Below are 72089 nucleotides of genomic sequence, written 5' to 3'. Positions count from 1 at the left end.
ACGGATCCCTCAGAGGGAAACTAACAGGGACGTGCTTTACCTGATGAGCCGGATAAGGTTGTTAGCTCATTCTGGACTGACCATGATCGAGGTCATGGCCACATGCATTATGCGGGGGGTGCAGCCGCTTCAGTACAGAGGCCACCCCATGTGGGATTTCAACGGGGAGGACGATGCCACCCGGTGCGGTCGCAAGGGGCCGATTCGGCTGCCACTCTAACGAAGATCTTATCCGCTTGGTACAAGGGAGAAGAGGAGGAATTCCTCCGTGCCAACCCACGTGGCGGATTCTCTATGTACAGTCCTCCAAGCTGGGTGAGCGAACACTTTCACTTGCCAATCCGTTTTCAAATTCCCATAGTTGAGTACTTAGTCTAGCAATTTTAACGCAGGAGCTACGCCAGACTGTAAAGGAGATAAACAGCCCTCCTCCACAACCCAAGGACCCGGAACGGTCCCTCGACCCAGACTCCCAAGAGGACCCGGACTTATGTGTACAACAGAACATACTTTAAGTAACACAATGATGTAACAACTGACAAAATGTGTTACACGTAAAACTGGAGTAACATATCATTTGTGTTGCAAGGATTGACGGTAACATACTCGGTCTGATCTAAAAGGTGTTACAAGGATATTAGGACAGTAACATATATGTTTATGTTGCCAACATCTGTTACAGCTATATAATTATAGTAACACAAAATTGTATGTCGGTACTTGGTGTTACAAATTCTTAGGGGAAAATCATATAATTTGATTAAGTGCTTAATAGGCGTCATCATCATAACACATAGGAACGACACATAATTCAAGCGGCAATAAAAATGTCAGTCACAGGATTCGGACCAGGGAGAAATGGCCCAACCGCACATGAGCTAACCACCAAGATAACTTAACATTGGTGTTGAATTGTCACGCTCCTTTCTTTATTATGCATTTAGCAGGGTAGTTGCGCTATGCATTTTTTTATCTACTAATGGTCACTGGCCTAAAAGCAAAGCCAACCAAGTAGTTTAGCCCAGCCCAGTGCGGGGCGAGAAACCAAATAGCGCATCCTTCAACACCGCACGCTTGTTGGGCCAACCCTGTGCGGGGCCGTGCGTCTTTTTTCATTTTTGTTTCCCTTTATTACCATTCCATTTTAAAAGGAATTCAAAATATGTTCAGGAAGATTTGAACAATCATCGCAAATTGAAAAAAGGGAATTCAGAAAAAAAAACATGAATATGAAAAAGGGTTTGTGAATTTTAAAAATGTTTGTTAATTCAAATATTCCAGAAATATTCATAAATTTGCAAATAGTGTTCGAAACTTGAAAAAATGTTTGTGGATTTAAGTAGATATCCCAAAGAAAAAATGATCATGAATTTTAAAAATATTAGGGAGATAAAAAATTCATGACTTTCAAAACGTGATTATGTATTCAAAAAATAATCATGACATTAAAAATGTTCATGAGTTCACAAAGTGTTAGCTAATATAAAAAAATGTTGGAGAGTTCAAAAAATTCTTGATTTTTGAAAAATGTTCACAAATTTGAAAATATTGTCACCAACTTGAAAAAATGTTTGTGGATTCAAAAAGGTTTTCGAAATATATTTTTTATAAAATTTAGGAAGTGTTTCTTAGTTCGAAAAAAGTTCACGGATTTGTTCATGAATTAAAAAAGTAATCCTGATGTTCGAACACTGTTGTGAGTTCAAAATGTGTTAAATAATTTCAAAAAATATTTGGAAGTTTGAAATATGCTTGTGATTTTTAAAAATTGTTCGCTAATTTGAAGACATTGTTGAAAACTAGAAAAAAGTATTTGTAGATGAAAAAACTTTTCAAGAAATCAAAAAATGTTCATATATTTAAGAAATATTTGCGTGTAAGAGAAATTATCACAGATTGCAAAACAATTTCATGAAGTCAAAAAGTAATCATGAAGTACAAAAAATATTCATGAGTTCGAGAAGTGTTCACTAATTTCAAAAAATGTTTGGGAGTTAGAAAAGTTCTTGTGATTTTCGAAAAATGTGCATGAATTTGAAAATATTGTTAAATACTAGAAAATACTTGTAGATTAAAAAAGGTTCCATGAAATAAAACAATGTTCATAAACTTTTTTAAAAATGCGAGTTCACAAATTATCACAACTTTCAAAAAATGTTCATGAATTCATAAAATAATCATGAAGTTCAGAAATATTCATGAGTTCAAAAAGTGTTCACTAATTTCAAAAAAATGTTCAGAAATTTATAAAACGTTTATGAATTCAAAAAGTGTTCACTAATTTCAAAAAAATATGACTGTAATTTTCATATAAGTTGATCGATCCAATGTCGAGGAAGAGCCTCTAGGAGTTGGATTTTGAAAGTCAATCACGATCCGCGGCCTTCTACCAAGCATCCCTCGACACTATTCAAAAATAGGACTTATTCGCGCTCCAACGAGGCGAGGAAACCGATGTAAGAAAATACCATTGTGTGCATGACCTTCTCTATAAGGTCAAGCGAAGATCATAATACCAACCAAATTTTATTTGAAAAATACATAAACAAATATATTGTAGGACCTATGTACAATATTTGGTTATATGCACAAGATAGTCGGAATAATAAATTGTTTTTGAGCAAAAAAATTCTGACTCTAAATTTTCTATGGTTTTTCAAGGTTCTTTTAAGTGTTTTTGTTTTTTTATTGTAGGTATATGTAAAGTTATAAATTTTGGAATTCTAATCAAATGTTGCACAGATTATGTCATGTCAGGCCAACAGCCGCCGCTGACAGAGAAAATATAAATGTGAAAGGCGCACTGCGAGCCGAGAAGGCAAAATTTGCAGTTACATATGCAAGGTGTCAGAAATTTCGATCGATCTTTTACGTGACATAAAAAAATTCGGTCGATTTAAAGACGCATCAACCGCCAAGACCTAACCTGTCCTGTCTCCCACTTCGTGTGCCGCCCCTTCCATCGTCGCCGCCCCGCATCCTCACTCTCCTACTCCTCCCCGAGACTCCTGCACTGTAGCCTCCCCGCAAGTTGCCGTCCAAATCCGTCAAGGACCATGAGTCACCCTTCTCTGATAGCAGCGCAACCCCGCCAATCTCTTCTTCATCGTTCACAATAAACATGGCCGAGATCTCGAGAGATGGAGCACTGGTGACGCGTGTCTTAGTGAGGAAGGCGGCATCGGTGGCCTTCATCGAGGCCAAGAACTCATGGGGGTTCATATCTCCATAAGAACAATGTGTAGTGGAATACATTGAGTCCAAAATCTTTTTTTGTCCTTTCCATCTATTACTGCATGCCTATTGTCACATAGTTGCAGGCTTTCGATCTTTTTTCCTCCAATATTGGTGATGTTGGGCTTGTCCTTGGTTTGGCAGTGCTCTTCGGAGCAACAATGCGAGATCGTCAGAATATAGGGAGTAGGTCGCCGCTCCGCCTCCGTTCCCGCGTTCACGACTTGGATGTCAAGATGAGTCCACACCTAAGAAACCACTCCTATATGAGTATCTCGGTTTATTGTGCGTTGTTTTTTTGATAGAAGATATAAGAATAGGGGTGGGCATAAAAATTGACTAACTAAAAACTAAACAGAAACCGAAAAAATCGAATTTCGGCCATTCGAGTTTTTCACTGTGTACAGGGAAATTCAATTAGTTGGCCTACATTTATTTTCCAGAATTAGTATTTTTAGTTGATTTTGAGAATTTGTTAGCTGGCCTACTAACCGAACCACATTCGGTCGATTCGATATTTTACCCTTTTAACCGAAATGGCCGAAATTATCCCACCTCAACCTCTTCCCAGCTCCGGCCTAGTAGAAGCCCACCCATCCCACGTGACTTAGCCAGCACCCCACGCCCACAGCCCCGCACCGCACACACGCACGTAAGACTTATACAAGACCTAAGCACCTGCCCTCCCAGCCCGACTTAGCCGCCACCGCTGTTCATCTAAGCGCCGAGACGCCGTCGGTGCCACCGCCCACTGCATCTTCTCCACCACCCGACCACCACCGAGGCTGACTCCTGCGGCGGCTGGCATCTCCCGCATCTCCGCCCTCGCCTTCGCACTGACCGCCGACCGTGCCGTTGCTGGACTCGCTGCAGGCAAGGAAGGAGAGGACCAGAGGAGGACATGGACCCGCCGTCGCCCATCCATCCGCCCAGCGCCCACCCACCTTTGATTCGTGCTTCGAGCCTTCGACATCGTCCAAACTCTCCACATTGGCAACTCAGCAGGCGACTGTCTGTCCACCTCAGCATCTCGGTGGCATCTTCTCCAGTTCTCTCCCATCAATTGTATTGAATTTTTGTTTCATTCTTTGTGCACTGTTCTGTATGTGCAAGGGAACTTGGATGTATTGTTGGTGACTTGTTGTTTCATTTTTGCTTATCTTGCCTATATGATCTTAGTGGAGAATCAAGGTTCTACTAGTATTTGTCACTGATTTTAGTGGATGCATGTACTATTGTCATATGATGTTAGTTGTAACTTGTATTATGGACTTCTTGTTTAATTCTTCTTGCCTCGAATCAGTATAGAAGAATGATCCCATGAATTTTAAATTAACATGCATCTCCTTTCTGTTTTGCAGCTGAGACAATTTAACTCTTTAGAAATGGTATGGATTAGCAATTTCTTAGTTAACATATCTGTTATTTTGTTTGATTTGCTGTGCAATCTGCTTCAGTTTGGACATTAATGCTGAAATAACATAGTGTTTTTACCCTTCCATTTTTTCTGTTATGTCAGCAATGCAAGTAGTAAATAATGTTCACTAGGCAGCATTCAAAATGACATGCTCTTAATTAGAGGTGTTACTTATTATGTGCATCTTGATCAATAACATAAACTTGGAGGTTTTATATTTTAGTAAATTGTGTACGTATAGTTCTCCATTGTTGTACACATGAACTTGTCATTGTCGTGAGTATTCCAAGAAAAGGACGGTTCTTCCTTCTAGTTTATGATATTTCTGCTTTTCATTGTGTTCTCAAAGTTTCAGTTGTGTATTTGTGTTGTTTTGACAGGAGATATTATAATGACACGAATGATTGTTGGGTCCACCAGAATTTTCAGGAGGTGATAGAAGTTGTGGTTAATATCAACAATCAAATGGAATATGCAGACTGGACAATTCTGTGGCAGAGGAAGCTAATATTCCTTTAAAAATGTGAAAGATACTAATGTAGTATATGAAAGTAGATTTGATATGGAAGATGGTTTATCAGTAGTATTTTGTACTAAGGTTGAAAACTTGTTTCTGTAAATTTGCGTTCAAATCTGATTTTGTTGTTAATAGTGCAGTCGTATTGTTTGTAATGTGCAATGCGTCTATGTATTTGGATTTGACCTCTTTAGTATATCCTTATGATTTGCAAAACCTGCTTTTATCTTTGTTAGAATGAAGTGTAGACGTGTCTCTTCCTTACTTTCTTATGCGGGAAAATTTAAACCATGACCCGGGTATATTTAGTGAATGCAAAATGATAAGTTATGTGCTCCGGCATGGTACATTAGGCCTGCTTTTTTTTACTATCAAATGTGTTACTAGGTGATTGATCCTCATTAATTATTGTGTTACAGTTTATGGAAAATTATGTTACTAAATGTGTTGCTAGAGGTAAAATAATATGTTACCAATTATGTTACGGGAGTTAAAAAACGTGTTACTGTCGCTGTTACTATATCTATGAAAATATGTTACTAATTGTGTTGCTATAGCTATAAAAATGTGTTACTGGCGCAATTAGTAACACAAATGATACGTGTTACTATAGCATAATTGTAACACATTTTTTAACATATTGAAACAAATATCATGTGTGACAATGGGTACATCTTAGTAGCACGGCCTAACATAACACATCTTAAAATGTGTTACTGTGTGGTATAGTAACACGTTTTTGGACATGTAGTAACACAGGTGCATGTTACAAAAGCTCCGTCCTCCTGTAGTGGGAGCTAATTGATGGGGTGTTTCATAAATTGAGTAAGGACAACACCTTAGTGTCCATTACGGCCGATTATCCCGGACTACTTCCAGCCTCAAAGGTAACCGAGACCGAAGTCCCAGTACTTTCAAGAGGATCCATCCATGCTTATTTTTGATTGCCGTAAACCAATAGCGTTTTTTTGCAGGGGAAATCCTTGAGGCGGAGGGCCGAGCCCGCGGTGGCTAGCCAACAAGGGCCATTGGGGCCCGGCGGGCTAAAAAGAAGTACGGACCGGATCGAGATGCCGGTGCAACGGTACAGTGTGCGACTTTAATGCCCAGGGTTTATGCCTTCAAGGCATACTAACGTTCATGCTCTCTTTAGGAAGAAGAGCGCCCGACGGACTATATCCACCGGCCAGGCTTCAAGGTTGGGTCCGGAAGCGGAGGTGAACACGGGGCGCGCACCGGACGCTCCTCCGACAGAGGACATGGACGGGCTATCTGCCACCAATTCAGAGGTGGATAGTGCCATGAACAACATGCGTCGTCGGACTGTTCTTCGTGACGCATGTTTTTCCCAAGAGGCGTTGGACGCCTTTAATACGGGAGATGCGTACCTCCGTGCCGCTCAAAATGGTCTAGCCAAAGCCACAGAGCAGTATGTAAAAGACATAGGGGTGAGTAAATCTGATGGTTATATATGTCAGTAGCCCCCGAGACTTGAAACAGTTAAAATAACTGATTTAAGGATCATTTGTTATGCAGGATCTTACAAAAAAGAATATGCAACTGTCCCAGGAGCTGGAAGAGTGCAAGGCCCAACTTGAGGCTGCACTAGCCACTACAGAGAACGCCAAGGGGACCCCCTCAGATAATATATGCTTCGAAAGATAAGTATGTTGTGAAGTGCGGCATGTGTGCAATTCTGACAATAACAGTGCAGATGGGCCCGGAGTGGATCTGGACAAGCAACAACTCTTGCGCCAGTTAAAGGCCGGCGAGAGCATGCTTACGAGGGTGAGGCAAGAGAAGAACAAGCTTCAAGATGCCAATACCCAGCTGGGCGAGGAACTAAAGGATGTTCGTGCTCAGCTGTCGGATTTCGTAAAGGAGAATCAATGACTTCGACGCGGCATTTTTAGTAAGTGCTTGAATGAATCTTTGAAAAAGAGTTCGGCGAGGAAGTCGATTGACAGAGTTATGTCTGTAGATATGCTGACAGGTCGGCCTGCGGAGGAAATGCCCGGTTTTACGGGTGACCTTCTTCCCGAGCTATTGCAACTGCACGAACGAGTTCGGCAGGCGATGCAAGGCGTCGTCCAGGCTTTGTGGCCATCCCTCTCCATGCCCGAAGGCCTTGGAGAGCTTGCAGAGAAGCTGAAGGGAACGCAGCAGCGCTTCCGATTATGGAAGATATCGGCCTACCGTCAAGGCGCCAGGGAGGCCTGGGCCATGGTGAAGACGCGGTACACGAAGGCTGACCCAAACCACATGGTTGAGGTTGGACCTATGGGGCCCGACGGGAAGGAGATCCCTATCAGTTTAGTGTACGGCCAGGTAGAGCTGGGCGCCAAGTATTCCCAACAGGACTGTAAATTAGACAGTCTGTCGGATGGTATTGAAGAAGAATATACCCAGTCAAATTGACTATGTAATTTAAAATGACATGTAAAATGCCTTCTAGCCGGATTGTAGATCATTTGTCATTGCGGACCTTTTCGCTTCAACCTCCGGTAGTCCGGAGTGTGTCCGAATACCCTCTCGGTTATGTAAGAGCCGGGGCATGCGTGGAGACCAGGCGTAGGGGTCATAAGTGCTTTAGCAGACATGGATAGTAAAAAACATCTTCCAGGGAGAATAGTTCCGTTAGGGGTTCCTTTCCCTGGGAGGCATGCCCTAAAGTGCATGTCCGGGCTGCGAAAAAAGCAGAAAAGCATCTAGGTGCAGATAAATAAACAAGGGAAAAATCATCTTTTAGTTCACCGACCGAATATTCCCTTAAGAATGCTAGCTTTTGGCTTCAACTAGTCTGAGTACATCCGGTTGACCCGGCAGTAACAATCGCAGAGGTGCTCCCTTTACCACCTAGCTGAACAATCGGGAACGTAGGGGTAAGCACAGGAGCCAGGCAACCCAGCTTGGCCAAAACTTAAGTCATATCGATGCATATAATGGTGAACAAAAGGTTAATGCGGAAGTTTCACACATGTGTAGGGCATGAGGCCCGTGTATATAAGCTTTTGATAAAGAAGCCCCCAGGTATAGTGAGCGCGGGTGGCGCGTCAATTATGTGCGAAAAATACGCAAGCAAGCCCTTAAGGGCTTGTAACAGAAAGGGAGGGAGAAGGAGAGAAATATAAGGCGGCTAATTTATATAAAAAAAAGGGACAGAGGAAGGAGACGAACATAGAGTCCGGCGCTAGGCGTAGAATCTTCGTAGGCGTGCTGCGTTCCATGGGTTCGGCTCGAGTCGGTTATCTGATGCATTTCGCAGACGGTACGCTCCACCAGTAAGGACTTGGTCGATTACGAAGGGACCCTCCCATTTGGGCTTGAGTTTGCCCTTTTTCTTGTCCGGCAGGCGTAGAACTAGTTCGCTAACATTGTAAGTTTTGGCCCATACTTCTCTGCTTTGATATCTTCAAGCCTGCTGTTGATAGAATGCGGAACAGGTTTTTGCCATGTCGCGCTCCTCCTCCAATGCGTCCAAGTTGTCCTGCCGATCGAGCTCGGCTTCTCTTTCTTCGTACATGCGCACTCGAGGTGAGTCATGAATTATGTCGCAGGGCAGGACTGCCTCTGCGTTGTATACCATAAAAAATGGTGTAAATCCGGTAGTGCGATTCGGCGTGGTCCGCAGCCTCCAGAGTACGGAGTCGAGGTCCTCTACCCAGTGCGTGTTAGATTCCTTGAGGGATCGCACTAATCTGGGTTTGATGCCGCTCATGATTAGACCATTGGCTCGCTCGACTTGACCGTTAGTTTGTGGGTGATAGACTGAAGCGTAATCGAGCTTAATGCCTATGTTTTTGCACCAGAGTTTAACCTCGTCGGCCGTAAAGTTTGTGCCGTTGTCAGTAATGATGCTGCGCGGGATGCCGTAACGGTGTACTACCCCTGTATGAAGTCTATCACTGGTCCGGATTCGGCCGTCTTAACAGGCTTGGCCTCTATCCATTTGGTGAATTTGTCCACCATGACCAGTAGGTATTTGTGCTTGCGGGTTCCTCCTTTGAGGGGTCCAACCATGTCAAGCCCCCAGACCGCGAAAGGCCAGGTAATGGGTATAGTTTGGAGGGCGGTAGGTGGCATGTGGCTTTGATTAGCAAATAGTTGGCAACCGACGCATCGCTGGACTAAGTCCTGCGCATGTGCCCGGGCCGTCGGCCAATAAAATCTAGTACGGAAGGCCTTGCTTACAAGGGCCCGGGCTGCGGCATGGTGCCCGCCGAGTCCGGCGTGAATTTCAGCGAGAAGATTCCGCCCTTCCTCTTCGGAGATACACCTTTGAAGGACTCCGGTGGTGCTTTTCTATAGAGTTCTCCTTCGTGGACTTTATAGGCTTTAGATCGCCGCACTATGCAACGTGCCTCATTTTGGTCCTCGGGAAGTTCCTGCCTAGTTAAGTAGGCTAAGAATGGTTCTGTCCACGGGGCAATTACTGCCATTATTATGTGGGCTGAGGGTGTGACTTCGTTGGTGGAGTCTTCGATTGTGTCAGAATGTTCGGTGTCAAGTGGCGCGGCCAGGTCCGGATTGTTATTTCCGGATTCCCCTTCCCACTATACGGATGGCTTGAATAGCCTTTCCAGGAATATGTTGGGGGGTACTGCATCGCGCTTTGTGCCGATGCATGCCAAGACGTCTGCTGCCTGATTGTTTTCCCAGACTATATGGTGAAATTCGATCCCTTCGAACCGAGCTGACATATTTAGGACGGCGTTGCGATAAGCTGCGATTTTCGGATCTTTGGCATCAAAGTGTCAGGACCCCGATCCTAAGTCACACCGATCTAGCATGTAACACATCATATCACTTTGCGGCCTCACGCACGGTATTCCCACGGGTGCCACCTTACCTGGCCCGGGACCGTTTGCGCATTTTGGCTCACGTATATGATAGTGCCGCTAGCATCCATATGACAAAGAACCCGGGCTGACATGGCTAGTCGTGAACCCAAAGTGGCACTAACTTATAGGGACAGGCATACATGACCCAACAACGAACATGTCGGTCATCAACGAGTGAATCCGGGCTGTAGCAACTGGGCTAGCAGGACTCCGGTAGACACCGCGTGACATTTCCCCAAAAGGACAGACACAGGAATGAAGAAGGACACATACCGGCCAGCCTAAGTGTTCTGGAGCAGTAGCAAGCTACCATGGCTCAGTGGAAGCGCTAGGAGACATTTCCCGGTAAGAGAGGCTACCAAGGATAAACAACTAGGTTGTCAGATCCCACACATACCAAGCATTTCAATAACATACACACAATATGCTCGATATGTGCAAATACAACATTGCAACACAACATGACTCTATGGCTCAAGTATTTTATTCAATAGGCTCCGAGGAGCGAGATATTACAAACACGGGTCTCATGACCCAGCATTCAGAGCACACAAGTCAAGCACAAACGGAAGCTTAACATGTCTGAGTATAGACATCTACAATTGAAAAAGGCTGAGAAGCCTGACTATCTACCAGATCCTGCCGAGGGCTCAAGATCGTAGCTGAGGTAACAAGCTAAACGTCGAAGTCCACGTGGAACTACTAGCGAGACTGAAGTCTCTCTACAAAAACATAAATTAAGCAACGTGAGTACAAATGTACCCAGCAAGACTTACATCAGATCTAACTACATATGCATCATTATCAACAAAGGGGTGGTGGGGTTTAACTGCAGCAAGCCAGCTTTGACTCGGTGGCTATCCTGTACTACGACTGCAAGTAACTCTTTTGAGGTGGCGCACACGAGTCCACATATTAACCATATCAATACACCACTATGGGTCCGCTCCCGTCTCCCTACGAGAACGCCATCCATAGCACTCATGCTTATCTTGTGTATTTTAGAGTATCCACTTTCACTTGTCTATGAACTGTACAGGCAACCCAGAAGTCCTTTACCGCGGACACGGCTATTCGAATAGATCATATTAACCCTGCAGGGGTGTACTTCTTCACACACGCTCTCACCACTTACCACCGTTTACACGACATGTACTCAGCAACCTTCAAGCGGAAGCCCAGCGAGGGTGTCGGCCATGACCTGACTAACCACACAAGTCTCTCGTCCAGGTTTATCGCCTATTCAGGTTCCATCTGCATGGAGATCCGGCCGGGGTGTCGCTCACGGCCCCAAACAATGTGCGCAGGGTACCGAAGCCCACCATCTAGGTGCCACTTGGTACACTGGGCCACTATGCCTAGTCTGTCCCAAGCCCACCTGTACCGGGTGCCACTTGGTAGACTACTAGCACTGCCTACAAACACCAGAAACTAGTTGCAACTCCTGGACGGAGATAAAGTTGATTAATAAGCCGAGAGGGGACGAGTTACCGGAACCCAATGTGTGGTAGTAACTGTTCATGGATCACAAACACAGAACTCAGTTCCTGAGGACGGTTTCAATGAGACAACCCACCATGTACTCCTACATGGCCTCTCACCGCTACCTTTACCAAATCATGTTCACACACTTAGCTCACACACAGTAGGACATATTCACACGCCTCTGATTCATCCCTAATGAATCAGAGCTGACTCAACTCTAAGGAGTAGCAGGCATGACAAACAAGCATGAATGAGTAGGCACAACATGGCTAAAACAACTCGTACTCATGCTAGTGGGTTTCATCTATTTACTGTGGCAATGACAGGTCATGCAAAGGATAAAGGGGTTCAGCTACCGCAGCAAGTAACAGATGAATTGGTGTTGTCCTAATGCAGTAAAAGAGAGCAGGAGCGAGAGAGTAGGATTGTATCGGAATGAACAAGGGGGTTTTGCTTGCCTGGCACTTCTGAAGATAGTATAGTTCTTCATCGGTGTCATCGAACTCATCGTCGAAACATTGTGTACTGAGAGGGGACAAATACTGGCAAACAAGGAAGAACACAATCAATGCAATGCACAATATGATGCATGAATGTGACATGGCAGTATGCTGTTCGTTGAGCTAATGCAACTAACAACATAATTAAGTGGAGTTGGTTTGAACCCAAGGTTCAAATTTAAACTCCACATGTGGTTATTTAAATGCTATTCATTTTATTTGTCCTAAACAGTAGCCATAAGTTGTTCTAACATGCATGAAAGTAGCATAAATGGATAGATTGGATTTTTCTGATAATTTTTCATATATAAAACTTTCCATTTGGAGTTACGGTTGAATTACTATGATTTTTTAAGTTTAAATCATTTCCTGGATTTTCCTGGATTATTTAGAATTAAACAAAATCTAGTAAATGATTTAACGCGTCAGCATAACGTTAGCATGACGTAAGTGAGTCAACGGGCACGGTCCAGGTCAAACTGACCAGTGGGGTCCACTAGTTAGTGAGCCAGAGGATGGTGGTTAGACCCGTCATTAGTGCTAATGACGGTGCCATGTTGGCTTCGCCGGAGTTCCGCCGGCGACGACCAAAAACGTGGCGGAAGTTCGCCGGAAACCCGCTACGGGGCTCAGTTTTGCGTGTGGTTTGCGTCTACGGGTAGCTGAAGGTGCGCCGCATCCAAGCGCGTAGGCCGTTGGTCGCGGGGTGGCCGGTAACGCCGTCGGCGGGAAGTTTGGCGGCGGCCGAAGCCACGGGCTCGAGCGGGACGAGGCTAGGGTGCACGGAGAGAGGCTTGGGCAGTGGCGTTGGGTTTCTTGGGAGGTCCTGAGCACGTTCCAGTGCTTGGACGCAAGAAGCGACGGCTGTGGCCACGACGGCATCGAGGCCAGCGGCGAGGAGCTCACGGCTCCGGCGGTTGGCGCGGTTAGAGGTAGAAAAATACGGCGGGGCTATGTGGAGATGAGTCAGGAGCTCATAGGGAGGCGGCGCAGTAGGTCAGTGGGCTCGGGGACGTCCTTGACGGCGCGAATCAACGGCGAGGGGCTCGGGTGCCCGAGGTTGAAGATGACCGCGATGGTGATGAAGCAGGGCCTCCTGGCTTCTCGTAGCTCAATTGGGAGGAGGGGGAGGTTTCGGCGGTGCTTATGGTCTTGGCGGAAGGGTGAGGGGTGCACGATGGCCGCGGTGGTGCTCGTCGGCGCGGCGTTCTCAGGCGGCTGCGGGGAGAGAACTAGAGAGGGAGAGAGAACCAGGGGAGGGGAGAGAGAGCAGCGAGTGAGGGAGAGGGGACAGAGGCTTCAGGGCGTCTCCGTGGCGTCGCTAGAAGGGGCCAGGGAAGCAGGAGGTGGCCAGAGTAGCGTTGGCGCTCGCCACACACCTGGTTGTCCTCCTGGCAGAGGAGGAAGATGACAAGGGGGCGCTGGTGGACTGGGCCACCAGCTGGGCTGCCAGCAGGCTACAGTAGCGGGCCGCAGGTGGGTGCAGGTAAGTCCTTCTCTCTCTATCTTTATTTGTTTCTGTTTTCTATTTCTTTTCCTCTGTTTTTGAATTAGTAAAGATACTAACCCATTTTGTAAAGTCGTGAAATAATTTATGGACTCTCTCTGGATTATTCCAGTGACCCACATTTATTTTTCAGAATTATTTGAGCACTTAAATTATTAATGGTATTTGAATGCCCAAAGTCAAATACAATATGATTTAATTCAAAAATCCAAAAATGATCTAAGAATATATTCATCATTTTTTTGGCAGAGGTTTCCACCTTAACCAGAAATCATGAACTTTTCTTAGGGACATTTTGGGTTTATTGAAAAAGATTTTAATCCATCCTAGTTGAGTTGATTTAATGCTAGGGTTTGAACATCCCCATTTCAATTTTAAATAAAATTTAGACATGATGCAACAACAGATGCTAGGACTAGGCATGGTCAGAACTAGGGATGTGACAACTCACCCCCACTAAACAAGAATCTCGTCCCGAGATTCAAGCATAGGGTAAGATGAAGGGGGAACGCAAACTAGTATAATCGTCACGATCCAGGTGCACTTCATAAGAACTTTGATTCGATCATCATCTTTGTCTTGATTTCTTGTCCTAAGAACTCTAACTGACATGACAATGAGAGGAAAGGGAAAACATTAGAAGGATCTATCTTCTCGAAGATCGGACAACCCAGGATCAACTCACGGAATGAGACATAGCAACCTCTCTCGAGCTGAGACACGAAACATTCATCCAAAGGAATGGAGTGGAACAGATGTCGAAGGTTCACTAGGTAGACAACAATTCCACACTTAAGGTGGTAATCGGTTGTCAACGTAGCAAAGAGTTGAGTTGCCATGATACCACAACGAGACACCTTAGGGATGGTGACTCGTAGATATATCCCCTTAAGTGGCAAAAATAATTACCTTTGATACAGAGATCAATAAAATCCTCTATACCAGCCTGAGGCAATTCTCGAGCAATCGTTTGAAGGAGTTCAGTGGAATGGCATACTCGGACTGGAATGGATGACGTGGATTACCTTGTTGAAGACAACGCAATGGATGATTTTGCTTATCATTGGAAATGGATGGGATCCAAGGTAGAATGGCATAATGGTGGTGCAAGCTGGGAACAAAATGCAAATGCTGGGAATGATTCTAGTAATTGTGGAGAAACCCAACAATAGAGGGTGAATCCACAGTTTGAAAGGTTATAGCATAACCGGGGAAAACTAAGAGCGATCCCAATTAGTGCCAGTGATAACACCTAGTGCTTGAGCGTGCTCTCAAGAACTTGAGCATTTCCATATTCATCAAGGTTTTACCAATATCCGTGTCAAGGATCCTGGCAATACAACATACTACCATGATGAACAACGATGGACGATGCAGATGCAAAGGAAGATAACCTTCTCAGATTTCACCTTAGCAAGGCCATGGAAACAAAATCTGGATGATCGACCGAGAGACATTTAGCATTCCGCTTCTAATGCTCTCCTTGATGTGCTAGCGCAACCCATTTATTAAACTGGGTTGATATCTAGGACATCAAGTAAAGGTCGGACTTCGGGAACACAAAAATCATAAGGAATAACTATGGAAGTAAATCCATAAGAAATCCTCATGGGGAGGTGGCCAACTTCTTCAATCAAGATACTACAATAATAGGTCTTCTTGCTGGGTGTGTTGGCCACGACATCCACTTATCGGTTACGGAGAGGCCAATATTATAGTTCTTTGGAAACGTTCCAACCGTCATATCTGCCTGAGATTCAGATCTGGTTGGTGTCAGGATATTCCAGACACATCAAGTCTAGAAGGAAAAATGAAAGTTTGCAACACAAATCGACGAGATGACGTTGCGAGATTCTCGGGAAATGAACTATGATAGCAAGCTCCAAAACATGAGCTGGTTCTGCTACACACATGTGAACACGTTGTCCCAGACAAGCATGATCACCTGGCAGTCTTACAATGAAACACTATAGAGTTCAGGTGGGAACCCTCATCAAGGATAACGAAGTCTTTATGCAAGTCCATGGATTAGATCCCAAGCATAGACTTCTCTTCCTTGAACAAGTCAATTAGTGGATTGGTGTGCTAGGGACACATATAGAATGGAGGTAGCTAATCTCACAAACCAATGTATACTTCGCAGAGGCATGACTGACTTGGGATGATTCCAGAGGAAGCAATATTGACTTTCTCGAATCCACGGTGGCAACTTGCATTCAATGCACATGATTTATAGGAAGTCACTTCTTCATTCGGGCATATGCTTCATGCACGGAACATGAAGATAATGCTTATAGAAGTTTCCAATACTAGCTGGATGTTCAACACGAATCATGGAGGAGATAAGGATGTTGTCGATGGGCTCAACAACAATTCATCCAGGTTTCCATATGAATGGAATTCCACAATTATATGAACAAGGTGATAGCACTGGTCAGACCAAAGGATGTAATGGTGTATGCCCGAGGGATCAACCACGAGTAAGACAACATTATGAATATAGTTGGTTCTGACATGATTTGACGATAGCCCATACTCAAATCAAAGATTGGTTAAGATAATAGGTCCAACAATTGACCACAGGGATCAATCAATGAAGATATCATCTTTCTTCAACACACATACAAGATATCCCTTGATATGAGCTAAGTGGATTAAGCTTTTATCCTTCAACTCTCCAAGTTGTTGTTCAGCTTAACCAACTAGCTCAGGGTATCCAACACAGATTCTTGGAGTAAGGGTGGTTTACAAGAAAACCAACTTGATCACGAACTCAAATAGCGGTCAGGTGACGACTCGGTGATACTTCCGAGAAGATATCTGGAAAATCACGATCCACCGATATGTTACTAAGCTCGAGATCAATCTTGCTTTTCACAGCAAGATGATATGATCAAAAGAGCGAGGAACCGATACGATCCTGACTCATTGATCGAGGAGTGCACCCGGAATAAGGACTAGGTAGCACGATCAACCTCAGGGCGATGATTCAAAAATCAACATGCTAAGAATGAGGTTATTGTCCATTTAACTACCAAGCAACAGAGTTGCTAGGAGTATAGATTTCACACATCATAGTTCACCTGTCGGCATTCCGGTTGCAACAACACGGATACCGAGAAATGAATAATGAGGGCGAGAAGTATCACTGTATCAAGAGTTCATAGGATGGTGTGCAATTCCCATGATATTCCTGATATAAAGATGGTAATACTCCAAGGTAGAACAGAACAAGAGCTAGATTAGCATTTTGATCTGCAGAACACAACTGCTTTGACCCAATCCTGGATATGGATGAGGTACTGGAGTTTGTTTCTCCTAGTCACTCTGGAATAGAATGGCTTGACGGAACAGAAGAATAACGGGCATCGATGAACACGAGGCACAACTACTCCTGACTATCAATTGATAGACAGGGGTCGGAATACAACTAAAGAGGGACAACTCAAAGGAACATATGATTTTCTGAGTCGTGGATGCATAGATTAGCATGTCGAGCAAAGATCATCATATTTCTTCCTGATAACCAATGCAGAAGGGTAGAACTGGCAGAGTAACGGCACAGAATCGAGAACTCGTCAAGAGCACTCTGGTTGTGATCTTTTGGTTCGACGAGAAACTTCTGCCATAAATGGTTCATAGTATTTGGAAGAAGGAAATACCACAGACCTCGAGGACTAACGCAAAGGTCACTAATAACCTAAGGGAGCTAGCAATTACTATCAACATGAAGTAAGTAGGGTGAATCTCGGGTTCAAAACCCAGAAGTAGAATGTTTACTAACTAAATGGCACCACGGGATGCTTTCAAGAATGATGGCCAGAATCATCACACTGGGAACACAGAACATGGATAAGTTACTAGGCGATCCCCTAAGACAACTAGGGTCATAATAAAAACTCGAACATATATGTCGAGGCAATAGAGTACCTCAACTCAGCAATTAGTGTGATTAACCTGGCGTAAAGGAACATCGAGAACGGGAGGAAGGGATTTGCAAATGCATCAGATTATCTAGAAACCTGGAACGACTCGGACAACATGATGGTTGTAAATGCTGAAAAGATTTGAGACATGCAACAAAAATGGTGGCATAGCCACTCAAAAGCACAATATCAAGGTTTCGAGATCAACAGTTAACATACTGAAGATAGTAGGAACTGAACTCAAGCTTAGAACCATCAATCCTATAAGTCTACGGATTAGTAACACGTGATCCTGATAGAAAGAAATGAAAGCCTAGTTCCTTAACCCCATAGGAAAGATAAGATGACTCCGATCAGAGGGCATGAGATAAAGGAGTAAGGAGAGCCCTACGTTCCATCCCACAATCAATTCCCCTACATATATCTAAAGCATTTCTAGACTCAACTTCGACCATTTTGTCTTGGTAATCCTACAGGCAGTCAAGCTCTGATACCAAAGCTGTCAGGACCCCGATCCTAAGTCACACCGATCTAGCATGTAACACATCATATCACTTTGCGGCCTCACGCACGGTATTCCCAAGGGTGCCACCTTACCTGGCCCGGGACCGTTTGCGCATTTTGGCTCACGTATATGATAGTGCCGCTAGCATCCATATGACAAAGAACCCGGGCTGACATGGCTAGTCGTGAACCCAAAGTGGCACTAACTTACAGGGACAGGCATACATGACCCAACAACGAACGTGTCGGTCATCAACGAGTGAATCCGGGTTGTAGCAACTGGGCTAGCAGGACTCCGGTAGACACCGCGTGACATTTCCACGAAAGGACAGACACAGGAACGAAGAAGGACACATGCCGACCAGCCTAAGTGTTCCGGAGCAGTAGCAAGCTACCATGGCTCAGTGGAAGCACTAGGAGACATTTCCCGGTAAGAAAGGCTACCAAGGATAAACAACTAGGTTGTCAGATCCCACACATACCAAGCATTTCAATAACATACACACAATATGCTCGATATGTGCATATACAACATGGCATCACAACATGACTCTATGACTCAAGTATTTTATTCAATAGGCTCTGAGGAGCGAGATATTACAAACACGGGTCTCATGACCCAGCATTCATAGCACACAAGTCAAGCACAAACGGAAGCTTAACATGTCTGAGTACAGACATCTACAATTGAAAAAGGCTGAGAAGCCTGACTATCTACCAGATCCTGCCGAGGGCTCAAGATCGTAGCTGAGGTAACAAGCTAAACATCGAAGTCCACGTGGAACTACTAGCGAGACTGAAGTCTCTCTGCAAAAACATAAATTAAGCAACGTGAGTACAAATGTACCCAGCAAGACTTACATCAGATCTAACTACATATGCATCATTATCAACAAAGGGGTGGTGGGGTTTAAATGCATCAAGCCAGCTTTGACTCGGTGGCTATCCTATACTACGACTGCAAGTAACTCTTTTGAGGTGGCGCACACGAGTCCACATATTCACCATATCAATACACCACTATGGGTCCGCCCCCATCTCGCTACGAGAATGCCATCCATAGAACTCACGCTTATCTTGCGTATTTTAGAGTATCCACTTTCACTTGTCTATGAACTGTACAGGCAACCTAGAAGTCCTTTACCGCGGACACGGCTATTCGAATAGATCATATTAACCCTGCAGGGGTGTACTTCTTCACACACGCTCTCACCACTTACCGCCGTTTACACGACATGTACTCGGCAACCTTCAAGCGGAAGCCTAGCAAGGGTGTTAGCCACGACCTGACTAACCACACAAGTCTCTTGTCCAGGTGTATCGCCTATTCGGGTTCCATCCGCAAGGAGATCCGTCCTGGGTGTCGCTCACGGCCCCAAACGATGTGTGCAGGGTTCCCAAGCCCACCTTCCGGGTGCCACTTGGTACAGCGGGCCACTGTGCCTAGTCTGTCCCAAGCCCACCTGTACCGGGTGCCACTTGGTAGACTACTAGCACTACCTACAAACACCAGAAACTAGTTGCAACTCCTGGATAGAGATCAAGTTCATTAATAAGCCGAGAGGGGCCGAGTTACCGGAACCCAATGTGTGGTAGTAGCTATTCATGGATCACAAACACAGAACTCAGTTCTTGAGAACGGTTTCAATGAGACAACCCACCATGTACTCCTACATGGCCTCTCACCGCTACCTTTAGCAAATCGTGTTAACACACTTAGCTCACACACAGTAGGACATGTTCACACGCCTCTGATTCATCCCCGATGAATCAGAGCTGACTCAACTCTAAGGAGTAGCAGGCATGACAAACAAGCATGAATGATTAGGCACAACAGGGCTCAAACAACTCCTACTCATGCTAGTGGGTTTCATCTATTTACTGTGGCAATGACAGGTCATGCAAAGGATAAATGGGTTCAGCTACCGCAGCAAGTAACAGATGAATCGGCGTTGTCCTAATGCAGTAAAAGAGAGCAGGAGCGAGAGAGTAGGATTGTATCGGAATGAACAAGGGGGTTTTGCTTACCTGACACTTCTGAAGATAGTATAGTTCTTCATCGCTGTCATCGAACTCATCGTCGGAACGTCGTCTACTGAGAGGGGACAAGTACCGGCAAACAAGGAAGAACACAATCAATGCAATGCACAATATGATGCACGAATGTGACATGGCAATATGCTATTCGTTGAGCTAATGCAACTAACAACACAATTAAATGAAGTTGGTTTGAACCCAAGGTTCAAATTTAAACTCCACATGTGGTTATTTAAATGCTATTCATTTGATTTGTCCTAAACAGTAGCCAGAAGTTGTTCTAACATGCATGAAAGTAGCATAAATGGATAGGTTGGATTTTTCTGATAATTTTTCATATATAAAACTTTCCATTTGGAGTTACGGTTGAATTACTATGATTTTTTAAGTTTAAATCATTTCCTGGGTTCTCCTGGATTATTTAGAATTAAACAAAATCCAGTAAATGATTTAATGCGTCAGCATAATGTCAGCATGACGTAAGCGAGTCAACGGGGCACGGTCCAGGTCAAACTGACCAGTGGGGTCCACTAGTCAGTGAGCCAGAGGATGGTGGTTAGACCCGTCATTAGTGCTAATGACGGTGCCACGTCGGCTTCCCCGGAGTTCCGCCGACGATGACCAAAAACGCGGTGGAAGTTCGCCGGAAACCCGATACGGGGCTCGGTTTTGCGTGTGGTTTGCGTCTACGGGTAGCTGAAGGTGCGCCGCATCCAAACGCGTAGGCCATTTGTCGCGGGGTGGCTGGTAACGCTGTCGGCGGGAAGCTTGGCGGCGGTCGGAGCCACGGGCTCGAGCGGGACAAGGCTAGGGTGCACGGAGAGAGGCTTGGGCAGTGGCGTTGGGTTTCTTGGGAGGTCATGAGCATGTTCCAGTGCTTGGATGCAAGCGGCGGCGACTGTGGCCACGACGGCATCGAGGCCAGCGGCGAGGAGCTCACGGCTCTGGCGGTTGGCACGGTTAGAGGTAGAAAAATGCAGCGGGGCTATGGGGAGATGAGTCAGGAGCTCACAGGGAGGCGGTGTTGTAGGTCAGTGGGCTCGGGGACGTCCTTGATGGCGTGAATCGACGACGAGGGGCTCGGGTGCCCGAGGTTGAAGATGACCGCGATGGCGATGAAGCAGGGCCTCCTGGCGTCTCATAGCTCGATTGGGAGGAGGGGGAGGTTTCAGCGGTGCTTCTGGGCTTGGCGGAAGGGTGAGGGGTGCATGATGGCCACGGTGGTGCTCGTCGGCGCGACGACGGCGTTCTTGGGCGGCTGCGGAGAGAGAACCAGAGAGGGAGAGAGAACAAGGGGAGGGGAGAGAGAGCAGCGAGTGAGGGAGAGGGGACAGAGGCTTCAGGGCGTCTCCGTGGCGTCGCTAGAAGGGGCCGGGGAAGCAGGAGGTGGCCAGAGTAGCGTCGGCGCTCGCCACGCACCTGGTTGTCCTCCTAGCAGAGGAGGAAGATGATAAGGGGGCGCTGGTGGGCTGGGCCACCAGCTGGGCTGCCAGCAGGCTACAGTAGCGGGCCGCAGGTGGGTGCAGGTAAGTCCTTCTCTCTCTATCTTTATTTGTTTCTGTTTTCTATTTCTTTTCCTCTGTTTTTGAATTAGTAAAGATACTAACCCATTTTGTAAACTCCTGAAATAATTTGTGGACTCTCTCTGGATTATTCCAGTGACCCACATTTATTTTTCAGAATTATTTGAGCACTTAAATTATTTATGGTATTTAAATGCCCAAAGTCAAATACAATATGATTTAATTCAAAAATCCAAAAATGATCTAAGAATATATTCATCATTTTTTTGGTAGAGGTTTCCACCTTAACCAGAAATCATGAACTTTTCTTAGGGACATTTTGGGTTTATTGAAAAAGATTTTAATCCATCCTAGTTGAGTTGATTTAATGCTAGGGTTTGAACATCCCCATTTCAATTTTAAATAAAATTTAGACATGATGCAACAACAGATGCTAGCACTAGGCATGGTCAGAACTAGGGATGTGACACAAAGTCTCCGTTTATTTGGGATATCGCGAGGTTCGAATCCCCACGCACCTCTAGGCGTTGAATGCCCATGGAGACTGTCATCCGGAGGCCATGTAGAAGGGCCTCGTATTCGGCTGCATTGTTGGAGTCCGTATACATTATCTGGAGTACATATTGGACTGTATCTCCTGTTGGGGATGTCAGAACGACGCCAGCCCCCAGACCCGCCAGCATTTTGGAGCCGTCGAAGTGCATGGTCCAGTTGGAATGTTTGTCATTCTCTTTAGGGAGTTCGGCTTCAGTCCATTCAGCGACAAAGTCGGCCAAGGCTTGCGACTTGATTGGCTCGCCGTGGCTTATAGGTTGTGTCGAACGGGAGGAGCTCAATGGCCCATTTGGCAATCCGGCCCGTTGCGTCGTGGTTGTTTATGATATCATTAAGAGGTACTTCGGAGGCTACTGTTATTGAATACTCTTGAAAGTAGTGTGGTAGCTTCCGGGATGCCATGAACACTGCGTATGCTATCTTTTGGTAATGAGGGTACCGGGACTTGCATGGTGTGAGGACAGTGGACACGTAGTAGACTAGTTTCTGGATAGGGAATTTGTGTCCGTCCGTTTCTCGTTCAACAACGAGGACTGCGCTTACAACTTGGTGAGTTGCCGCGATGTATAACAACATTGGTTCACCGATGTTAGGCGCGGCCAGGACCGGGTTTGTTGCCAGTATGGCTTTTATTTCTTCGAGTCCGGCCGTGGCGGCATCCGTCCACTCGAAGTGTTCGGTGTGTCGGAGGAGGCGTTAAAGGGGTAATGCCTTTTCTCCTAAGCGGGAGATGAAGCGGCTTAGAGCCGCCATGCATCCAGTCAATTTTTGTATTTGCTTGAGATCTTTTGGAATATCCAATTGTGACAAAGCTCGGATCTTGTCTGGGTTTGCTTCAATTCCTCTACCGGATACGATGAAGCCCAAGAGCTTTCCAGCTGGTACGCCGAAAACGCATTTTTCTGGGTTAAGCCTAATGTCATATGTTCGGAGGTTATTGAACGTGAGCCTCAAGTCGTCTATTAGAGTTTTGACATGCTTTGTTTTGACGACCACGTCATCGACGTATGCTTAAACTGTTTTGCCGATCTTGTTGGCCAGACATGTCTAAATCATGCGCTGATATGTTGCGCCGGCGTTTTTGAGCCCGAAGGGCATTGTGTTGAAGCAGAACGGGCCGTATGGGGTGATGAATGCTGTTGCGGCTTGGTCTGACTCTACCATCTTAATTTGGTGGTAGCCAGAGTATGCGTCGAGGAAACACAATGAATCGTGTCCTACGGTGGCGTCGATGATTTGATCAATGCGGGGGAGGGGAAAGGGATCCTTTGGGAAGGCCTTGTTTAGGTCTTTGAAATCGACGCATAGGCGCCAGGATTTGTCCTTCTTTGGTACCATCACCAAGTTTGCTAGCCCGTCCGGATGTTTTATATCTCTGATGAATCTGGCTTCCAGTAGTTTGGCTAGCTCCTCTCCCATGGCTTGTCTCTTAGGTTCGGAGAAACTCCGAAGAGCCTGCTTAACAGGCTTCAATCCTTTTAGGATGTTCAGGCTGTGCTCGGCCAGCCTGCATGGGATTCCTGGCATGTCTGAAGGGTGCCAGGCAAAAATGTCCCAATTTTCGCGTAGGAATTCTCTTAGTGCAGCGTCTACATCAGGGTTTAGTTGTGCCCCGATGGAGGCCGTTTTTGTAGTGTCCGTTGGATGGACTTGGAACTTGACTATTTCGTCTGCCGGCTTGAAGGAGGTGGACTTGGATCTTTTGTCGATTATCACGTCGTCCCTGTCCACCATGGAGCGCAATGCAGTTAGTTCCTCGGCCGCTAGGGCTTCAGACAATGCCTCGAGGGCCAGTGCGGCTGTCTTGTTTTCGGCGCGGAGCACCATGTCCGGATCGCTAGCAAGAGTGATGATTCCGTTGGGTCCAGGCATTTTGAGCTTCATGTACCCATAATGGGGTATAGCTTGAAAAATTGTGAATGCCTCTCGCCCTAACAGAGCGTGGTATCCGCTGCTGAACGGGGCCACTTGAAATGTGACCTCCTCGTATCTGTAATTATCCGGCGTGCCGAACACCACCTCCAGTGTGATTTTTCCTGTACAGGACGCTTCCCGACTGGGGATTATTCCTCTAAAGGCTGTGTTGCTTCGCTCAATGTGGCTCCAGTCTATTTCCATTTTTTGTAGGGTTTCCTCATAAATGAGGTTCAATCCGCCGCCACCGTCCATGAGTACCTTGGTAAGCCGAAAGCCGTCCACTATCAGACTGAGGACCAGTGCGGCTGGTGCTCGGGCTGTCCGGAATTTAGGTTTGTCACTGGCATTAAAGGTAATAGCCGTGTCACTCCATGGGTTTATTGTCGCTACCTGGTAGACTTCGGTAAGGCTGCGGAGCATTCGTTTCCTCGCATTGTTTGATGCGAAAGTCTCGAAGACTGTTGATACCATACTAGCATTCCTAGGGTGGTGCTCTGCGGATTCTGGAGTTAGAAGCTCCTCGCCACTTCTGGCCACCTGCCGGAGTATCCAACGTGCTCTAAGGCTATGAGTTGGTGTGGCGCCCTCTGTACTATGAATTTTACAGGGTCCATTGAGCCATCCCTCCAGTACGGTTCCATACCCTATAGAGGGTTTTTGTTTTTTCTTGTTTGGCCCAGGTGCCTGGCTATAATGCGCCCTTTTGTTTCGGACTGGGATTGTATTCAGGGTCAGATTGTCCCAGAAGTTTGTTTCGGTTTTTTGAACGCTTTCTATCGCACAGTACTTTCGTACTATGGATGCCAAGTCGGCGAAGTGTGTAATTTCACGGCGACTTATGGCGTTGAGGATTCCGATGTCCATGCAGTTGTTGCAGAAAGATGAAATTGCATCCCCCTCGCGGCAGTCCTTTATCCTGTTCATAACCAGGAGGAATCTGGCCCAGTAATGGTGTACTGTTTCTCTGGGATCTTGCCGAATTTGGGATAGATCCCTTATATTTGGGTGGGTGGGTGGTTTTAAATCCGGAACCTCGCCCGATCTGAGACTCAGGGGCCAAGAAATTTCTGAACTCGGAAGCTTGGGTTCTTGGACGTTATCCAATGAATCAGGTCCGCTGCCTGACTTTAGGTTCAGGGCTTGAGTGACGTCCTCCCCTCCGCGGGTGTCCGGCTTGGAGGGATCTGGAATCCGGACACATCTGGTCCTTAGGACGGGTGAAGATTCGCCGCATTGTTCCTCCATCACTTTGATGTGGTGGGTGACCTGGGGAGAGTCAATCTCTCTCGGATCGGGTTTAAGCCCAACCTGGTCGTAGTCTATAGCGACTTCCAGGGCGGCGATGCAATCCAAGAGCTTGTTTAAGGAAGAGAGCTTCATCGGATCTAACTGCTCGGCAAGTTCCGAGTTGATGTGGAGATTGCATTCGATGGCCCGAGAAGTCATCATCGGCGCGGCGGCCGAACAGGCGGTCATCAGAAAACCGCCTAGCCGGAGAGCTTGGCCGACAGCCAAAGCTCCTTTTAGCAACAACGCCGTCTTTAAAGATGGGGTGCGGCATCCTTCCTGACGGTGACGACACAGAGGAACTCTCAATGAAAGCACCAATGTCGGTGTCAAAACCGGTAGATCTCGGGTAGGGGGTCCCGAACTATGCGTCTAGGCGGATGGTAACAGGAGACAAGGGACACGATGTAATTACCCAGGTTCGGGCCCTCTCGATGGAGGTAAAACTCTATTCCTGCTTGATTAATATTGATGATATGGGTAGTACAAGAGTTGATCTACCACGAGATCAGAGAGGCTAAACCCTAGAAGCTAGCCTATGGTATGATTGTTGTTCGTCCTATGGACTAAAACTCTCCAGTTTATATAGACATCGAAGAGGGCTAGGGTTACACAGAGTCGGTTACAATGGGAGGAGATCTTCATATCGTATCGCCAAGCTTTCCTTCCACGCCAAGGAAAGTCCTATCCGGACACGGGACGAAGTCTTCAATCTTGTATCTTCATAGTCCAGGAGTTCGGCCAAAGGTCATAGTCCGGTCATCCAGACACCCCCTAATCCAGGACTCCCTCAATTGTCATGATAGTTAGAAGCACGCCATCACCGCGTCATCGAAGCAGCCATGCTTTTGTTGTAGTGTTGCCCCGTACATCAAAGCATGACGTCACGGGATTGCCGTGATTGTCACACCGTCGCCGCAGCCGTCGATGTCGGATTAAGGTTCCGGCAGATCCTTGAGGTTCGAACACTGGGGTGCACGTGGAGGTTTTGCCTTCTACCTACCTGTTCCTCGCCGAATCGCTAGGATCTAAACTACGAGAAGAACAACACAAGAGACACAGGGTTTATACCGGTTCAGGCCACCATTGTGGTGTAATACCCTACTCTAGTGTGTGGTGTGGCGGATTGCCTCTTGGGCTGATGATGAACAATACAAGGAAGAACGGCCTCGCGAGGGTCTGTTCTTGTGGTGGAGTTGTCCCTTTTGAAGGGTTGATTCTAGATGCCTATCTTATCTTCAGCTTCCTCTCCCCTCGAATCCCCCTATCCTGTGGGTGGCTAATCCTATTTATAGGCGAAGGTCGTGGGCCTCTTCCCAAATATTGAGCGGGAAGGGCGCCAACAATTGGCCAATTTGAAGGGGAACATCCAGTACACTTATCCTGACTAAAGTTGGTCCTCGCCTGTCAAAGGCTCCGTGACGCTGACTTGGGCTCCACGGTGACCTCCATCTTGCCGTTGGACTAGTCTTGGTCTTGTTGCACCGAAATGGATGCCTTTGCTTGATGCTCTCGCCTGCGCTTGCTCCCCTTGCACCAACGAGGAAAGAAGGACACTGCGCGGGCTAGCGCCCGGCTGGCGCCCTTGGTCGTCATGGCTTGCGTCATGGGCACCTCGCGAGGCACCCCGCCTTGAACTCTCCGCCTCCTCGTGAGCCAGCCTGACGAGGCCGTGCCTGAGGAAGCTCCTTGTCGTCCGCCCCGCGAGGCTTGGCCCCTCGCGAGGGTCTTGAGCTTGTGTTGACAAAGATGGGCCGTGCTGGGCCCCCTTTGAGCCACGCCGCAGGCCGCAGGCAGGCAAGTCTGGGGACCCCCATTCCCAGAACGCCGACAGTAGCCCCCGGGCCCAAGGCGCGCCCGGAGTTGGCCGAGCAGAGAGGCGAAAGGGCAAGTGCGAAGCGTCGCGGGCCCTAATAGCCTGCGGCCTTGGGCGCCGCGTGGCGGTTGATTGGACGTGGGCGCCTCCACAACCGCGCTAGTTGATAAGGAGCGGCATCTGCCCTCTGCCTCCTTTGCTTTCTCTAGTTGCTACTCAGAACCCCTTTTCTTGCGCCTCTCCTTCCTTCCTTCGAAATCTCCAGATCTACTCCACCCGCGCGCCCTAGCCAGACATGGTGCCTCGCCAGGCCCCAGACGGAGCTTGGTACTCGTCCGCCCTGGACTCGCCGAACGTGTCGGAGGCGAGCCTTGCCCGGGTGCGCCAGTTGGCAGCGGCGCAGGGCATCGACGGGGCGAAGGTATTCAAGGCCGGCTCTGCCCTACCTGAGGGCCAAGGAAGCACCTTCTATCCGCTCTTTGCGAGCGCCATTGTCGCCGGTCTGGTGCCTCCCTTCTCTGAGTTCTTGTTTTCCGTCCTCTGCCATTACAACCTTCAAGCTCTGCATCTCCACCCCAACTCTATCCTCCTTCTGGCAATCTTCGCCTACTACTGCGAGGCTCACGTGGGGGTGAAGCCCTCAGTGGCCTTGCTGCGCCACTACTTCTACCTCCGGCCCTCTTGTGGTTCTGTCTCTGCGTGTGCGAGCTTCGTCTCGTACGGCAGCTCCATCGCCATTTCGAATCCCGGGAAAAGGATTGAGGGCTTTAGGAGCAAGTGGGTCTTGGTTGATGCTGGGCGCGTCCACCCCCGGCTGGCCTTGCCCACGGGTCTCCCCTCGAGCTCCGACGACTGGTCTCGAGTGGAGCTTGTGAATCCCCGCGCAAGGCTGGTGTTGGAGAAGATGGATGCGGATCTGAGGCCGGCCAACATGGCGGCAGCGAAGCTGACTGGCGCCTCGCTGTTGAGGGAGTTCCTGGAGCATCAGCTAGCTCCGCTTCGTCAGTACTTGCTTCCGATGTGGAGGCCCCACCCGAGCCCCACGGTCCTGGCCGATGAGGATCTGGCCGCGGTCCTCCAGTCTTTCGTCGGGGGAGACGTGGCAAGGTTGGAGGGCGCTCCGACACCCCTGTACCTTCGTGAGGATTGGGAGCAGGTTGTGGGGTCCATTCCCGTCCTCAACGGGGACGGGCCTGTGCCCGCGGAGGCTCCCGAGGACCTGGTGGACGTATCCTCCGGCGACTCCAGTGAAGACAGGGAGGAAGGGGAGCAGGAAAAGGGGGCTGACTCTGAGGCAGAGTCGAGGGCTCCTCCTCTTCGGTGCAAGTCCCGCGCTCTCCACCTTCCTCTGAGTGACGACGATGAGGGTGATGACGAGCAGGGCGGCGGGAGCCTGCCCCTGGTCCCGAAGAAGGACTGGACTGGGCTGATCCCCCGCGGGTCCGCCCCAGTCCCGAGGCGATCCACAGGCGCTCCACCTGCACCCGCGCTCCTCGAGGCTGATCCTTGCAACCGGCTCTCGGGCTTCAAGTACGGCCGAAGGCTTCTCGATCCTGCGGGCGATGACATGTAAGTGCTTGATCCCTGTCTTGTTTCTTGTTTCATTGCTGAGGCTTGACGTCCGTATCTCCCGGCTAGGCTGGCGCCCACGGCAAAGAAGCCGAAGGGGGCTCCTGAGACTCCATCCGCGGCATCGCCTCTGCTCGCGAAAGAAGATGAACATGACGCGTGAGCCTCTCCTGACCAGGTGTCCCTGCGAGGCTCTGCCGAGCCGGCTGGGGGCGAGCTCGGCTCCTATGGCCCTGGCGACTCACGAGGCGCCCTTGCTTGATGCCGCCACCACAGCCGCTAGGGTGCAGCAGGCTCCGCCTCAGGATACCGTGGTCATGTTGCCGTCTTCTCCTCCTACCCCGCCGACTGCTGCTTCACCGTCTCCTCCTACTGTCCTGGATCGTGCTGCTACCGAACTGGACCGTCTGCGGCGAGATCTTTTGGGCGCCGACCCTCGTTTGGTGGCCGGGCGCTTGGAGCTAGCTTCTGGCTGGATTCACTCTGATGCTTCGATTCGGGCGGCGCTGGTCCAGGCCTCGACGGCCTGCGACGAGGAGAAGCAGGCCGTACTTGGGGCGAAGGTTGCCCGCGCCGCCGCCTTGGGGGAGGCGGCTAATGCCCGAGGTCGTTGCGAGGTGCTGGAGGGCGAGCTGAAGGGCCTGCAGGACTGGCTCGCCGAGGAGACTCGCCTTCGCCTAGAGCAGGAGGACGACATGAAGGCTCGTGAGGCGGACGTCAAGGACTGGGACGCCAAGCTCAAGAAGCGCCGTGACCGCCTAGGCGCGCTGGAGCGAGAGCTGGAGGCAAGGAAGGCTGAGCTGGACGGCAAGACACGGGTTCTTGCCGAGGATCATGTGGCCTTTGCGGAGATGGAGGAGAAGGCCCGCAGTTCACTGAAGACGCTTTATGAGAGCAGCCTGGAGAGCCCGCTGGCCAGCGAGGAGGACGGCCCCGCCAAGCTGCTTCCTTTCCTGGTTCATGCTCTTGACGATGTCGCGCTTGGCCTTGGACCTACGGCCGAGGCCGAGGCACGCGTCTTGTCTTCTGCGGTGCTGACGCGGGTCTTCACCCACATCTATCTTCGCCACCCCAACATCGACCTCGACAACCTGCTGGAGCCAGCGAGTGGCGAGCATGCCGCTGCCGCTGCTGAGGCTGTGAAGGGTCGTGCGGAGGCTCTGCTGGGGAAGTTTCGGGCCTTCAGCACCAGGCCGAAGCGGAGCGCTGCCAGCCCGGCAGCTCCACAAGTCGAACCCGCTCCACGCAACTCCACGGCCGGCAAGTGACTCCGCTGTGGCTCCCGCCCTGGTTTTAGTTTCTGCACATGTATCAGGCCTCGGGGAGGCATTAAAACTTGCATTTGGTGCTGCGATAACAGTATGGACTGTAATATTTGCTTTTGAATTCCTTGAAATTTGCGCTATTTCCTTCCTACTTGCTCGTGTCCTACGCCGGCAGAGCCCGGCCCCGTGCATACCTCTGCCGCCGTTAGCCCCGACCAGAAACCAGGACGGGACCAAGGAGTGAGGGGCTACGTGACAAGTTAGGCTCCTGAGTCGCGATGCTCAGGAGTCCCCCTTGGCGCCCGAACAGCAAGTAGGGAGGTGAGATGTGGGGGTGGATCTACCGTTCTACGTCTGCAGAGCCCGGCCCCACGCATACCTCAACCGCCGTTAGCCCCGACCAGAAACCAGGACGGGACCAAGGAGTGAGGGGCTACGTGACCAGTTAGGCTCCTGAGTCGCGATACTCAGGAGTCCCCCTTGACGCTCAAACGACCTTCATACCTTGGCTCCGCTCGGGGAGGGACGCGCAACGAACCAGGCCCGGGGGGCCCTGGCTGGGTGGCGTGCGCCTGGGCGTGACCCAGGCGTAGCCCCCGTGCCCAGCCCCCTCGCGCGGCACTCCCGAGGGGAGGCGTTGCGATGAGGCTAGACACTGAGCTTTGGGCTCCCAGAGGTTGATGCGGCCCGGGGGGCCACCCTCAGTTGTCTATCACCAGCGCGGAGCATAGCACTTCCGTATGCGTACGGGCATAGCCGCTCCTTGGCAGTGTCGTCAGCCAGCGCGGAGCATGGTGCTTCCACTGGTGCGTGGGAGGGGGCTCCCCTCCGGGAGGAGCCCCCGGGGCGTGTACAGCCCCGCCCTGACACGTGGCTGGCATGGTAGGGCTTGACAAGGTGTATGTGGGCACCCGTGAGCCAACGCGGGACTCACGGGGCCCTACCTCAAGGTGGGTTGCGCCTGGCTCTGGGCCTTATCTTGGAGTGTGTTCCTGCAAATTTGGCTAGATGTCGATGCTCTACGTCCTCGGGTCCGGGCTCTCGGGCTGGTCTCAGCCATTGCTGGTATGCCGGGGCGCGATGCCGTGGGCAGACCAGAGAGTGAGGGCCGGAGAGCCGGTAGGAGCCCTGAGTCGCGATGCTCAGGCACCCCCCTTTAACGCGCAAGCTGGGTTAGATGTCGAAACTCTACGTCCTCGGGTCCCGGCTCTCGGGCTGGTCTCAGCCGTCGCTGGTATGCCGGTGCGCAATGCCGTGGGCAGACCAGAGGGTGAGGGCCGGAGAGCCGGTAGGAGCCCTGAGTCGCGATGCTCAGGCACCCCCTTTAACGCGCAAGCTGCATTAGATGTCGAAACTCTACGTCCTCGGGTCCCGGCTCTCGGGCTGGTCTCAGCCGTCGCTGGTATGCCGGGGCGCGATGCCGTGGGCAGACCAGAGGGTGAGGGCCGGAGAGCCGGTAGGAGCCCTGAGTCGCGATGCTCAGGCACCCCCCTTTAACGCGCAAGCTTGTGACATCCAGGAAGAGAAAAGGGGTACCATGAACCGGCACCAAATAACAAGCATGACGGGTCGAAAACACGACCCTAAGATAAATTCAAGAGGGGTACATGCCACTAGGTCTGACCCGAGCGGCTTGGGGATAATGCAGCCCGAGGGGCACCCCTAGCAGAGTGAGCTAAGAACATGAAATAAAAGAGATACAAGCCACAGGGACGGACCCACGCGGCCTGGGAATAATGCAGCCCTGAGGGCGCTCCCAGCTAGAAAGGAAACTAGAAAGATGTCACCTGATGACGCTGAAGATGAAGGGGTGTTGATGCAGCAGACTCGGTGGGCTGCGGGAGCAGATCCTCACGAGCCCCCAAGCCCTGGGGCCTCGGGAGGCTCCGAAGGCGCTGGTGGCTCCTCGCGGACCGTCTCCATCTCCACCAGGGCTGCGGAACGCCTGACCTCTTGAGCCTCCAGGATGGCCCTCATGATGCGCCTGTATGCAGCAGCCGTGTTCGGTGAACCGTAAGGCATGCGAACGTAGCTGTGGGGTGGGCCCTTGCAGCGTCCCACTCGCGAAAGCCAGAGGCGCTCCTGAGACGCGGCTTGGTTGAGCCCTGGTATGTCGATGCAGACGCACAACCCACCATCCTTGCCTGGATGGGGGGCCACAGCGGGTAAGCGGGGGCTGCCTCTCATGACCATTGACTCCTGTAGCTCCTGAATTGCCTTGCTGACGAACTCCTGAGGGTATGGCCCTCCTTGCCTTGCTCCTTCTTGATGGAAACATGCTTCGAAGCACGCCTCCACGTGGTGCCCAAGCGCCTCCCTCATGACCATGGCGAGGTCGACGCCCCTCCAGGGAAGAGCCCCCGAGCCCTGCCTGAGGAGGGCACCTGGCGCACTTCCCTATGCGATGGAAGGAGGTTCCCCCTGAGCAGGCGCGGGCCCAGAGGGACCTGCCTCCTGAGGGGCCGGGCCGGTTGATGTCTTCTTCTTCTTGGGGGCGGCCTCGGGAAGCCTCCTGCTTCCGCGACCCGGGTCTTCGAGTGATGCGGCCTGAAAGGCTCTCTCTAGGGAGCAGACCGCGTCTCTCTCTTCGCAGGGCACCGTGATGACTCCGCCACTTCCTGGCATCTTGAGGACGTTGTAGCCGTGGTGGATTACGGCCATGAACTTGGCCAGTGCTGGGTACCCGAGGATGGCGTTGTATGGCAGGCGAATGTGGGTGACGTCGAAGTCGATGAGCTCGGTGCGGTAGTTGTCGCGTGCCCCGAAGGTGACAGGGAGGCGGACCTGCCCAATCGGGACCGTGGAGCGATCGGTGACTCCAGAGAAAGGCTTGGTGGGCTGAAGCTGACTGTAGGGTACTTGGAGATTGTTGAATGTTTCCACGGATAGGACGTTGAGCCCTGCCCCGCCATCGATGAGGGTCTTGGTGACTAACACGTTGCTGATAATTGGGGAACAAAGCATCGGGAGGACTCCGGCTGTGGCCGCGCACTTGAGCTGATCCGCTGAGCTGAACGTGATGGCACACTGAGGGAGTCCTGGATTAGGGGGTGTCCGGATGGCCGGACTAAGACCTTTGGCCGGACTCCCGAACTATGAAGATACAAGATTGAAGACTCCGTCCCGTGTCCGGATGGGACTTTCCTTGGCGTGGAAGGCAAGGTTGGCGATACGATATGAAGATCTCCTCCCATTGTAACCGACTCTGTGTAACCCTAGCCCTCTCCGGTGTCTATATAAACTGGAGAGTTTTAGACCGTAGGATGAAGAACAATCATACCATAGGCTAGCTTCTAGGGTTTAGCCACTCCGATCTCGTGGTAGATCTACTCTTGTACTACCCATATCATCAATATTAATCAAGCAGGAGTAGGGTTTTACCTCCATCGAGAGGGTCCGAACCTGGGTAAAAACATCGTGTCCCTTGTCTCCTGTTACCATCCGCCTAGACGCACAGTTCGGGACCCCCTACCCGAGATCCGCCGGTTTTGACACCGACATTGGTGCTTTCATTGAGAGTTCCTCTGTGTCGTCGCCTTTAGGCCCGATGGCTTCTTCTCTCGTCAATCTCAATGTGGTCCGGGACGCGACTTTTCTCCCCGGACAGATCTTCGTATTCGGCGGCTTCGCACTGCGGGCCAACTCGTTCGGCCTTCTGGAGCAGATCGAAAGCTACGCCCCTGGCCATCAGGTCAGGTTTGGAAGCTTGAACTACACGGCCGACATCCGCGGGGACTTGATCTTCGACGGATTCGAGCCACGACCGGGCGCGCCGCACTGTCACGATGGGCATGATTTAGCTCTGTCATCGGACAACGCCCAGAGCGTCGCTCAGGTGTCCCGCTCCGACCATTAGCTCGGAGCCCACTACGTCAGTCGGGGACGGACGGTTGGACGCCGCCCCGGAAACTGCAACCTCTACGGCGATAGAGCCGGATACCAGCCTAGTCCCTCGCAAGGCCCGTGACTCCAAGGTGCCGGACTCCGATCCGGACTCCGTAAATCCCGCACCTCTTCCGATTAAGCCCGATTGGGCTCCGGTCATGGAGTTCACCGCCGCGGACGTCTTTCAGCACTCGCCTTTCGGCAATATCCTGAATTCATTAAAGTCTCTCTCTTTGACAGGAGAGCCCTGGCCGAACTATGGCCAACACGGTTGGGATGCGGACGACGAAGAAATTCGAAGCCCACCCACCACCCACTTCGTAGCCACTGTCGACGATTTAACCGACATGCTCAACTTTGACTCCGAAGACATCGACGGCATGGACGCCGATGAAGGAGACGATCAAGAACCAGCACCTATAGGGAACTGGAAAGCCACCTCGTCATATGACATATACATGGTGGACACCCCTAAAGCGGGGGATGGCGAGGAGAAAACGGAGGATGACCCCTCCAAGAAGCAGCCGAAGCGCCGACGTCAGCGGCGCCGCTCTAAGTCCCGCCAAAGCAAAAACGGCGATTCCGGCACCGGAGATAACAACACGCCGGACAGTGCCGAAGACAACCCCCTCCAGCAGGATTCAGTGCAGGAGGATGAAGGAGCCAGCCCTCATGAGAGAGCGTCCAACAAAGAGGATGAGGACGACAATTACATGCCTCCCTCCGAAGACGAGGCAAGCCTCGACGACGACGAATTCGTCGTGCCAGAGGATCCCGTCGAACAAGAGCGTTTCAAACGCAGGCTCGTAGCCACGGCAAGCAGCCTCAAGAAGAAATAGCAGCAGCTTAGAGCTGACCAAGACTTGCTAGCCGACAGATGGACCGAAGTCCTGGCGGCCGAAGAATATAAACTAGAACGCCCATCCAAGAGCTACCCAAAGCGCAGGCTGCTACCCCAACTTGAGGAGGAAGCAACTAAACCTACATCACCAGCGTACGATGCGCCCGACCGGCCACCCCGTGGCCGTGATAGAGAGACCTTCAGGCCCTCAGCCCAAGCCGCACCCCGACACCGCTCAAAACATACCAGAGTACGGGGAGACGCAACAGACCTGCGAGACATCTTGGAGAATAAGGCAAGGCAAACAAGATCGATCTACGGATCGCATGGGCGCCCCGCTTCACGTGACGCTAGCCGTCACGCCGGACATAATAAGTATGGCCCGGCCGAATACAACAGACCAAGCTCGTCCGAGCTGCGTCGTGATATAGCCCAGTACAGGGGCGCCGCACACCCACTATGCTTCACAGACGAAGTAATGGATCATCAAATCCCCGAGGGCTTCAAACCCGTAAACATCGAATCATACGATGGCACAACAGATCCTGCGGTATGGATCGAGGATTATCTCCTTCATATCCACATGGCCCGTGGTGATGATCTACACGCCATCAAATACCTCCCGCTCAAGCTTAAAGGACCAGCTCGACATTGGCTTAACAGCCTGCCAGCAGAGTCAATCAGTTGTTGGGAGGACCTGGAATCCGCATTCCTTGACAACTTCCAGGGCACGTATGTGCGACCACCAGACGCCGATGACCTAAGCCACATAATCCAGCAGCCAGAGAAATCGGCCAGACAATTCTGGACACGGTTCCTAACAAAGAAAAACCAAATAGTCGATTGTCCGGACGCCGAGGCCCTTGCAGCCTTCAGGCACAACATCCGAGACGAATGGCTTGCCCGGCACCTAGGACAGGAAAAGCCGAAATCCATGGCAGCCCTCACGACGCTCATGACCCGCTTCTGTGCGGGAGAAGACAGCTGGCTGGCTCGTAGCAATAACATAACCAAGAGCCCCGGCAATTCGGATACCAAGGATAACAACGGCAGGTCACGTCGCAACAAGCATAAGCGCCGCATTAATGGTGACAATACTGAAGATACGGCAGTCAATGCCGGATTCAGAGGCTCCAAACCCGGTCAGCGGAAGAAGCCATTCAAAAGAAATCCTCCGGGCCCATCCAACTTAGACCGGATACTCGACCACTCGTGCCAGATACTTGACACCCCCGAACAACCAGCCAACCACACCAACAGGGATTGTTGGGTGTTTAAGCAGGCAGGCAAGTTAAGTGCCGAAACCAGAGACAAGGGGCTGCGTAGCAACGACGAGGAGGAACCCCGGCCGCCGAACAACAGAGGACAGAAGGGATTCCCCCCGCAAGTGCGGACGGTGAACATGATATACGCAACCCACATCCCCAAAAGGGAGCGGAAGCATGCTCTCAAGGACGTCTATGCGTTGGAGCCAGTCGCCCCAAAGTTCAACCCGTGGTCCTCCTGCCCGATCACTTTTGATCGAAGGGACCACCCCACTAGCATCCGTCACGGCGGATTCGCCGCATTGGTCCTAGACCCAATTATTGACGGATTTCACCTTACCAGAGTCCTAATGGACGGCAACAGTAGCCTGAACCTGCTTTACCAGGACACAGTGTGAAAAATGGGCATCGATCCTTTAAGGATTAAACCCACAAAGACAACCTTCAAAGGTGACATACTAGGTGTAGAGGCCAGCTGTACAGGCTCGGTTACACTTGAAGTGGTCTTCGGATCCCCAGATAACTTCCGAAGCGAGGAGTTAATCTTCGACATAGTCCCATTCCGCAGCGGCTATCACGCCCTGCTGGGACGAACCACATTTGCGAAGTTCAGTGCGGTGCCGCACTATGCATATCTCAAGCTCAAGATGCCAGGACCTCGCGGAGTCATCATGGTAAATGGAAACACCAAACGCTCTCTCCGAATGGACGAGCACACGGCAGCCCTGGCGGCGGAAGTACAGAGTAGCCTCTCCAGGCAATCCTCCAACCCAGGTATCAAACGTTCGGACAACGTCAAGCGAGCCCGAAGTAACCTACAACAAATCTGGCTGGCACATCCCGAGCAAGCATAGCAGTGCGGCCCCAACCCCAGCCCCCGCCAAACGGCGACACTGGTACCACGCGTACATAACTACGCCTTAGAGATACCATGGGCATAAGGGGAGGGGCACAACAACGGCACGCCCAGAAGACGGCTCAACCGCACTAAGGGGCTCACTATTCCGCCGTTTACTTTTTATACACTTTCAGGACCCAACTATTCGGAAGGCCTGTCCGGCAATACACTCGCCGAACACACGATGCAACAGCCAGGGGAGAGAACAAGCCACGTCAAAAGTCCAGGTGATCTCTATAACGAGTTTAATACCTGTTTTACTTACAATCCCGCAGCTTGCCCCTGGAGGGGAACATGTCAAATACTCCCATCTCTTGCTTACCGCACTTCTTGTATCGTTCTGCTTTCGCAGCAGCCCTTTTTTAATAAACAATATATAGCTCTTACCTATTATTGTACTTATCTATTTTTTATACAAATATGTTCAGTCATGACATTGTGCAACCGTACACTTTGGTGCGGACAATACACCAGGGGCTTACAAAACCCCATAACATGGTGTGAGAAGACCGAACACTCTCACGAGTGCGGCACCCCGAACTTATAGCACTATATGCATCGGCTCCGAATCATGTCTTTGGTCAATAGTTGGGTTTGCCCGGCTCCCATGTTTTGGTACCTTACGTTCCGCATTGTTGGCTAAGGTAGCGCTGGGAGAACTACTGCGATTGTGCCCCAGTTGAGCTGGGTTAACACCTCAGTAGAGAAAGCTAAAACTGACTGTCATGATAGTGCGAGAGACCGGTCGCTGTTCGCGAGGTTTTTTCGAGTCCTTAAAGACTTATGCCGCTTCGAGCGAGGAACCGGACTTATCCGGCCTAGGCGTGGATAGCGCCCCGAACTCGGTCTTCCGAATACTAGGGGCTTCGCCGAAATTTAAAATTATAGAATTCTATGGCTAAGTGAGAGTGATAAAGCATTATAAGTCCGACGGCCTGGTTCGTTGTGCTGAACGCCTCCCTAGATGGACCCAAGAATGGGAACAAGAGCGCTCAGGTTTATCCCGAACACCCCAGCACTCGTGGCATGGGGGTCGAAGCCGACGACTTGCATCTCTCAGATTTGATAAACGGCCGCACAGAAGGTAATATTTTAAATCAACAAGCGTTGCTTAACGCATATGAACAAAGCTTCAGCGTACAGGATAACACATGCGAGTCTACTCAAATATTACATCTTTGGAGCACTCATCCGCTATACGGCGGGCGCCCTTCAGAACGCCATTATAATACATCTCGGGCGTACGATACTCCTTGCCCGGCGGTGGCGCGTCCGTCAACAGCTTCTCCGCATCTAGCTTGCCCCAGTGCACCTTAGCACGGGCAAGGGCCCGACGGGCACCTTCAATACAAACGGAGCGCTTGATGACCTCAATCCACGGAAGCGCGTCCACCAGCCGCCGCACCAGACCGAAGTAGCTCCCAGGCATGACTTCTCCAGGCCACAGACGAGCTATGAGGCCCTTCATGGCATGTTCGGCCACCTTGTGGAGCTCGACTAGCTGGTCGCTCAGGGGCATCAGATGTTCGGCCTCAGCGTACTGAGACCAGAACACCTTTTCCGTTGAGCTCCCCTCTTCGGCTCGGTAGTATGCGGCGGCGTCAGACACACTACGAGGCAGATCGGCGAACGCTCCTGGAGAGCTCCGGATTCGGGTAAGTAGCAGATAATTAACTTTTATATTTTTGCTTTGCATAAAGAATGCCTTACCCGCCGCTATCTTCTTCATCGCCTCGATCTCCTGAAGGGCCTTTTGGGCTTCGGCCTTAGCGGTCTTGGCACTCTCAAGAGCCAAGGCAAGCTCGGACTCTCGAGTCTTCGAGTCACGCTCCAAACTCTCGTGTTTTTCCACGAGAGCCTGGAGCTCTTGCCGCACCTCCGCCACCCGCGCCTCCTGCTTCTCTCGCTCGGTGCGCTCCAAGGCCGCACTCTTCTCGGCCTTGGAGACCGCCTCTTTCAGGGTCGCCACCTCGTTCGTGGCTCCTGCAACATTAACGTTGGTCCTGTTATTATTTTGCAACCAAGTATTTCTATATACATTTACAGGAGGTACTATGTACCCTCTTTATCCTCGAGCTGCTTCTTGGCACGGCCGAGCTCGCTCTCGGACCGCTCGAGGCTTTCCTTCAATGCATTGACCTCCGCAGTCAGTGCGGCAGAGGTCAGCAGCGCAGCCTGCATTCCCATATTGACATATTTCTATTAGACTCCTGCGTACATCTTTTTAGATCCTCAGCTCGGCTTTTCTTTCCGAACACCGAACTGAGCATCAGGGGCTACTGTCTATGCGGTAACATTTATATATATATATGTTTTCGAACACATACATCAAAGCCCGTTAACAGGCTTGAACAGGCTTCCGTCAGCCCGCTCTTGGCGGACTGAACCTTTTGAATCACCGCACTCATAACAGTGCGGTGTTCCTCATCGATGGAGGCGCCGTTAAGCGCCTCCAGCAAATTGTCCGGCGCCTCCGGATGGACGGTAGTCGCCGGCGTCGTAGGCTTGCCCTTCTTATGAAGGCGCCGCCTGTCGGACTCCGGAACCGCCGATGGTTCCGGAGCAGTGTACGGCCCGGGGCTGGACTTAGATCCCTCCGGGGCTTTACCCCCTTTGGGCCCGAGTCCGGAAGGTCGCCTTGTGGCGCCTCGGGACCGCCTCCTCCTGGTTTTGTCCCCTACAGGACTCCACCTCAGCGTCGTCTATGGGGAGAGGGGAGGAGGCCGTCGGAAGTGAAGCGCTATTCATGTCCGACGAATTCAGAGAGCTGCTCGACGAATCGCCAAGCTGAGCTCGGGGCGGACTGCATAATTAGATTCGGCGTTAGAAGCTATCAAAAGATAAAGGAATGCAATAAGTCATTCGGGGAGCCAGACACTTACGTTTTTGCCAGGGGCTTGACCCTGGATGGCCATTCCCCCCCGCCGTCCTCGGCGTCGGGGGCGTAGTCCGGCAGAAGGGTCTTCCCCTTCTTGGACCTTCCAGCTTCCCCAGTTGGGGCGGTCTTTCTTTTCGTGCCTCCCCCCGTTGGAGGGGGAGAGGCTTCTTCTTCTTCTTCTTCTTCTTCCTCCTCATCTTCGGAGGCGGAGGGTGCGTTGGGGTTGTCGAGCAAATCCGACGCCACCGGACACCGGGAACTCTTTCGGGTCCCCGTGGCCTTCTCCTTGGCCTTCTTCTCCGGCACCACGTGAGGTGCCGGAACCAGTAGCTTTGCTAATTGCGCGTCTGCTGGGCCTTCGGGCAAAGGAGCCGGACAGTCAAACTGTCCGGATGTCCTCTTCTAGTCCTGTCAAAGGAACGGGAGTTTAGATCCCACATGAAGTCACACTATGAAATTCGGGTATCGCTTAAGGGACTAAATGTAAGCTTACTTCGGAGGCTTGACGTTTGGCGCAGAATCCGCGATCCTCGGTGACGGGAGGGGGACCTCGGAACTCTTGAAAAGCACCTTCCAGGCGTCCTCGTGCTTCGTTTCGAAGAGCCGGGATAGAGTCTGGTGCTGGGCCGGGTCGAACTCCCACAAATTGAAGTCCCGTCGTTGACACGGGAGGATCCGGCGGAAGAGCATGACCTGGACCACGTTGACAAGCTTGACCTTCTTGGTCACCAGGTCTCGGACGCAGGTTTGGAGTCCGGTCACCTCTTCCGGATTGCCCCACGACAGGCCCGTCTCTTTCCAAGATGTGAGCCGGGTGGGGAAGCCGGATCGAAATTCGGGGGCCGCTACCCACTTAGGGTCACGCGGCTCGGTGATATAAAACCACCCCGATTGCCACCCTTTGATGGTTTCCACGAAGGCACCCTCGAGCCAGGTGACGTTGGCTATCTTGCCCACCATGGCACCTCCGCATTCCGCTTGTCGGCCTTTCACAACCTTCGGCTTGACGCTGAAGATCTTTAGCCATAGGCCAAAGTGGGGCTGGATGCGGAAGAAGGCCTCACACACGACGATGAACGCCGAGATATTGAGGATGAAGTTCAGGGCCAGATCGTGGAAGTCCAGGCTATAGTAGAACATGAGCCCCAGGACAAACGGGTGAAGAGGAAAACCTAGTCCGCGGAGGAAATGGGGAAGAAAAACAACCCTCTCATGGGGCATGGGGGTGGGGATGAGTTGCCCCACATCTGGAAGCTGGTGCGCGATGTCGTTAGACAAGTATCCGGCCTTCCTCAGTTTTTTGATTTGCCCCTCCGTAACGGAGGAGGCCATCCATCTACCTCCCGCTCCGAACATGGTTGGAGAAGGTTGAGGTGGGAAGTGCGGGCTTGGGCGCTGGAGCTTGAGCGCGCAGGGACGGATAAGCAGAGGAGGAAGAAGGCATGAATGGAAAGGGCGGATTCTTATCCCCTTATATGGGCGGCCAAAATTACGAGCCCCCCTCCGGCCTAATAAAACTCGCTTATCTCCCAAGCGTCGCGGTTAATGGCGCGGTTGGGTTACCCACGCTCGTATTGATGAGAATCCCGGAATAAGGGGACACGATCTCTGCTTTGACAAGACGTACCAAGGAAACCGCCTCGCTAAACACGCTGAGGTAGAACAATAAAATGAATAAAAGCCTGGCCGTGGCATGATGTCACGCCGCGGAATACGTCAGCGGATCCGATTAACGGAAATACTGTTCTCTCTATGGTGGAATGTGGAACTTATTGCAGAGCCGGACACTACCCTAGTGTTCAACATCTTCTATGAAGTATTCGGAGGAGGAACCCGCCTTGCAATGCCGAAGACAACTTGCACGCCGGATTCGTCGTAATTGAAGCCTGGTTCAGGGGCTACTGAGGGAGTCCTGGATTAGGGGGTGTCCGGATGGCCGGACTAAGACCTTTGGTCGGACTCCCGAACTATGAAGATACAAGATTGAAGACTCCGTCCCGTGTCCGGATGGGACTTTCCTTGGCGTGGAAGGCAAGCTTGGCGATACGATATGAAGATCTCCTCCCATTGTAAACGACTCTGTGTAACCCTAGCCCTCTCCGGTGTCTATATAAACCGGAGAGTTTTAGTCCGTAGGACGAACAACAATCATACCATAGGCTAGCTTCTAGGCTTTAGCCACTCCGATCTCGTGGTAGATCTACTCTTGTACTACCCATATCATCAATATTAATCAAGCAGGAGTAGGGTTTTACCTCCATCGAGAGGGCCCGAACCTGGGTAAAAACATCGTGTCCCCTGTCTCCTGTTACCATCCGCCTAGACGCACAGTTCGGGACCCCCTACCCGAGATCCGCCAGTTTTGACACTGACACACACGCCGACCACCTGAGAGGGCGCGTGGCCTCGAGCTTGGGAAGGACTGCATTCACTTCGCGGGTGAACTGCTTGAAGATGCGCTAAGAGGCTGGGGCTTGGGCTCCGCCTAGGATGCAGGCGATTGCGCGTGGTTCCTGGAAGCCCCCAGCCCCTTCGTCCTGATGACGGTCCTCATTTCTCTTTGGCTGTGGCAGTAGTGGAGGGAGGCATGCGTTACCTTGCAGGCGATCCTCGCGAGGCTGATCCCTCCAGCCTCCCTCGCGAGGCGGGTCCGGCCAGCGATCCTCGCGAGGTTGGTCGCGCCACCCTTGACGTGGGCCGCGGTCTTCCCAGCGTCCTGCGTTCCTTCCTCCTCCTCGTCCGTAGCCCCGGTCATTGCGGTCGGGACGCCGGCCAGTCCGTCCTTCACGCACGGCCCTAAGCTCTTGGCATTCATTAGTGTTGTGGGTGTGGAGGTCATGGTACACGCAGTACCGACTGCCCTTGGAGGATTCGGGCTGATCTCTGCCCCGCTTGGTGTCTGGTTCTGCCGCGAGCACGGCAGCCCCCTTGCGCTTCATGTCCTTGGCCTTGGGCTTCTTCTCTTCAGGGTCTGCGGTAGGCAATTCGAGGAGGGAGAGACGCCCTTCCTCAGCCCTGGCGCACTTGGTCGCCAGGTTGAACAACTCCATGGAAGTGAACAGATCTTCATGCATTGCGAGCTCCTCCTTCATTTTGACGTCACACACGCCGTCAGAGAAGGCTGAGATGATGGCCTCCTCGGTCACCTTGGGAATCTTGAGGCGCGCGTTGTTGAAGCGCTGGATGTACTTCTGCAGGGTTTCCCCTGGTTGTTGCTTGATGCGGCGCATGTCGCTCACGGCGAGTGGCCGGTCGCGAGTACCCTGGAAGTTGGCGATGAAGCGGGTGCGCATCTTGTCCCAGGAGGAGATCGTGCCTGGGGCCAGGTTCAGAAGCCAGGTGCGGGCCCCGTCCTTGAGAGCCATGGGAAACCAGTTCGCCATGACCTTCTCGTCTCCGTTGGCAGCCTCGATGCCCAGCTCGTAGAGCTGAAGGAACTCTGTAGGGTCTGCCGTGCCGTCATAGCGAGGAGGCAGGTCTGGCTTGAACTTGCCGGGCCACGCGACGGTGCGTAGCTCGGTGGTGAAGGCGCGGCTGCCCGCTGTGGCCATAGGAGGCCTTGGAGGACGAAGGGCTCGGTCCTGCGGGTCCCCGTGCGCCGCAGCTGGGTGCAGCGCGGGGTCTTGACGTGCTGGAGCAGGAGCATGGTCGGGACGAGCCGGAGCAGGGAGCGCTCGAGCAGCTTCTCGAGGGCGAGGGACCTCTTGGCAGCTCTGCTCCTGCCGTGCTGGTTCCTGACGGGGCGGGTTCCGCCCAAGGGCCGCACGCCTTGGAGCCAGGGCGCCTTCTTGAGGGGGAGGCGGCTGAGGCGCCCCAGGAGCTTCATTGCCCGCGCACGGCGGGGCGCGGTGCAGCAAGAAAGATGGCGCGGGGGTGCCCACAGCGGCGCGGACGAGTTCGGCGACTCGGTCGAGCCACTCTTCATAGACGTCGTCGATTGGGCGGTAGCGCAGGAGCTTGTTTGCCGCGATGAGCGTAGCTCGAGCCTCCATGGCCGCGCGGGGCGCGCGGGATGACGAACCAGCGGGGGTGAGCGAAGCCGTAGCGGTGCGGCCGTCTGGCCTCATGGACGGGTGCTGGGATGATGCTTGCTGCTTGTTCCCCGCCGGGCCGGTGGCGGCTTTGACGGCTGGCGACGGGGAACGACGAGGGCGCCCGCCGACGGGAGCCGTCTGGGCGACGCGGGAAGCGAGGGCGGTTTGGCGCTCGGCGCGAACCCAACATGCGTCAGACATGGTCGCGATGGTCGGAGAAGAATAGGGCGACGGAAGACGAATTCTGGAGCACCCCTACCTGGCGCGCCAAATGTCGGATTTAGGGTTCCGGCAGACCCTTGAGGTTCGAACACTGGGGTGCACGCGGAGGTTTTGCCTTCTACCTACATGTTGCTCGCCGAGTCGCTAGGATCTAAACTACGAGAAGAACAACACAAGAGACACAGGGTTTATACTGGTTCAGGCCATATTGTGGTGTAATACCCTACTCCAGTGTGTGGTGTGGCGGATTGCCTCTTGGGCTGATGATGAACAATACAAGGAAGAACGGCCTCGCGAGGGTCTGTTCTTGTGGTGGAGTTGTCCCTTTTGAAGGGTTGATTCTAAATGCCTATCTTATCTTCAGCTTCCTCTCCCCTCGGATCCCCCTATCCTGTGGGTGGCTAGTCCTATTTATAGGCGAAGGCCCTGGGCCTCTTCCCAAATATTGAGCGGGAAGGGCGCCAACAATTGGCCAATTTGAAGGGGAACATCCAGTACACTTATCCTGACTAAAGTTGGTCCTCGCCTTTCAAAGGCTCCGGTGGTGACGCCGACTTGGGCTCCACGGTGACCTCCATCCTGCCGTTGGACTGGTCTTGGTCTTGTTGCACCTAAATGGATGCCTTTGCTTGATGCTCTCGCCTGCGCTTGCTCCCCTTGCACCAAAGAGGAAATAAGGACACTGCGCGGGCTGGCGCCCGGCTGGCGCCCTTGGTCATCATGGCTTGCGTCATGGGCACCTTTCGAGGCACCCCGCCTTGAACTCTCCGCCTCCTTGTGAGCCAGCCTGACGAGGCCGTGCCTGAGTAAGCTCTTTGTCGTCCGCCCCGCGAGGCTTGGCCCCTCGCGAAGGTCTTGAGCTTGTGCTGATGAAGATGGGCCGTGCTGGGCCCCCTTTGAGCCACGCCGCAGGCCGCAGGCAGGCAAGTCTGGGGACCCCCGTTCCCAGAACACGGACAGCCGAAGAACAACATTACATCACCATCAAAGTAGCCAGCCTGCCATTGCAGCATCGACGCGGCCGACAAAGCACACAAGACCGTTTGAAGCACGCCGATCGCCGTGTACGTCAAACTATGTCATTATAACATCATTGAAGCAGTCGAGCTATCATCAGAACAACACTGCTCGCGATCGTCTCGGCTTGCATCGCCTGTGGCCACATAAGCAGCAGCCACTCATCTTTGTCAGAGCTCATGTCGCTGCAGTAACGGTTGTCGTCCAACTTCCAAAGATGCACCTTGCTGACGTACACTTGCTAGAAGAGCCCACGAAGACCACTTTTGGTACCATTCCATTGCCACTACAAGTCCGCGACGTGTATGGTTGCAAGTTGCCACGCCTCAATGCAAGAAGTTGTCGTCTGGAAGAATTCCGGCCGCTATTGTCTGGCTTTGCAGGTGGGGCATAAGTGCTTCAAGGCCCTCCGTTACTGCTACAAGCACTCGGTGCATAGCACACTGTTGCAGGGACAGTGCTTCCAACGACTGATGACGCAGGTGGATGGTGGTGTTGCATTGCGGCATGGGAGGCCATGGAGGGTTGCTTCCATGGCGGCTAGTTGAGCGGGGATGCATGACGTAATGAACTTAGCGAGCCGCTGACGGTGGTCAGATGGTGTCGTTAGGATGATGATGTGAGGATGGGGATGCAAACGTGTGCATGCAACCATGCCGTTTGAAAAGAGAAGATGATTTGGGATTTCCATCAAAATATCTAACGGCCCCGAGCAGGCCAATCGGCGGCTGGCGAGGCGGCTGATCCCACGCGGGGATCAGCCGGCTTACGCCTAGCAGTGGCCTAAATAAAGAGTTTCGTTTCGTACTTACACAATTTAAAACGATTTTTATGGAGGGAATAAGAAAACCACTCCACTATATATTATTAGTATAGTATACATGAGTACTATATGGACGCAGCTTCATTGAATTAGTGCATCTGCCTTTGGGTTTATGATAGGTGGGCCCAAAATCTGGCTGGCCCACCTGTCATACAACCAAAAGCAGGTGCGGGTAAGGCACCGAAGCTTAGTCCGTACTATAGTATATATGTAGTACTATATAAGCTCGAGCCTCAGCGCTTGTTCTCTAGGGTTTGAACTCTCCACATTCTTGCCGCACTACATATATATATATATACATGCTGGAGGCTCAGCGTTCCTTTGCTAGGGTTTGCTATATTCACAATCTCTCACCCTCTTCACTAGATCTAAACAAGATTGTGTTGGCCTCTTGTCTCTCTCTCCCCCCTCATAGCTGGTGAAGGAGGCGTACAGATCCCGTCGCACCGGGAAGGGGAGGAGGTGCAGCGTTCACTCTATCGCCTTCGGCGAGGGAGGCAATCCACTACTGGTTGCGTTGTTCTCTTTCACCCAGCGCCTATGCGGGAGGGCCACCGACCCCTTCTTCCTCGCTGCCATACATAGTGTGGGCAGATCTGGCCTCCCGTCGCACGCCTTGCCACATCCCGACGACCCTAAGGTATAAGTTTCTTTGAAACCGTCATTGGTCTAGCTGCATGTGGATCTTTTTCGATTCTGTAGTTGAATCTAGGTCTTGGTTCAAAGAGGAAAGAAGGGTGCGGTGGGGTGGAGCATGAATCTAGGATGTGGTTCAATGAGGAAAGGAGGGAGCGAAAGTAGTATAGACTGGCTATCCAGCCGCTTTGTTGGTCAAAAAGGAAAAGGGGGGTAACCCAGTACACACATCTATAAGGAACTGATCTCTTTGTTGAAAAGGGAAAGAAACTGGGGGTCGGGTAGTTTGTGCAGGACTAGATGTGCTGCCCTCACATAGGAAAAAGGTTCAAAGAGAACAAATACGGGACCAACGCAGATATGCTGCTTGGCTACATACTCTGCATCACCTATTTATACATGTGGACACACATGGTGCTGGCATGTCCCATGTCCCATGTCCCATATAACTATTTTGTTGTTGTTAATCTAAGAATGCCGCTGGAAAATTGAAGCAATGCCACTGTTAATATGAATCAATGCAACCGTTAGAAATGCTACTATCCTACTTTGTTTTCCATCAAGATAAGTTAGATGCTTCTTTTTGTCGCCATTTGTTTCGTCCTCATTTATCGGCCAGTAATTGTTTCTTTTTTGCCTTTGTTAAAGCAGGGATATCTATTCAACTTGTTGCTATTGCGACATTTTGCTTCGCTACGCGAAACACTTATGTTTTAAGAGTGTTTTGTGCAGTTCAACTTGAATGTCACACCGACAACTTTGCTTAATTTTGGTGGAACTACACAAAAGGAGATCGAGATTTGTTTCAAGTCTTCCTCGCGAGTTGTTTCAAATCTTGGTCTCATCCACATGATGGTGCAGTGTGCTTTGAGATGTTGTGCTACTTGTATTGGTAGTGTTTTGGATAAATGTTGAATTGAAGCTATTGAACTGCTGTGTTTTACCATTAAGTGAGCAAATATTGTTCCAACCCAGACATGATGCTTGTTGCTTTCTTACACAAAACTCTGCATCACCCCCTTTATAAGTATATGGAAGCACATGGTGTTGTTGCACCCACTCTCTCCTGGAACTGTTTATGCTTTTTGTTAATCTAATGCCGCTGGTAAAATTAAGAAATTGGCACTCTTAGAATTAACTACTGAATCCTAGTTAGAAACTGCAACACTTGTTAGCGATCGGTAGGAGTACCATTTCTGTTAGGGATCGGCCAGAGTACATGTTTAAGAAATGTATTGTTGAGATAATGTCTCTGTTAATATATCAGTTACAGTGTTTTACAAGTGGTACTATCCTGCTTTGTAGTTCTTTCTACATGTTTAACCAAGGTATTGTTAAGATAATGTCTCTGTTAATATGAATCAGTCACATTGTTTTAGGAATGGTACTTTTCTGCTTTATCATTTTTATTCATGTTGAAACAAGGCATTGTTAAGATAATGTCTCCGTTACTATGAATGAATCACATTGTTAGAGAACTGCTACTCTCCTTCTTTGTTTCCCATTAAGATAAGGTAGTTGTTTTTTCTTCTGGGAGTATAAATCATCAATCATTATTTCTAAGTAATTTTTCCCTTATACCTATTATTGCATACAAGGATATCAAGGGGCTGTTTGGTTCTGCCTGTGTGAGCCTTGCCAATCAATTTTATTTTGACTTTGATTTTAGTTGAACTGCACAAAAGGAGCCAATGTGTTTAAGGCAAACTGTTGCATTATTGGGCCTAGTTGGTCTTCCCACTTTGCAGAAAGAAGCAGTCACTGTTTGTGCTACATTACACAAGGAATGATCGAGAAGCTTTACAGAGTATTAGTAGACGCTGGTGACATACTAGTCTGCTGAGGGCATTGGCAACTCAACAACATGTGGAGTGCAAAATTCAATCCAGAACTAAAGGTATGACCAAGTCAGATGCCGACGCAGCTGTAATAGACAAAGTTAGTATCGGCCTTCATCCACATGTTCAAGGGAAAGAACTCTGTCCAGCAGAATACTTCCTTTAAGAAGGGTAAGAAGAAAGACAAAAAGAGAGATGGCTCCTTTACTTCTGGTTCAGAGGAACACTGGGCAAACAAGTGCCCAAACAAGTACAAGAAGCCAGGACAGGACTCCAAGTCTGTCAATGTCACCCTAAGCAACAATGATGGGGCATCTGGATATGGTAATCTGTTTAACGTACTTTCAGTTCATTAGTCCACCGATTGGTGGGTTGACACTAGGGCGAATATTCATGTGTGTGTTGATGTGTCTTTGTTTTCTTGCAGCATATAAATACGAAATCCACAGGGATGCTCAGCTTGATTTTAGTGGAACTGCACAAAATGTTGAGACGGTTCATGTCCTCCATACTACTTCATCATGCACAATACATCGAATGGTTCTCTAATCATTCGTCATCACCTTGAGCCACCGTCCTATCAGCTGACAAACTGATGAAAAACCCTGGTCGTTCCACAATTATAGGCATTACATATTTTTAATGGGAAAATCATGTCAAAGTTTAATCATTGATGTTAGCAAGAAGACATTAGTTTAATATATTGGAATTGGAAAACCTTGTCAAATTTTGCTCATTGATGTTAGCCAGAAGACATACATTTGATATTTTTGAGTGGGACGCCCTTTGCTGTGAGCAGCGTCGATCATTTTTTCCTATTCCCGTGTTCAGTTTAGAAGTAAATAGTTACTCTGCTGAGATGCATAGTCACATGAATGTTGACTTAAGTAAGTTATTTTAAGTGTTTGTTCTGAATATTATCTATGTAATGCCAGGCCTTGTGTGTTTGATTGCAATTGAGCTTGGAATGCTGTGGCATGCGGCATCACGAGCTGTTCACCTTGCCTCCTGAGAATAATGCTTCGTATTGTTCTGCATGGTTATCTAATGCCAGTGATTTGGATGTTAAGAAGATCATCCTCTTATGTTGTTTCTGTGCTTAAGAATTTCATCATCTTATGTTTCATTCATAGCCTATACGACAAGTCGGGTAGGTTAGAGGTGAAACCATATGATCTTCCGACCAACTCATCATCTTAGGCCATGATTGGATCGTCGTTTTCCAACCAAAACCGCTTGTAAAACTGACGCATGTAAATAAAAGCAGATGGTCTCGGGCGAAGCGCTTGGTTGGTCGATTTCGACTAGTAAAATATACACTGGTCTCTCAAATTACACGCGTAACCCGCCGGTTTTACTTACAGACCTCGGGCCCTTGGTTTCATTATGCCTGTATTTTGCGTGGTGTTTCCGATGACGAATAAATTACACTTGTATCTTAATACAGGTGTGAAATAAACCAGAGCTCCCAAGCGTGGCCTTACCGTTTCATGCTGTCCCAGTCTCTTGAAGGTGCTCATAGGTGTCTGATGATCCTGGCTTCCTGAATGAGCAGCGGGCGCTATATCAGACCATTTATAGGGCCCGTGAGGCCCTCTCCATCATCCTTTGAGTTGTTGCGCTCGCCGTGGCACCGAGCATTGTCAACATGGTCAACGAACATGAGGATTCAGGAGATGACTTTATTTTGACTGGATGACAGTAGGGACCCACTAGGGCCATAGACGTATGTACGCAAGTGCCTCCTTCTAATGTACAACTATATTTTTTTTTGCTTCCTCCTAGTTTCCTAACATCACGGTCCCACACCATTGTCAACCTATGTAGTCAATAAACAAGAGAATCGCACAAGGAGTGGCCGACTGCTGGGACCAAGCAGCTCGAGCAGTATTTGTGTTTTTTAGGTGTGAGCGCTGCAGAGTTTTTCTTGAGCGATGTTTTCGTTGTTGTTCAGAGGAGAGGAGGGTATTAACTGGGCGGGTTGTGGCCCGTCTAGCCCAGGTCAGATATCTAGCGCAGATATTTTTTTTTTCAAGCTGAATATGGCTAGCCTAGCTATACTTTTTTTTGAGGAATACCTAGGGCTGCAAATCTTTCCTAGGAGGGATGCATTAGGCTTAACAGGAAAATGGGCTTTAAAAATAATAAATGGGATGTAATTATAAAAACTGGGAAGTAACTATAAAAAAATGCACCAAACACATAATTAGTTTATAAAATATATTTTTTGGATTTTGAAAATTTTAATTTCATTAATTGTTGCGCGCGCAATGTTTCGTTGGATTTTTACGTAATACAAATTTATATTGAAATTGTATTTAATCTGACTAGAAATTTCGGGATAAAAATATTTCGGATCCCATCAAAATGTGGGAAATTTTATTGAATTATGTTTTGAACGGTTGGTTGAAATTATTAATCGTTGTCCTAGCTAGAAAATGGATGTACTTTTAACTAACTGTAAATGGGCTGTAGTAAATTCCATTAGAATTCAAAAATGGGTTGTATATTTTTACAAATCGCAAAGGGATAATTAGATTTATGCCCCTAGTTGTGTCCCACTCGTCTATTTTACCCCTAATTCCCAAAAGTCACCAGTTCTGTCCAAGTCACTTTGCTCCTCTTATGCTTTTGCCCTTTGACCATTTGATTGTCAGTTTGAAAACTTCATAACTAATTCATACTAAATCAGAAAAATGCAAATAAGATACCAAAATGTTCAGAAAAAATCACCTATATGTCAGTGTCATTTGCATTCATTAAAAAAGTGTTGGAAAGTGCACATCCGATTTTTAGCTCTTTTGATACCACCATGAATAGTAAACTCTAAAAAAAATATGGTGGCAAAGTATGACAAATGTTCTAAGTGATTGCCAAGTTTCATTAGGGAACGACATTCATGGAAGTTGTGGCAAAATAATAATCTATTTTGGAGTGTTGATTGTTTTTTTGCCACGGCACACACGAATGTTATTCCCTGATGAAACTTGGCAGGCACTTAAAACATTTGTCATTCTTTGCCACCAAATTTTTTTGAATTTTTTTGAACTTTTTTAGATTTCACTATTCATGGTGGTAGCATAAGAGCTAAAACTCGGATGGGCACTTTCCAACACTTTTTTCATGAATGCAAATGACACTGACATATAGGTGATGTTTTTCTGAACATTTTGGTATCTTATTTGCATTTTTCTGATTTAGTATGAATTAGTTACGAAGTTTTCAAACTGATAGTCAAACGGTCAAAGGGCAAAAGCATAAGAGGAGCAAAATGACTTGGACAGAACCGGCGACTTTTGGGAATTAGGGGTAAAACAGACGAGTGGGACACAACTAGGGGCATAAATCTAATTATCCCAATCGCAAATGGGCTATAAGTTCTCTGCCACACAGTTGTGGGCCTACTAAGTAGACGTGTCCCCTATAGAAAGTAAGGTAATGCCTATGCAAGGCTTTGTCAACTTATAGTCAACACATGGTTCTAGCAGCAGTGGTCGTTGATGTCCATCCAACGGATGTTGCGTTTCTTCTTCAATCTCAGATATTCTAGCTTCAGCCGCCCAAAAAATGATTCCTCCCCCTGACATCTGGGGTGCACAATTTCGAAGGCTGACCTGTGGGCCTACTAAGTTGACGCGTACCAATATGATGTCCATCCAACGATTCTAGCTGCAGTGACCATATGATGTCCATCCAACGGCCGTCGTGCTTCTTCAACCTCTGGTCTTCTTGTTCCAGCCGCCCAAAGCAGCGCCAGTCGTGTCGCCTGCTCCTGACTCCCGTGGCCGGTTGTGCTGCCGCGAAGGCCTCACCACCCCTACTACTCCCACCGCTGGCCAGGCCATCCCTCCACTCACCCACACTCCCTATTATTCTGCGGTGATGGTAGCCTCACACCAAAGTCGAACAAGTGAAACCTCGTACTCCTCTCCGCGTGGGCATCCACTTCCGAGTCTTCCCGGGCTCCGCGTTGTCCCCTTCCTAGGCCTCGCCGTCGTCCACCGCCCTGGTGCTCTCAGTGCGGCGTGGTCAACATGGTCAAGGAACGACTTCCATAGGAAGAGTACTGTACATGGAGAGGCTGACCACTGGGTCTACAGCCCCAGCAAGGAAGTGCCTCCTTATTACGCGGAAAATAATGACTCCTCCACCTGACAGCAGGGACCCACTGGATGGGCCGCCGTATTTCGCGAAAAAAACATTTCCCCCTGACTCCTGGGACCCACCAGCTACATCTCCGCACGCAAGGAAGTGCGTCCGGGCAAAAAAAATGATTCGCCCCCTGACTGCTAGGACCCACCAGCTACATCTTCGCACGCAAGGAAGTGCCTGACAGTCGGGGCCCACCTAGTTGAAGCGTATGTAGTGTTGTCATTCTGGTCGCGAACGTGTATGTATATATTGGTCGATGTAGAGGCGCACACGTGTTGTAGTAGAGGCGCGCACGTAGCATGTACACGTACGTATAGCGGCCAGGGTGCAAGAAAGTAAATACGACCACATACGTACATACAGGCGGGGTCTTGAACGCCTACTCGCGCATACGTACGGCCAGGGCTCGTGTACATGGCTGGGTTAGAATGGAGAAATTGCATCTTCGTCATGTTCATGGGGAGCCAACCGGCTGGGTCGGAACGGAATGCGTCGTTGTGTTCATCGGGAGCCAACTGGCTTGGACGGAACAGCCGATTAAAACGAGGCCTGGCGTACCGCAGAACGGAGCAAACGGCCTTGTGTTCGACCAGCCACGGCCGAAATGGGATCATGTTCATCGGGAGGGGTCTGGCGTACCGCAAAACAGAGGAAACGGACTTCTGTTGTACCTTCTATGGTCAAAACAGGGTCCTGTTGATTGGGAGGGGTGTGGCGTACCACAAAACGGAGGAAACAGACTTGTGTTGAAACGCTACGGTCGAAACAGGAGTCCTGTTCATCGGGAGGGGTGTGGCGTACCGCAAAACGGGACTCCACGGGATACTGTTCATCTCCACCGTCGACCTTCTCCAGCCAACACGGGCTACTGTTCACCCACCGTCGACCTCCTCCAGCCTCCACCTGCGACTGTTCATCCACGGGCTCCTGTTCATCTAGCCTCCATCGCGCGCTCCTCCACCGGCTACTGTTCATCCAGCCCTCTCCACTGGCTCCTGTACAACCACCCCTCCACGGGCTACTATTCATCCAGCCCTCACCGGCTACTATTCAACCAGCCCTCCATGGGACACTATTCATCCAGCCCTCCACGGGGTCCTTTTCATCCACCCCCAACCGGCTCGATCTGGGTCCTATTCATCCAGCGGCAATGGCCTCTACTACCACGGGGTCCTGTTCAACCAACCCCCCACCAGGAACTGTTCATCCACCCCACCCCACCCCCCCCCCAAACGCTCACTGTTCATCCAGAGGCAGCATCGATCGACTTCGGTTAGCAGCAGTAGTGAAGGAATCGCTCGATCGTGTTCAGTTAACAGCCATCGATCAATCGCTCGGGTTCAGTAACACGTAGCCTACAGTGCAATCGTTCGGGTTCAGTAGGTGAACGCCTCGCTCGGGTTTAGTTAGAGCCCAACGCCTCGCACCCACACGCGTGCGTGTACGAGAGAAGCGAGAAAACCTCCTTGCATAGGTCGGCCCCGACAAACCACCGTAATTGGGAACACCCCGATATTTTCCTCGCCCTCGCTTCTACCACGGTTTTTTCCGTCATGGACGGCCCAAAGAATGTCATGCAGTTGCGTCTCCAGCCCGCCCAGGATGAAAAGCCCATTTTCTATCATGTTTTTTTGTCATAAAAGTAGGAGCCCACCACATCTATGATGATACCGGGTTTTGTCACAATTATCATCATAGAAGTGTCATAAGCATGACAGAAAAAAAATTGTTCGACCCAAAATGTCACGGATGTGTCTTTTTTTGTAGTGTGTCTCCAAAGGTGTTTGTTGGGTTGGCATAGATTGAGATTAGGATTTATCACTCCGTGTATAGGAGAGGTATCTCTGGGCCCTCTCAGTAATGCTCATCACTATAAGCCTTACAAGAAATGTGACTAATGAGTTAGTTGCGGGATGAAGCATTACAGAATGAGTAAAGAGACTTGCCGATAATGAGATTGAACTAGGTATGATGATACCGACGATCAAATCTTGGGTAAGTAAAATACCGATGACAAAGGAAACAATGTATGTTGTTATGCAGTTTGACCGATAAAGATCATCATAGAATATGTAGGAGCCAATATGAGCATCTAGGTTCCACTATTGGTTATTAATCAGAGATGTGTCTCAATCATGTCTACATAGTTCTCGAACCCGTAGGGTCCGCACGCTTAACATTTGATGACGAACTGTATTAAGAGTTATATGTTTTTGATGACCGAAGTTTGTCTGAAGTCCCGGATGAGATCAGGATGTGACGAGGAGTCTCGAAATGGTCGATATATAAAGATTGATATATTGGAACGCTTTGTTAGGACACCGGAAAGGTTTCGGAAAGGTTCGGGCATTTTCTGGAGTACCAGGAGGTTATCAGAACCCCCCGGGGAATTAATGGGCCTTCATGGGCCTAAGTGGAAGAGAGGAGGCAGCGGCCAGGTGGAGGCGCCCCCCCTAGCCCAAACCGAATTGAACTAAGGGAGCCCCCCCTTTCCACTTTCTCCTCCACCTCTTTCCCTCTCTCCCCCTCTTGGAAAAGGAAGGGGACTCCAACTAGGATTGGGAATCCTAGTTGAACTCCCCCTATAGGCGCCCCTCTTAGGCCGTCGGCCTCCTCCCTCCCTCCTTTATATACGGGGGCAGGAGGCCACCCCAAAGCATAACAGTTATTCTCTTAGCCATGTGCGGTGTCCCCCTCCATAGTTTAACACCTCAGTCATATCGGCGTAGTGCTTGGGCAAAGCCCTGCACCGGTAACATCATCAACACCATCACCACACCGCCATGTTGACAGAACTCTCCCTCGTCCTCAACTGGATCAAGAGCTCAAGGGACGTCATCGTGCTGAACGTGTGCTGAACACGAAGGTGCCGTACGTTCGATACTTAGATCAGTTGGATCGTGAAGACGTTCGACTACATCAACCACGTTACTAAACGCTTCCGCTTTCGGCCTACGAGAGTACATTGACACACTCTCCCGTCTCGTTGCTATGCATCTCCTAGATAGATCATGCGTGATCATAGGAATTTTTTGGAATTACTATGTTCCCCAACAGTGGCATCCGAGCCAAGTCTATGCGTAGATGTTTTATGCACGAGTAGACCACAAAGAGTTGTGGGCGATAATAGTCATACTGCTTACCACCAATGTCTTACTTTGATTCGGTGGTATTGTTGGATGAAGCGGCCTGGACCGACATTACATGACCGCGTTCATGAGACTGGTTCTACCGACGTGCTTTTGCACATAGGTAGCTGGCGGGTGTTCCTTTTCTCCAACTTTAGTTGAATCAAGTTTGACTACGGCCTGTCCTTATTGAAGGTTGAAATAGCACACTTGATGAAAAATCATTGTGGTTTTGATGCGTAGGTAAGAACGGTTCTTGCTAGAAGCCCGTAGCAGCCACGTAAAACTTGCAACAACAAAGTAGAGGACGTCTAACTTGTTTTTGCGGGGCTTGTTGTGATGTGATATGGTTAAAACATGACGTGATATAAATTTTTGTATGAGATGATCATGTTTTGTAACAGAGTTATCGGCAACTAGCAGGAGCCATATGGTTGTCGCTTTATTGTATGAAATGCAATTGCAGTGTAATTGCTTTACTTTATCACTAAGCGGTAGCGATAGTCGTTGAAGCAATAGTTGGCGAGACGATAATGATGCTACGATGGATATTAAGGTGTCAAGCCTATGACAATAGAGATCATGACGGTGCTTTGGATATGGCGATCAAAGGCACAAGATGATGATGGCCATATCATGTCACATGTTTTGATTGCATGTGATGTTTATCTTTTATGCATCTTATTTTGCTTAGTACGACGGTAGCATTATAAGATGATCCCTCACTAAATTTCAAGGTATAAGTGTTCTCCTTGAGTATGCACCATTGCTATAGTTCATCGTGCCGAGATACCACGTGATGATCGGGTGTGATAAGCTCTACGTTCACATACAATGGGTGCAAGCCAGTTTTGCACATGCAGAATACTTGGGTTAAACTTGACGAGCCTAGCATATGCAGATATGGCCTCGGAACACTGAGACCGAAAGGTCGAACGTTAATCATATAGTAGATATGATCAACATAGAGATGTTCACCATTGAAAACTACTCCATCTCACGTGATGATCGGACATGGTTTAGTTGATATGGATCACGTGATCATTTAGATGACTAGAGGGATGTCTGTCTAGGTGGGAGTTCTTTGGTAATATGATTAATTGAACTTTAATTTATCATGAACTTATTCCTGATAGTATTTGCAAATTATGTTCTAGATCAATAGCTCACGTTGTATCTTCCCTATGTTTTTTGATATGTTCCTAGAGAATACTAAGTTGAAAGATGATAGTAGCAATGATGCAGACTGGGTCCGTGATCTGAGGTTTATCCTCATTGCTGCACAGAGGAATTATGTCCTTGATGCACCGCTAGGTGATAGACCTATTGCAGGAGCAGATGCAGACGTTATGAACATTTGGATAGCTCAATATGATGACTACTTGATAGTTTAGTGCACCATGCTTTATGGCTTAGAACCGGGACTTCAAAACTGTTTTGAAACGCCACAGAGCATATGAGATATTCCAAGAGCTGAAATTAATATTTCAGACTCATGCCCGTGTCAAGAGGTATGAGACCTCTAACAAGTACTTCGCCTAAAAGGATGAAGGAGAATAGCTCAGATAGTGAGCATGTGCTCAGAATGTCTGGGTACTACTATCGTTTGAATCAAGTGGGAGTTAATCTTCCAGATAAGATAGTGATTGACAAAGTTCTCTAGTCACCATCACCAAGTTACTGGAACTTCATGATGAACTATAATATGCAAGGGATGACAAAAGCGATTCCTGAGCTCTTCATGATGCTGAAATCAACGAAGGTAGAAATCAAGAAAAAGCATCAAGTGTTGATGATTAAACAAGATCACTAGTTTCAAGTAAAGGGCAAAGGGAAAGAAAGGGAACTTCAAGAATAATGGCAAGCAAGTTTTCACTCCCATGAAGAAGCCCAAAGCTGGACCTAATCCTGAAACTAAGTGCTTCTACTGCAAAGGAAATGGTCACTGGAAGCAGAGTTACCCCAAATATTTGGTGTATAAGAAGGATGGCAAAATGAACAAAGGTATATTTGATATACATGTTACTAGATCATGATAGCGCGCGTTGCTGCGCCTTTTGGTTTATGAAGAAGTTAGAATACCGTGTAAATATTAGAAAAAAGATAGAGAAAACAAATTTACATAAGGTACACCTTTATTACACAATAATGAAAATATAATATGATAGTAAATAAGGCTTGCTAAGGGGCCAAACTTTGATGCCCGTCCTGTTGTGATGTTGCCATGACTGGTCAAATGACACATAACAAATAAGCTTCTATAAAATATAATTACCCACCGGGGCTTTAAAGGATCACCAACATAAGTTCAGGAACTCTTTCACATACATGAGATAAAGATGCAGCAATTTTCAATAAAAGAGTATCATTTTCACCGTTTCATAGGCATATACAACAAGTAATAATTTTGACAGTGGATAACATTTTTCTTACGACATAACATGTAAAATGGAAACTAAGAGTATGGAAATTTTAGTTTTTTAAGACATGTAATAGTGAGTGACAACTTTCACAACGTTTGAGATTCCCTCTTTACACCTCATATCGGCTAATATGATTATGGTGTGGCTTACATAAAGAGTTCAAGAGAGAACTGTGTACTTTTCTGGCCATCAAACTTTTTAGGGCTCAAAACCACTCAGTGGTTTCTGAGATATCTGATGGTTCAATAACAAAATGGCCATCTAGACCTACACCAATACTAAATTGCACAAAGTAGCATGGTTAGTAGTGCAATGTGGGGGATTACTGCAAACCAGACCCATAGTGTGATTCAAGACTTGTGTTTCTCACTTTCCGAGAATATACATCGAGAGGTAATTATTCACATGATCGGAGACTTTTTTTTGAAGAAAATAATGGTATACTTTCTACATGTACATATATGAGATAGACATCCCAACCTCACCAACTGAGAGACACAAAAACGGATAAATTGACTATGTCAATGCCATACCCTCAGAAAAAAAAGACTATCTCAATGCCACTACCAAAGAAGCATCCAGACGGGAGTAATGAATCATCCATGGTTGATTTGCACATACTTCTTGACATGCCTGGTTTAACCACAACAAAAGGCGATGGGCATGTCTGCATGTGCATCGCACGTGAGACAAGGTAAGAAATAAAACACATTAACCTCATTCCATAGTGATAAAGAATCTCACAATTTAGCTCAATGGGGTGGATATAAAAGTGTTTTCTGGGACAATGTTTTTGGAGTTACTGTTTCCTGGGACAAATAAGTAAGAACAATTATCTCACAAAAAAAAGTTCAGAGATTAAAGCATTAGCAGTGCTCACCCACCGCCTAGTTGTAAGTGCATCAAGTGCCACCCCTAGTTGGTTTTGGAGTATTGACGACAAACCTGGTTGAGGGACTAATGTGTTTGTGAGAATTGCAGGATAACACAGGTTGTAGTCCCTCATTGATTCAGTTTACCTACCGGAGATGACCCCTAAAAATGTGTGAAGACATTGAAGACAATGGTGGTCTGTGAAGCTATTCACGTTGAATACTATGACATGAGAAGACTTCGCGTGAAGACTATGGAGCGCGAAGACTTAGTTGTTTTGTTGTTTCCTTTTCTTCTTTGTTGAGTCATAGGAACCACCGTACTATTAAGTGGGGTCCAAGTGAACAAAATCAGAGTGACTAAAGTGATGCTCAACCAAATCCTATGTCTTCGAGTGAAGACAATGAGCGCAAATCTTATCCAGAGTCGGATAAGTCAGCTTTAGTTGTAGCCTAAGTCAAGCTGCCGCGTGTGTGTGAAATCTGACCGTTGAGACACGTGTCAGTTCCTTAGTGACCCAGGGTCATTTCGGACAAATCAGGTCTGGTTGCCGAGTGGCTATAAATAGCCCACCCCCTACACCATAAATTGGTGGCTGCTCAAAGTTAGTACACGGCTTTTGTCGTTTAAGAGCAACCCACCTCTGAAGCTTTTGAGAGAGAATCCTTGCAAGGACAAAGCCCAAACCACCCAGAGCCCAAAGAGTGTTTGGCATCACTAAAGTAGTTCTGTCCGCGTGATATGAAGACTTGTTACACTTGAGGACTGTGAATCCTCCACCCGGTTAGGCATCGTGTTCTGAGCATCCAAGAGTCATTGTGGATTGCCGGTGAACAAAGTATGTGAAGGTTTGGAAGTCTACCTTGAAGACTTACCAGAGTGATTGGGCGGGGACTAGGTGTCCTTAGCTCAAGGGGAATAAGGTGAAGACACGGTCTTCTGAGTTGAATCTCAGCCTCCCTAACCAGACGTATAGTTGTCACAGCAACTGGAACTGGTCAAACAAATCTCTGTCCTCCCGAAGCTACTGGTTCTATCTCTCACTTCTCTTTACTTACAGTTTGTCTTCGTGAAGTCATTGCCTGCTTGCATTATTTGTTTGACTTCACTGTGTGATTACTTGTCCTGATTGGCTTCATACTATCTTCCATCCTGATCTTTACTACCTAACTGCTAATAGTCTTCGTGCTTTCAATTTATTTAATACTTGACTATGGCTTGTCTAGTGTAGTCTACCTTCCGCTACATATGAATAGTGTCATTTCTATTGTTTGTCTTCAAAACTCCCATGTTTTGAAGACTTTCATAAAAATCGCCTATTCACCCCCCCCCCCTAGTCGATAACTAGCATTTTCAATTGGTATCAGAGCAAGGTACTCCCTTGTTTTGTATGATTCGGTTTAACCACCTGGAGTTTTAGCTATGTCGACTGCAGGGATAATCAAAGTCTCCGCTGCGTGCCTCATCTTCGATGGCACTGAATATCCCTACTGGAAGAATAGGATGCGCATGCATCTTGAAGCCATTGATGTCGATCTATGGTATGTCGTCAAGAACGACATTCCCAAGACTGGTGAAGGTGTCACCCCTGCTGATGTCAAGAAGTTCGTTCAACTGGACTCTACCGCCAAGAACATCATCTGTGTTCATCTGACCAAAGGACAGTATGGTCGTGTGAGTGCTCTGGAAACATCGAAGCTAGTCTGTGACTGGCTCTCCAAGGTCAATGAAGGTGTCCCAACTCAGCGAGATCAACGGATCAGTACTCTCTGCAACCTCTTCGGCCGTTTCAAGAGACACGACAATGAGAACGTCCAACTCACATTTGATCGCCTCACTGATATCACAAATGAGCTCCAAGCACTCGGCGCCACTGAGATTATGAATCATGAAATAGTGAAGATACTACTGAGATCTCTTGGCAGCTCATTTGACACCTTAGCCCTGATGATATAAGAACGCCCTGACTTCAAGACTCTCGATCCGTTTGACATACTTGAGAGGCTCAACACACATGAGTACCAGCTATATGAGAAACGAGATATCTATGGCCCCAACTATGGACGAACTCGTGCTTTGAAGGCAAAGGCTGCTGCTTCCTCATTTGAAGACGAATCTGACTGCAGTTCTGGTGATCCTGAAGACATTGGAAAGGATCTTGCTATGCTTGTGAAGAAGTTCCAGAAATTCATCAAGAAGAAAAGCTTCAGAAAGTCTTCACGATCCAGCTCAAGGAATGATGAAGCGTCCACTCATGATCACAAGAAGAGAACCTGCCACAAGTGCAAGAAACCTGGTCACTACATCTCTGAGTGTCCATAGTGGGACAATGAGAAGAAGAAGAAGAAGAGCAAAGAATATGATTCTGATGACAAGAAGAAGAAGAAATCCTCAAAGTCTTCTTCCAAGTCTTCGTCCAAGTCTTCATCACACAAGAAGAGCTCATCTGGCAAGGCTCGTGTGTTTGTTGGCAAGGAGATGGATTCAGAGGAGGAGTCTGCTTCTGAGGAGGCGGAGGTGGAGTCTGAGGAGGAGTCCGACTCTGGTGTTGCGAGTCTGGCTCTAGCTACAGCCTACGTCGCCAAGTCCATCTTCAACACTGAAGACAATGGCTCTGTCACCAACGCTGATGATAATGACAAGGACGACTCGGCTCCCACCTACTGCTTCATGGCACGTGGTGCCAAGGCTATGACACCTCGTACTTCAGAATGGATTATGGACAGTTGATGCACTAATCACATGACTGGTGATTGAAGTCTTCTGATGGATTCAACCCTACGTCCATCAGACAAGAGTCACATCACATTTGCGGACACTGGTAAAAGCAAGGTATTGGGTCTAGGTAGAGTTGCAATATCAAGGGATTAGCACATGGATAAAGTGATGCTTGTTGAATCCCTTGGTTTCAACTTAATGTCTGTCTCAATGATTTGTGACTTAAACATGATTGTGCTATTTGGAAAATATTGATGCCTTGTGCTAATGGAATCTGACAAGTCTCTAGTCTTTGAAGGGTATCGGAAAGATGATCAGTATATGGTAGATTTCTCAGCAAGACCAGAGATGGCCGTATGTCTTCTAGCAAAAGCTTCAGAGTGCTGGCTTTGGCATCAAAGGCTAGGACATGCTGGCATGAGGAACTTGCACAATCTCACGAAGAAAAAGCATGTCGTGGGCATCGAAGGCGTCAAGTTCAAGAAGGATCATCTGTGTGGCGCCTGTGAAGCTGGAAAGATGACCAGGGCCAAGCATCCTTGGAAGACAATCATGACTACATCTCAACCCTTCGAGCTGCTACACATGGACTTATTTGGCCCTACTCACTACTCTACTCTCAATGCTACTACTTGCCTCTATGGCTTTGTCATTGTTGATGATTACTCTAGATATACTTGGGTGCATATAATCCTCTACAAGACTGAAGTGCAGGATGTCTTCAGACGCTTTGCCAATCGTGCCATGACAAACTATGGCGTCAAGATCAAGCACATCAGAAGCGACAACGGCACTGAGTTCAAGAACACCGGCATCGACCTTTATCTGGATACTTTGGGTATTACTCATGAGTTCTCCGCTCCTTCCACACCTCAGCAGAATGGCATCGCGGAGTGCAAGAATAGAACTCTTATTGAGATGGATGATGTCTACTACACAACCTTCTTCTTGTAGACGTTGTTGGGCCTGTAAGTGCACATGTTTGTAGGACAGTAGCAAATTTCCCTCAAGTGGATGACCTATGGTTTATCAATCCGTAGGAGGTGTAGGATGAAGATGGTCTCTCTCAAACAACCCTGCAACCAAATAACAAAGTTTCTCTTGTGTCCCCAACACACCCAATACAATGGTAGATTGTATAGGTGCTCTAGTTCGGCGAAGAGATGGTGATACAAGTGCAATATGGATGGTAGATAAAGGTATTTGTAATCTGAAATTATAAAAGCAGCAAGGTAGCAAGCGATAAAAGTGAGTGTAAACGGTATTGCAATGATAGGAAACAAGGCCTAGGGTTCATACTTTCACTAGTGCAAGTTCTCTCAACAATAATAACATAGATAGATCATATAAAAATCCCTCAACATGCAACAAAGAGTTACTCCAAAGACATTAATAGTGGGGAACAAACGAAGAGATTATGGTAGGGTACGAAACCACCTCAAAGTTATTCTTTCGGATCAATCTATTCAAGAGTTCGTACTAGAATAACACCTTAAGACACAAATCAACCAAAATCCTAATGTCACCTAGATACTCCATTGTCACCTCAAGTATCCGTGGGCATGATTATACGATATGCATCACACAATCTCAGATTCATCTATTCAACCAACACAAAGTACTTCAAAGAGTGCCCCAAAGTTTCAACCGGAGAGTCAAGAACGTGTGCCAACCCCTATGCATAGGTTCATGGGCGGAACCCGCAAGTTGGTTACCAAAACATACATCAAGTGGCACATGATATCCCATTGTCAGCACAGATAAGCACGGCAAGACATACATCAAGTGTTCTCAAATAAAGACTCAATCCGATAAGATAACTTCAAGAGGGAAACTCAATTCATCACAAGAGAGTAGAGGGGGAGAAACATCATAAGATCCAACTATAATAGCAAAGCTCGCGATACATCAAGATCGTGCCATAGAGAGAACACGAGAGAGAGAGAGATCAAACACATAGCTACTGGTACATACCCTCAGCCTCAAGGGTGAACTACTCCCTCCTCGTCATGGAGAGCGCCGGGACAATGAAGATGGCCACCGGTGATGGGTTCCCCCTCCAGCAGGGTGCCGGGAAGGGCTCCCGAGAGGTTTTTGGTGGCTACAAAGGCTTGCGGCAGCGGAACTCCCGATCTATCTTGATATTCGATGTTTTTAGGGTACGTAGGCTTATATAGGCGAAAGAAGTCAGTCGGGAGGTGCTCGCCCACGAGACAGGGGGGTGTGCTCCCTATCTCCTGGCCTCCTCGAGGATCTTCTGACGTAAACTCTAAGTCTCCAGGATGATATTCTTCCCAAAAATAACGCTGCCGAAGGTTTCATTCCGTTTGGACACCGTTTGATATTCCTTTTCTTCGAAATACTGAAACAGGCAATAAATCAACAATATGGGCTGGGCCTCCGGTTAATAGGTTAGTCCCAAAAGTAATATAAAAGTGTATAATAAATCCCATAATCATTAAAAACAGATAATAAAATAGCATGAATGCTTCATGAATTATAGATACGTTCGAGACGTATCAGCATCCCCAAGCTTACACTAAAAAAATACACTTCTGTGATGATACGTGTTTGTCACAGTAGGTCGCATTTTTTGTCATGCATGTACATCCATGACAAATTTATGACAGAATCAAGATAGTCATACATGTGCTGTCGTAGAAGTGTTCCATGACATTACCAAAATTATCATCACGGAAGTGTCCACTTCCATGACGATAAATCACGCGTCACAGAAGTGCTTTCATCAAGGGTGACCGACACATGGCATCCACCGTAACGGAATGCCATTAAGCTATTGTGTCAGGTTTTGGACCGATAACCCGTTAACAGCCCCGACCAATGGGAAATTTCCACGTGTAAAATTCTTATTGGCCGGACGAAACACGTGTCAGCTCGTCAGTGGGTCAGATAGGCGCCTATGATATGTCGACATGTGCCACGACCCACCACTGGCCCATTTACCTTACAAAGCCGGCCCGTTTGACTTGGTCAAAAGTTAACGGGCTGGCCCATGAAAAGCCTGTTGACGGTCTCTTCGCAAATAGCCCATTTTACGGCCCGTTAACTCATGACCCGTTAGGTACTAAAGGAAATCGGCCCAACAACGTCATGTAGGCCGTCGAATATAACACCAGCCCATTTCACTTTCGGCCCATGTATGGCCCACGACGTCTTTCGGCCCATATGAGGCCTCCGTATCTTTCGGCCCTTTACAGGCTAACGGTGACCCTAACCCATAATGAACAGTAATTTTCTTTGTACCCGTTAAAGGCCCGTGATTTACATGGGCCGTTTCCAGCTCGTGTTAGCTTTTGGCCTATTGACGGCCCATACATGCTTGGGCTCCTTTTCGGCCCTCGATTACTTCCGGCCCGTTACTGGCCTGCTCCCCTAATGGGCCAAATTGGGCCCATGGCAAGAGTCGGCCCATTACTGGCATGTTCCACAAATGGGCCAAATTTGGCCCATGGCAAGAGTCGGTCCGTTACTGGCTTGTTACCCTAATGGGCCAAATTTGGCCCATGGCAAGAGTCGGCCCGTTTCTGGCCAGCCCGTCCTATATTCTGGCCCATTAACGACCCGTTATGCCTGTGACAGAATTAAGCTTTTGTAGTCCTATGGCCTGTTAACGGCCCGTTATCGTGCTGGGCCGATACCAATTACGCCCGATTACGGCCCATGTAGACCCATTTATCCGACGGCCCGAGGCCCATCGATTACAGGCCCATTTATTGATGGCCCGAGGCCCACTGATTACAGGCCCATTTATCAATGGCCCGAGGCCCATCGATTACAGGCCCATTTATCGACGGCCCGTAGGAGACCCATGGATCCTACGGCCCGTATATGGCCCATGGGTAGTTGCGGCCACTAGCAAACCAGGGAAAAAGAAGACTAGGAAATAAATAAGGCCGAAACTAATGCTAGGCAATTAAGGCGATTGCACAGATTACATCCACTCGGCATGAAAGATCGCCACCAGTGCAAATATAGGGAACACCCTACACTATACAAAAATGGCTTGCTGTTTTCTTCAGCCGGTGGCTGCGTGTTAAGAATAAATTTTGTATCGCACCAAAACAAATTACAACTATATAACAAAAGGAAGGTTGGCATAAAACTTAACAGTCTAGCAGATAAATGCACCACCAGAAGTTGAGAAGCTCGGTACATTTGACCTGACTGTTACGTTTTCATGTTGTATTGTCCGATGGAGCACCATAACCCTCGCCTTCATTTCCCCTATGCTCCTGAACAACATAGCAAATGTTTGATAGTCTGGTTTCAAAACCATGCATATCTTGACGACATTGAGCAATGTTTATCCTTGTTTCACAAAGGGCCTCTGTTAGGGAATGGACTTGTGTCTGGAGCACAGATACAACATTGCTCTGAGCTTGCACATCTTGATCATGAGGCAGTTTGGACGATATTGCCTTAACAACCAACCCAGTATTATGCAGGAACGTGCTTTTGGCACTGTTAGTGGACATGTACTGACCCACTGCAGCAAGAGCTGACATTGTGGTTATAGTTGCCTTGCCACCTTCAGAAGGTGGCGGTTCCACCATTTTTTCCATAGCTCGCTGAAAAGTTGAGGTTTTACATTAGTAGTACCAGAACAGAAGATATTAAGGAGGCAACAAAACCAAACAAAATAGCTTTGGTCTATATACAGAATTTATTATGGTGAACCCATGTAAAATATTAGTTGTATTTTATTGCAAAGTACATAGTAAAACCAGGTTCCAAACATATGACCATGTACCATCGCTAATGTATTGTATATTTCTTCACATTGTATTGAGGGCTAAGGATAAAGAGACAAAGTTTATAATACGGTAAGCATAGTATGACATCATTCATATCACAAAACAACTGAGAACAGACAAACAGGCAATTGTAACGTTCTGTGGGCAAGTCCAGCACGGAACTAGATTACGGGTCAAGATCAAAGGAACATCACTCCTCCCTTTTAAACCTTGTAAGGTGCAATGATATGCTAAGACAATTGTGTGTAAAATTGAAAAGAGTAATAGACATTGGCTGCAAACCATGCAGTTCAAGGCACAAGTCAGAGTAAGTAGTAGTTAAAAGGCATGAGGATTAAGGACTTACAACAGCGGCTTTGACTGGTGTAGTCATGCCCTTCTTCTTGCTGGTGTGACAGTCCTTGAAGATTTCCACAGCATTTGGTTCAGGTACTTTTTGGTCATTGCGGGCTTTCCTCTGCATTTCAAACAAGTCAATATAGATCTGATAATATGGTACAGCGAAAAGAGTGAAACAGCAGCTAATTACAAGAGCCTCATAGTGTGCAATATAGCTAGGAGATCCTGTCGTCTGTTGGAATTTCACTTTCGTACGGTTGGCCTTGTTCTTTGAACAGTTCACCTTCAAGAAGATAGATTTGTATGGCACATGCGTCAATAGGACTTCAACATGTGATCTGATCACATATTTATAATGTACCTGATACTTCGAATCAGACCAGTGTTTAATAAGGCCCCTCCAGTCTTCATCCGATATATTTTCCACTGGAGATGTTTGGGAAAGTTTGCTATTAGCCTTGCCTTCAAAGTGAGTTTTCCTCAAGTTATACCGATACTGTCGCAGAGCAGACTTGAAAACATGGGCGCAAGCTTGTCTGGTTGCATCATCTTAGCTATCCAACTTGAACCTCATCTGTTGAAAATTATGGGAGTCTCATTATCAGCAAGCTAGAAAGTATGGGACACAGCAAGACGATATTACTAGTTTCCATACATAACCATACTTACAGATAAATGGTCGAGGAAGGTGTTGAACTGGATTTCGTCTTTGTCATTCCTGTACTGAATCCATATTGGGAGGATACATACATGACACCTAACGGCAACCGCTGCCTCTGATACTAACTTGGCTAACTCTGTAGCATCACGTGGCCTTTTTAAACCTGCCTCAAAATGGATCTCCATTCTTCCTCCTCTAGATTTAGTTAACCTATCGAGCATTATCCCTGATGTTTGTTTCCTCTTGTGCCTAGGTGCTAGTCCAACAACGAACATAGGAAGTGTTAGTGTACATCAAACTGTGAGACTACATATAAAGAAGCATGCAACTGTAACTTGACTCCAGCAACTACCTTCTTGATGTGGAAGCTCACAAGGTTCATCTGATATTGCCAACTCGTCTTGTGTCAAGAGTGCTTGGGAAGTAGTGTCAGGTGGAAAGGGAGGTTGGGAACGTGCTGCTAGCTCAGTTGACGCACGAGTATGTCGTGCAGCTGGTAGTACTATGGTAGGTGTTGCAAGAACTAGGGTTGTCTCTGCTTGTTTGGTGGCAGCTATTTGTTTCTATTTGGCTTTTTTTGCAGCTCGTGTAGCATGGGATGCCGTGTTTGTAGAATTTTCCGCTGGACTTTCACCTTCTATTGCACCATCAGTACTAGCAGAATCTGTAGGATTCATCCGCTTCTCATTCCCTGCCATTCTGTGTTTCTTCCTCTTTCTCTGTGCCATGTTAAGTCAAGCCGACAAGAAAAACGAATAACAATTTAGTTCTTCAGAACAAATTGATGCGTGATGCAGACGAACTGAACTTTGATGTTAGACAACCACATGATAGGAGGATGTAATATGTATGAAAAACAGGACGGAAGAGATAACCAGAACTATGATGTGTAAACTAAGAAGAAGACATTTCACCAAATTAGAAGCAATGCAATGGAAGGTAGACACCATATGAAAGATGCTACAAATATCGCTCTGCCAAGTTAACAGTGTCTCAGCATAAATGGCGTTTAAACAAATGTGAAGCAGTACAAGAAATAAATCATATGCAAGATGCAAACAACATCACACTACCATGTTAGAGGTCTCTCGTCATTAGTGCCATTGCATATTCACAGCATTGCATATTCACAGCTTATGATGTGTAAACTAAGGAGAAGGCATTTCAACAAATTAGAAGCAATGAAAGCTAGACACCATATGAAAGATGCAACGAATATCACTCTACCAAGTTAAAACTGTCTCGTCATAAGTGCCATTTCAACAAATTAGTAGTACAAGCTAGAAAAGAATGTGAGATGTAACCTATATCACACTCCGAAGTCAAACGTGTCTTATGATAAGTGATTGTTGCAGGTTACACAACAGTAGTAATTTGATGTAAGAACATGGTGTGATAGACAGATATTGTATGTTCTAGAAACAGGAACACGTGTCTTATTCAAGTATAATGTGTAAAGTAAGCAGATGGAATTCAACAAAATTAGAAGCAATACAAGCTAGACATCACACATAACATGCAACCACATATAACAGTGCCAAGTTAGAGGGAGCACCAGTGATGCTGCACTAGGGGAGACGTGCTCATCATAAACACAGCTTTGTTGAGTGTCTATGCATGTGTTGTCTTGGAAATCATCTTGGGGGTGTGGAGGAGTAGAAACTGTAGAGGCCCTCCGTTTGGAAGGAGCACCTTTATCCGCTGCCTTGCTAACTTCCTTCTGCTTTATTGATTTTGAATTGTCAAGTAAAACCGACAAGAAAAAGCAATAAAATTCTCTCTTCAGAACTCATTCATGCATGATACTGACAATCACTACTTTGATGTAAGGCAAACACATGATACCAGGATGGAATATGTACGAAAAACAGGACGGCATGGCATGTTCACAACTGTTTGTGTAAACTAAGCAGAAACCATTCCAGCAAATAAGAAGCAATGCAAGCTAGACACCACATGAAAGATGCAACCAATATGACTCTGCCAAGTTAAAAGCGTCCCATCATAAATGGAATTTCAACAAATTAGAAGCAGCGCATGCTATAAATCATATGAAAGATGCAACTAATATCGCACTGCATATACTAAAGGTGTCTCGTCATATTGATTGATGCGGGATACAAAAAACAATAGTTTTATGTAAGGACATGCTTAATAGACAGATGTACTATGTACTAAATACAGGAAGGCATGTCACATTAACAGGTATAATGTCACATTTACAGGAGTATAAGCTAAGCAGACTAGCACATGCAGTTTAACCAGATTGGAAGAATTACAATCTAGACACCATATGCAACATGCAACCACATATCACGCTGCCAAGTTAGAGCAAGCACCTGCGATGCTAGTGTAGGGGAAATGCTGTAATCAACTACAGAGCTACGTTCACTATCTTCATCTAGCATTTCTGTTTCTTGAGAATCATGTCGGGAGGCTGACGCTGCATTCTTTAAATGAGGAGTAGTCCCCTTGCCTGCCTGCCTCGTCATAAGTGATTGATGAGGGATACACAAGAACATTAGTTTGATGTAAGAACATGGTTAATACACAGATGTACTAGTATGTACCAAAAACAGAAAGGCATGTCATATTCAAAGGTATAATGTGTAAGCTAAGCAGATGCAATTTAACCAAATTGGAAGCAATACAAGCTAGACATCCGGCTGGAGTGGTGAACATGATCATCTAGGACCTGAGAGCCTGGTGGGAGGCGGGCTGCTTCGCCACCATCGCGGCTTTTTAGTTGGCTTCCAGGTGATGCCTGTCTTTGCTGGGCTTGTCACTGGCTCGGCCAGTGCCCTGACTAGCTATTTGTCTTATGGTGCTCACGGGATGGTGGTTCATGTAAAAAATATCTTTCCTTATCTTAATAAAGACCGACTTCGGCCTATCGAATACAAGCTAGACACCATATGGAACATGCAACCACATATGACACCGCGAAGTTAAAGCAAGCACCTGGGATGGTGGTTCATTGCGAGCGAGGTCATCAACTCCAGAGCAACGTTTACCGTCTCCATCTGCTAACACTGCACCCTTTAAAGCGCTATAACGTGTCGCGCCTAGCCGCATAGAAAGCTGGCACGACTTGTCTCTTTTCATTTTTGCTTCGCTTTCGGCAGACTCTGAAATACCCTAGCATAAAAACACAATAGTGAGAGTATGGATGAAGTGTGTGCAGAACTAGTGCACTGTAAAAGTAGCAGATAGCAGGTGGCTGAAAAATAAATGACAGGAGACATATGATAGCTCTACAACATTGCATGGCAAACAAAATTAGATTCTACTCCGTATGATTTGGTAATATATGAGCATAGGAAATGCAGGTACTCCTCTAGCACACCACCACATGTGGTCATATCTAAGATAACAGTCGACTTAAACTAAATAGGTCAGTCAATTTTTTTAATGAACTGTCAGATCTATAAGGAATGGGCAGATGGCCTTCGTTTACCTCCCGCCAGTCACTGTTGACGATCTTTCTCGAACCGCCAGCGACCACCGGCCCAGACCCGTGCCTCCGCCGCCCCGCCCTCCCATCGACCTCACACCACCGCCGTGGTTGGCAGCGCCCCCAAGCCATCCCTTTAATCCCGGCCAACCTCCAGATCAGGCGCCAGTAGCTCTAGGCCGCACACGCCCCTAAGATAAACACCAAGGCGCTGCTTCCCCGGCGTAATAGTCATACTAGCGCCTGTTACGCCGGGGAATGCTTCCATTAATTGGGAATCAACTGGACATAAATTGAAATTCAGGGGGGCGATAGACCTCTAGTGAAGGTGAAATAGTATATGAGGAGAAACCTTGTGCATCGCGAGTTACTAGGAACATCTAGTATCAAGAAGAAGCGGTCAACTAGTGTCTTCTATGGGATGAATACTGTGCAAGCAGAGACGTAAGATTTGCACGAATAAGGGAAGAGGAGTACCTTCTTCGGTTGCCGGTGTGGTCACCTCCACATGTCGCGCCGATCTTCTTCTTTTTACCGGGGAAACCGATGTTCTGGAGGGTGCAGGCTTGGAAGAACCCATGGCCAAATTGTTGACTGTGTTGCCGTGGCCATATGTCGGCGGAGGGGAAGCAGATCTGAGGCGGCGAAGGACGGCGTAGCAGGAATAGCTCTGGTGCGGTGGAGGGTGGCGAAGTTGGAGCGGCAGCGGTGAGGTGCAGGACGGCGTGGTTGAACTGGCTCTGGTATGGACGTCTCGGCCTCGGCTTCAACTACTAGTCGTGGAGGGCATTGCGGTTGAGGTTGCGGTGGACGACAACGTCGGGGTATCGGCTCCGGCGTGATGGAGGAGGGCGGCGGTTGATGGGTGGGATGGGATGGCGGACAAAGGACATCGGGGTTTCGCGGCTAGTGGAGAGGTAGTTTTGGTGCCCATGGAGTACGAATGGGGAATCAGACAGGTGGGGGGAACCATGTTTCGGTTTGGGACGTGCTTGTTTTTGGCTTTTTTGAACAGAAGATGGGACGCGCTTGTTTGAAATTTGGGGAAAGTACAAACTTTGCCCCCCTCTTAAATTTCGGACCTACTGCGGGTCGGGGGTAGGATGGTAATCCCAGGTGTCCCAAATAGTGGGAGGGAGCGATTTCGGCCGCGCACATGTGTGCTTAGGCCATTGTGTATGAATGTTTTTCGGAGGTGGTTGCATGGCGTCTAGATGAAGCTACAAACCTACCCCGGTTTAGACCTTTGGATGTCGGGCCGGTAGGTTTCACGGGTCGGAGTTATTAGAAAAGTAATTTTCTTGTACTACCAAACATTGGTCTCATGCT

This window comes from Triticum aestivum, chromosome 5B (genome assembly GCF_018294505.1).
Source record: "Triticum aestivum cultivar Chinese Spring chromosome 5B, IWGSC CS RefSeq v2.1, whole genome shotgun sequence".
In the NCBI taxonomy this organism is placed as follows: Eukaryota; Viridiplantae; Streptophyta; class Magnoliopsida; order Poales; family Poaceae; genus Triticum; species Triticum aestivum.
This window is presented reverse-complemented; position numbering follows the sequence as displayed.